The 70,167-nt window shown below is 52.7% G+C and overlaps 2 protein-coding genes and 1 long non-coding RNA gene across 4 annotated transcripts; all 3 read left to right on the top strand.

Annotated features, from left to right (window-relative positions):
* The first annotated feature begins 19,870 nt into the window (after positions 1-19,870).
* On the top strand, positions 19,871-20,803 carry LOC136110903 (olfactory receptor 14A16-like). The gene has a single exon (XM_065854620.2). The coding sequence runs from the start codon at positions 19,871-19,873 to the stop codon at positions 20,801-20,803; it is 933 nt and encodes a 310-aa protein (XP_065710692.2).
* Positions 20,804-39,109: 18,306 nt separating this feature from the next.
* On the top strand, positions 39,110-40,253 carry LOC139826780 (olfactory receptor 14J1-like). Its single transcript, XM_071803170.1, has one exon. The coding sequence runs from the start codon at positions 39,110-39,112 to the stop codon at positions 40,040-40,042; it is 933 nt and encodes a 310-aa protein (XP_071659271.1). The 3' UTR covers positions 40,043-40,253.
* Positions 40,254-54,395: 14,142 nt separating this feature from the next.
* LOC139826779 (uncharacterized) lies at positions 54,396-60,357 on the top strand. Of its 2 annotated transcripts, none has more exons than XR_011736916.1 (3): positions 54,396-54,509; positions 58,942-59,182; positions 59,927-60,357. It is a non-coding gene; the product is annotated as an uncharacterized lncRNA (long non-coding RNA). The 2 variants fall into 2 exon arrangements; XR_011736917.1 differs by having other exon boundaries at positions 54,399-54,509; positions 58,723-59,182.
* Positions 60,358-70,167: the final 9,810 nt, after the last annotated feature.

Raw genomic sequence — 70,167 nt, 5'->3', positions numbered from 1 at the left:
CACCTACCTCAGGGAACTTGGGCTTCTGGTGGTCAGTGTCTGGTTAGGATTTGTGTGTTTTGTGTTCATCGTGGCGTCTTATGTGCAGATCTTCAGGGCCGTGCTGAGGATCCCCTCTGAGCAGGGACGGCACAAAGTCTTTTCCACCTGCCTCCCTCACCTTGCCGTGGTCTCCCTGTTTCTCAGCACTGCCATGTTTGCCTACCTGAAGCCCCCCTCCATCTCCTCCCCCATCCTGGACCTGTTGGTCTCTGTTCTGTACTCGGTGGCACCTCCAACATTGAATCTCCTCATCTACAGCATGAGGAACCAGGAGCTCAAGGATGCCCTGTGGAAACTGATGGAGGGATGCATTTCAAAAATAATAAAGTGTTCAGCATCTTCTCTTTAATGGATAACAGTTTTAATGGAACTTATTAGAGGCCCAGACCTGTGTGTGTGTGGGGTGGTGGTGTTTATTTTTTAATAAATCATGATATTTTAGTCATCTCCTTTCTAACTCACTGTCTTCTTTTCCTTTTAAACCCACTGGCTGTATAAATATGGAGCCATGCTCTCTGTGTATTTAAACAAAATAAAAGGCTCTGCAGTGATGTTTTTCACTGATATTCTTCCTCCAAGGCTTTTCTGGAGGTTCAGGGAGAGTTATTGTGTGTGGGAGAAGGGCGAAAAATGTCCAGCATGGCAGCCCTGCCAGGGAGCACCAGCGCTTGTTCTTCCAGAGCTGTTCTGGTTCCACTCCAACACTCTCCTTCTCATCCCTTGTGTTGGTGCAAGGCCTGAGTGCTCTGGCAGCTTGGTCCCCGTCCTGCTGTGTGTCAGTGCTGTGAGCGCAGGCAGGGACAGGCAATGGGCACTGCTGTGACAGAGCTGGCCTTTGTAAAAGTACTTCTATAAAGAACCGAAAATGCTCTTGCAAGCCAAGGCTCTGTGCATCATTTTCCTAAAGGCTTCAAGTCTGGTGTGGATGATCAGGGAGATTCCAGGAACAGCCAAACAGAGAACATTTCCACAGGAAATAGCGGTAAAGCCCCATTTCTTCTATATCCTCCTCTGCTTGCCCTTCCCTCCCTTTCCAGAACAGGTGGTAGCAGCAGCCTCCGGTTCATATTGATGTGTAGCATCTCCTGATAAAGACTGAAAATGTCACAAAAGAAGGTGCCTAAATCACTTTATGAGTGAGGGGATAGGCCAGGACACCTCTGGGGGAATCACACTCCTCTGCACCAACAAGGTGGGTGTTCCTGGGAATCTCAGGTGCTGTGTACAGTGATACTTGTGTTCAGGGAGCTGGTCAAGTGACCCATCTCCTGTTCTGTAATGGTGTCTGAGTTTGCTCAGGTCACCGCTGACTTGAGCCCATCCACTGCTGGGTGTTCTCCAGACTCCTGCTATCAGGAACAAAGTCCCAGGAGACCTTGGTGGTGAAGATGGAGGCAAAGAAGCCATGAAGTACCCCAGTCCTGTCTGATTCTACTCTTAGGAAGTTCAGCAGCACTCCCACAATCGCCCTGTCTGTTCTTTTACTGTAAGGAAGCTGTATCAGCTCATCTTGCTGTGCTTCCCTTTGAGCAGCTTTGGCATCATCCCCACAGCTATGGACAAGGTTTCTAAATTCCTCCTTTGCATCTTCCCCTACTCCCACCTCCTGTGTGCTGCCTTTTTGCCCTGGAGCTCCATCAGTTCAGACAAGCAGCCTCATGACATAAATGCTTCTTTTCATGGGTACTTGCAGAGATCATTCTTGTGCTTGGAGCAGGCTGTCCTGTAAGGCGTCTCAGATTTCCTGAGCTCCTTCACCCTGCAGACCGACTTCCATGTCACCACGTCGCCCACCATCCCCCAGTACGTCAAAGTCTTCTCCTCTGGAGCCCACCAGCCTGTGCTCTGCTGCTGGCCTTCCTCCCTCCCCTCTGGTGCCTGGGACCCCACTGTGTCATGGTCACAACAGCCAAGGTGGACACTGATGTTCACATCCCTCACCAGGGTTTCCTTGTTTCCCAGTTCCAGATCCAGGTGAAGATCACCCTCACTGGCCCACAAGGCAGCTCTGTCGAGCAGTTGGCCCAAGATCCTTTGGACTGTTGGCACCTGCCACTTCACCAGGGCAGTGAATGTCAGGGCAAGTACAGGAGTTTGACCGATGTCAGACAGAGCCGATTTCAGCTGGCTCCAAGATGGACCCACTCCTTGCCAAATCTGAACCTCTCAGTGATGCTGGCAGCACCTCTGGGATATTGTATTTGAGAAAGGGTAAAAAACGCTGCACAACAGCAGGTGGGAGAGAGGAGGGAGGAAATGTGAGAGAAAAGCACTGCAGACACCAAGGTCATATCCCATAGGACCCAAGCAGGTCCCTCAGCAGGCCAAAGCTTGCTCTCCTGAAATCCTGCTCTTGGCCTTGTGATCATCTCCCAGGAGCCTCAGCTCCACTTTCCCATCCCTGACTGTTCCATCCTGACCAACTCTTTGTGGTTTGTAAGTGTGAAGTCCCACAGGGCACCTCACCTCACTGACTCCTCAGTCACCCGTGTCAGGAAGATGTTGTCAATGAGCTCCAACCCCTCCTGGATGGCTGGTACCTTGCAGATACTGGGATATCTTAGGTCTGCCACGAGGACACTGCCCTGATAACATGTTCTGGTTTTGTTAAAGAACAAATTTCTCTTTTAGTGAATTTTTGCCTGTCAACTAAAGCCTTCATATTAGCTGCATTTTCCTGGACCACCTGACACATGTTTCGGTTAAACCTAGCAATGGAATGCTAACTTATTGATAAGCACGGATGGACATCTCGCGAGAGGGGAAATGAGAAACTGGTGACCGAGAGGCCGACCAACGGTGTGTAACATTCCATTCACGTGAATACTTCATATAAAAGTGGGAGGTCACGAGGATCTTGTCCCTTTTTTCCTTCCCTTCTCCTCATGGCCGACATTAGGACAGGACCTTACGCGTTGTCCCTGCGAACTGAGGCCAGTGACAGACTGAATCCAGCTCCGGTTGGCTGCAGAGTCCAATCCAGGACTTTGGGTGCTGGCTCTGCAGTTGCTGATCCTTACAAGATTGGTTTTGTATATTTTCTATTATTTTCTCTATTCTTATCAGTAGCATTAGTAAAACATCTTGAACTTTTCCAACTCTCTTCTCTCTGTCTTCTTTCCCTCCCAATCGCCTGTCCTGAGTGGGAAGGGGGGAGAGGGAGGAGCAAAAAGGGGGAAGCGAGGGGGACAGGACGTTAACAACACACCTGCCAGGGTTTGATTGTCACCCCGCAATCTTAACCCTCGACAATGGGTCATTTGCCCCGCTCCCTGAACACAAGTATTGCTGTGCTGTGGCACCTGATATTCCCAGGTACAACCACCTCTTGGTCCAGAGCAGTGTGACTCCTCTTAAGGTGTCCTGGCCTGTCTCCTGTCTCAAGTGGTGCATCAGGTACCCACTTTACAGACATATTGTTTTGCCTTCATCAGTAAATACTCCAGATCAATCAAAATTGGAGATTGCTGATACCAGCTTTTCTGGAAATGTGGCAGAGCGAGAGAGGGGAAGGAGATAGCAGAAATACTGTTTTATTGCTCTTTATTGTTGAAATGGTCTCTGTTTGACTATTCCTGAAATCTCCCCAATCATTCACACCAGACTCGAAGCCTTTGGGAAAATGATGCACACAGCGTTGGCTTGTAAAGAGCACTTAAGCTGTTAGTGAGCATTCTGCTGCCATGGTCCTGAATTGCAGGGACTGGAAGAATGAACAAACCTCTCATGAAGTGAAAGGCAGAAGCAAACCCCAAGTTTCTGAGGGTGTGTGGGACCCCATGAAGGGCCATCAGTGACACAGCTGTGAAGGAAACAACCAGTGCAGGTCCCTGTCCCTGGAGGCTGGTCAAGGAAAGACTTGGAGACACTGGTTACAGGTGGTGAGGACCATGTGGAGGTGGCTCTGATGCCATGTCAGCCCTTGATGCTTGTTCATCACCAGAATGGCTGAACCCTGACCCCTGGAACCTGGTAGATCTTTCTGAAATGTTTTCCAAGGCTTTTCCTGTGGTCAGTGTGAGTGTTTCGTGTTTTGGGGTGGGTTTTGTGTCAAGTGCTGTTGCTTTAACAGCAAGGCTCTGGTTTTCTGTGGTGTTGGAAATGGCCGTGAGTTCCTCACAACTCGTCTAGCTTCTTTCATTCACCTGGCAATGGTCACCAATCACCTCAATGTCCCAGTCCCAAACTTGCTTGAATCCTCTCTTTGGATTCATACCCATCACTCCAGAAGGTTCATTCATCCACCAGGCTCATGGATGATTCCTGAGGACCATCCAAGTGTGGGCAGTGTAAGAGAGGAGCAGAGCAGGGTCAGCTCATGGGCCATGACTGAGCACAAACACCCCAGCAGCAGCCATTCCCCATCTCCCAGCACAGCCATGCCCACAGGATGGAAATGTCACTGCCATACATGATTAACCCAAGAGAGGCCTTTCTTCCTTCCATATTCCCAGGAAAATCTTCCTCCTGTTCCTCCTCCACCTGCAGACATCAACTGCTTTCCATTTCTGGGCTCAGACATGGCTGGAAGGGTTCACTGAAGCCATCGGCCATCTCACTGCTTCTCCCTGACATGCCCTGACCCTCTCCCACACCTACACATGGCCAATCACGGCTGCTCAGGGCCTCCCACTCTTCAGAAGAGGCCTTGAGCTTCTTGGTTCTTCATGGTGCTTATTATGAACTTCCTCGCTCTCTCCAGAGTTCATGGTGAGCTTTCTTGTCCATAACAGCCCCTTTATGACCATGTCTTACTGAATGGTTGTCTTTTTATGATCATTTGTGCAGAAAGAGCAGTCACAGGACAGCACCCAATGTGTCAAAACTGATGCCGAGTGAAATGCCGTAAAGACCTGATGAGTTCCCCCTGTGTCTGTGTCTCTCCTGGAAGGAGTCTGTCCCGAGAAGGGGATCCAGCTCCTGCCACTCTCTGCAGAGGCACATGAGCAGTGTCCATGCACCTGGGGACACAAAGGGTGACGTTTGCCAGACCACCCTTCATCTGAACCCCTTAGATGTCTGCTTGTGGATGAGGTTTGAAGCCTTCTAGTGCCAGTACCTATCTAATTGTCATTGTCAGAGGGGCTACCACAGATGCGGGGTACTATTTTACAGATATTTAAATATAACTACACATTCCAAGACAAATTCCACAAACACTTTAAGGATTATTCATGCTTTTTAACATGATTATCCACAGGAGGCCACCAGCTTTGCATCTCAGGAACTGGGATGCCAGAGTTCAAGGGCAGGATGGTTTGGGCTCTGTCCTGGGATCTGGAAACTGAAACGTGCTCCCATCTCCCAGCCCCCTGCCCTCCTCAGTGAGGGTGTGAGACATTCTGCCAGCGAGGGCTGAACTCACAGTCATGACCAGTATCTTATGGCCAACTGCAGCCAATGGTGTTCTGCCAGCTCAGGGCTGGAGTTTCCATTGCTGGAGGTGTTTAAAAGTCGTGATAATGTGGCGCTTTGGGACATGGTTTAGTGGTGGCCTTGGCAGTTTTTGATTTATAGTTGGACTCCATGTTCTTAAGGGTCTTTTCCAGCATAAATGATTCTATGATTGTGTGGTTTGGGTTGAAACCATTTCAGTTCCATCACCTTCAGCTTCCCTCAGAGGCCGCTGTTGTGTGGCACAACTGTCCTGGCTCTCCAGGCAGGTTGGGCACTGGTTTGGTGCCTGCATTGGCAGTTTTCCCATTCCTGGGGTAAAAGGCTGTTGAGGAGAGGCAGTTGTAGAGATTTGGGTCACAGGGGTTTGAAGCAATCCTTTCAAAATCTGAGCAGGCTGGGCTTTGGAGCCCAGGAAAAATGGAGATGCTCTGAAGGATGTTTTTGAACAGTGGTACTGTCACTAGTAACAGAAACAGGGAACTCCTTATTCTCACTGATGATGATGATAAACTGAAGCTCTTTAAGTTCATTCCTAGCAGTCATTCTTGCTTTTCTAAAAATCTACTGCACCTCAGTAGTTGTGTCTTGAAAGAAGTTCTTAGAACAATGCTTTTTCTCTCCCATATTTTTCTTTTTAATCATGTAAAGACTACACCTCTTGGGCACAAATAACACAAAATCACGCATCTTTCATAACTTTTCTCTTTTATTTTTTTCCTTTTTTTTCTTTTTTTTTTCTTTTTTTTTTTTCCCCCTTTTTTCCTTTTAAAAATGATTTTAAAAATACACCTCCTGGACAGAATTAGCCCAAAATCATGCTTCTTTCATAACTTTTGGGTTTTTTTTTGCTTTTCCGTGTTTGAGGTGGAGGTGGCATAGGAGAATATTGCCTTTTTGAGAGCAAGGTGGCCAAGGAACAGATCCCAGGTCAGTGCAGAGGCACAAAGGAAGCCAGAATCTTTATGTGGTGTGCACTGACACACACTGTCACCTGCATTTCCAGTCTCTGCAGTCCCAGCTGTGCAGCAGAGTCTGGAGTTCTGAGCTCCCTTCATCTGCCCTGTGTGACTCGTGTAAAATGGAACTACCCCAGTCAAATGGCTGGTTTTGATTCTCTTCACAACCTGAAGCACCACACGGGTTAGCAGACAAGCCAGGATACCCAAAAAATCCTCACATTCCCTTCACTTACAGTTTGGGTGTTTACTGCCATCTCAGCAGACATGGCATTCGGATTCCTGTGTGCAAGGAGCTGGTTAAGTGCCTTTTCAACATTTCTGTAATGGTGGCTTTGATGCCTGGCTGATGTGCAGACTCTGTACATGGAGGCTGACACCTCTTGAACGACCTGCTCTGAAAGGATGAACAAGGTGGGCATGAGGACAGCAAAAAAGAAGAACCTGGGTGGGGGTAAATGAAAGGGGATGAACAAGTTTTGGTCAGGGCTGTTTGAGGGCACTTGTAAAGCAGCCCTGGACCTTCTCTGAATTATTCCTGTGGTCGAGAGAACCTGAAAGCTGTCTCTAAATTGAAAACATGAAGAGGATGAAAGGACAGCGTCATTCAGGCTGGAAGGGATCTCAGCAGGTTTCTGACCAACCTCCTGCTCAAAGCAGGGTCAGACCAGATTACTCAGGGCTTGATCCAAACACATCTTGGTCACTTTCTGGGGTAGAGTGGATGCACACTCCTAGGACACAGCTTCCAGTGCTTGACCCCCTCATGACTGGAAAGTTTCTCACTGTCTATAGCAACTTTTCAAGCCCAAACATCCAGATTGCTTTTTCTTGTCTTGTTACACACTAACACAGACCATAATATACTGCCTTGGGCACAAGAATATTGTGGGGGATGATGCCAAATGCCTTGCTGACTTCCAGGTAACAGACCACCACTGCTCTGCCCACATCCACAACCCTGTCCTTTCCTCACAGAAAGCAAAGAGGATGGACAGGCACAACCTGCCCTGGGTAAACCCCATCACCTTCTCTTCCAGACACCCAGAAATGGGGTCCCAGTGGACATGTTCTGGGGCACAGCCCTTAGTTCCCCTGCTACCCATTGGCCATTTTGAAAAGTGCACACACTGTGTGAGAGCTGCCAGTGGTCAGGGAGTCCCCCCAGTCTCCATGAGCTTTCCAAGATGGTGGAGAGTGGCCTCCCTGTGACACCGTCCTGCTGTCTCAGCTCCTGGGATGCTGCCCCTGCTGTCCCATAGACTGGAAAGGATTGTGGTAGTTCCAGTGACCCCTGACTTGATCCCCATCCACTGCTGGTTGTTCTCCACATTCCTGTCTCAAATCACAGAGGCCTGGGGCACAGCACATTCTCAGAATAAAGATCCTTCCTTCGAGAGTGCTGGTAGGAAATGTATTTTGCTGAGTAACTGGACACAATTATATATTTTACTATAGATCTACCAACACATAAATATATTTTTTTCCTTATGATCACGTAGAAAGACAGAATACAGAGATCTGTTGAGATCACTGTCAACATGGCCATCTAAACAGAGAACAGTTCAATTAACCTTTTTCTCCTTCTTTCCTCCATCAAGCAAGAGTGGCCAACAGCTTCCAGCAGGACTCACTGTGTGCCAAGAGTAAAAAGTGGCACTGACAGGACATGGCAGTGGATTGTTTGGAAATATGTTCTTGCAACATTCAGCATCAAACGCTGTTGATGTTGTAATTCCCCTTTCTTTGTTCTGAATCCTTTAAATATCAGTGTTTTCCCATGACATCAAAATGAGATTTTTCAGGATGTGCATGAAGAGCAAGAGGACAACTTCTGATCCTCCACTAGATTTCCCTTCTCAGCACTCTCTCTGTTACCTGTGCATCTGATCTCCCTCATCCTCCAGGTATTTCCTTCTGCCCTGACTAAACTGACCATGTCTGAAGTCCCATTTCCAGCAGCTGATCTGCACACAAGCTCTTGCGATTGCTCTCTGGGTTTCCCTTCCTCTTACTGTTTGATCACTCACACACTTGTCAACAACCCAGTTGCTGCTTTCAGCTTCAAGGAGTTAAAAGCTTCCTTGTCTTTCAGTAGTCTGTCTAATTCTGTCTTTAGCCAACTCTTTTATTGCGTTTATCATAGAGTTTCCTTTCTGTCTACAACATTTCTTGCATGGTTCTGCCTTGGAGAAGGTGAACCTCAGTGGTGGTAGTTTGTCCTTGGCGTACAGTTGAGGAGTGTGTTTTCTTTTAATCATGACTCTCATCAGTTGTATTTTGTTTGTTCAAAGGTAAAGCAAAGCCCCTGTTTGCTGTGTGCAGCCAGGTCTCCAAGGAGAGCAGGTGGGAGCTGGTGCAAAGGAGCCAGCACATCCAGCTGCAGACTGCAGTGGAGAAGTCTGGTGTAAGGAAAAGGGATGCAAGGCCCAGGGGGCCATGAGAGAAACGATGGGGTTGGGGAGGTGAGGAGCAAGGTTGTGCACACGGTGTGAGACCTCATGGGACAGCTTCTCCAGCCAGTCCAGACCTGCTTAGGAGAGACCCTGAATCCACATCAGATAATGCTGCAATCAGCTCTTCTCCAAACTGAACAGTAATGAAATACACCCGTTACAATAGAAAGACATTTTTGTCAGAAGCTTTTGAAATCTTTCTCTGTAATTACACCAAGAAAACTCTCTAATGAACTAGACAAGACTGGAAGACAATTACAAGAAGAGACATGGCTTGTTAGAGCTTTCTTCAGTGTAATGAGCCCCATGGTGCATTTGGTGCTGAGTCCTTGAACATTACTCAGGTGCTGAGAGGAGATTGCACAAACCTTTCCAGAAGTCAAAGCCAGAAGAAAAAGTACTAAGTACCTTGAAGTATTAATGAGTTCCACTGAGGGCAAGTACCAGCAGAGCCTCCCCAGGGACTCGTTAGAGCAGAGGATTGGAGGCCATGGTGGCAGATAAACAAAGGGAAATGTGCAGGCAGCTGAGGTGCTGAGAAACCCTGGTTTTGTTGGGTGAAGCAGAGAGGCCAAGGCCTGACCCCCAGCCCCTGGGAAGGCAGATCCTGTCCCTCACACATTGCTCAGGGCTCTTCCTGGGGCTCGGGGATGTGGGCTGTGTGATGCTGAGTGAAGGACAATGGTGTGACAGTTCCCAGCCTTATTGGGGGTGTGCAAGGAGGCCATGAGGTGCCCCAGTATCTGAGGACAACATGTCTCCTCATGGGCATTGGTGGCAGAGGCGATGGCCGTAGCCAAGCGGACAAAGACTTGGGTTCTCTTGGTGACATCCAGCCTTGCCAGTGCCGTTTGCCGTCTCCACCACAGGTTGTCCTACACTGTCCCACAGCTGCTTCTGTTTCCCTGCAGGCTGTAGACACCCATCTCGCTTCCTCCCCTTGCTCTCACCCTGGTATTTCCATACGTTGACTGATGTGTCTCCACTCTCACGCTCTGTTCCTTGAAACACAAGGACATGGACTGATGTCATGCTCCTTCTGGATGATTTCTTGTGCCACAGCACTGCCCTTTGAGTCACATTTCTCCCTCCTCATGTCCAGTCTCCACGTTCCAAGCTGTGCTGTGTGGCAGTGTTTCTCTGCTGTAGAAAGGACGACCCTGAAAAGTACTGACCTGTCAGCCTCTTACCTGGGCCTGGGAAGATCATGGCACAGATCCGCCTAGAAGCTGTGCTAAGGCACAAGGAGGACAGGGAGGTGATTTGAGACAGGCAGCACGTCTCCACCAAGGACAAGTCCTGCCTGACTAACCCAGTGGCCTTCTCTGATGGAGTAACTACATCAGTGGACAAAGGGCGGGCTATGGATGTCATCTATCCAGACTTCTGTAAAGCCTTTGACATGGTCCCTCACAACATCCTTCTCTCTACATTGGAGAGATATGGATTTGATGACTGGACTGTTCTATGGATGAGGAACTGTCTCAGTGGTCACACCTAGAGAGTGGTGGTCAATGGTACAATGTCTGGATGGACACTGGTGACAAGTGGTGTCCTTCAGGGGTCCATACTGGGATCAGTACCATTTATTATCTTCATCAGTGGCATAGTGGGATCAAGTGCATCCTGAGCAAGTTTGCAGATGACACCAAACAGAGTGGCATTGCTGACACACCTGAGGTACAGTAGGGCATTCAGAGCGACCTGCATAAGCTGGAGAAGTGGGTTCATGTGAGTCTCCTGAGCTTCAGCAAGACCAAACGCAAGGTCCTGCATCTCCTGGGGCAACCCTGGGTATCAGCACAGGCTGGGGATGAAGGGATGGAGAGCAGCCTTGACAAGAAAGATTTGGGGAAATTGGTGGGTGGAAGACTGGACTGGAGCCATCAATGTGTGCTTGCAGCCCAGAAGGTCAAATGTATCTTGGGCGGCATCCAAAGGAGCATGACCAGCAGGTCAAGGGAGGGGATTCTGCTCCACTCTGGTGAGACCCCACCTGGAGTCCTGCATCCAGCTCTGGAGCCCTCAGTACAGGAAAGACATGGAACTGTTGGAGAGGGTCCAGAGCAGGGTCACCAAGATGATCAGAGGGATGGAACAGCTCTGCTGGCAGGACAGGCTGGGAGAGTTGGGGTTGTTAAGCCTGGAAAAGAGAAGGCTCCTGGGAGACCTTATTCCCATGTTTCTGTACTTAAAACATGTCGATAAGAATGATGGGGACAGACTTTTTAGCGGGGCTTGTTGTGGTAGGACAAGGGGTGATGGTTTTGAACTAGAAGAGGGGAGACTGAGGCCAGACATGTGGAAGACATTTTTCACAATGCGGGTGATGAAACACAACCACTGGTTGCCCAGAGAGGTGGTGGATACCCCATCCCTGAAGAATTCCCAGGCCAGGCTGGATGGGACTCTGAGCAGCCTGATCTGCTTGAAGATGTCCCTGCCCATGGCAGGGGAGTCGGACTAGATGACCTTTGAAGCTCCCTTCCAACACTCTCTATGCTTGTATGATTCCTGTCTCCAAGGAAAGCTCCACCATCTGGGAAATAACCCTTCAAGCACAGAATCACAGGATCCTAGAACCAGAAAATCATTTGATTTAGAGGAGACCATGGAGTCCAACCATAACCTAACTCTAGAACTAAACCATTTCCCAGAGAACCTTCTCTATACATCTTTTAGACACCCCCAGGAATGATGACTCAACCACTTCCCTGGGAACCCTGGTCACTGCTTCACAACCTTTTCCATGAAGAAGCGTTTCCTTATGTCCAATCTAAACCTCCCCTGGCACAACTTAAGGCCATTCCGTCTTGTCCTATCCCTCGGTACTTGGGAGAAGAGATCAACATCCTCCATGTTTCAAACTCTTTTCAGGTAGTTGTGGACACTGATAAGGTCTCCCCTCAGCCTCCTGTTCTCCAGGTTAAACATCTGTTCCCTCAACTGCTCCTCATCACACTTGCTCGTCAGCCCCTCACCAACTCCGTTCCCTTCTCTGAACTTGCTCCAGAACCTCAAGGTCTTTTTTGTCATAAGGGGCTCAAAGCTGACCCCAGGACTCGAGGTGCAGACTCAGCAGTCCTCAGTACATGAGAACAATCACTGCCCTAGTCCTGCTGGCCACACCATTGCTGATCCAACCAGGATACCACTGGCCCTATTTGGCCACCTGGGCACATGCTGGCTTAGGTTCAACCACTGTCAACAACAGCCCCAGGTCCTTTCCGTCCTCAACAAATTTCTAGCCGTTCTTCCCTCAGCCTGTAGCGCTGCCTGGGGTTGTTGTGACCCAAGTGGAGGACCCAGCATTTGGCCGTGTTGAACCTCATACAATTGGCCTCAGCCCATCGATCCACCTGATCCAGATCTCTCTGTAGAGACTTCCTACCCTCTAGCAGGTCAACACTCCCAACAGACTTGGTGTCATCTGCAAACTTATTGAGGGTGCACGTGATCCCCTTGTCTAAATCCTTGATAAAGAAATTAAACAGAACTGGCACCAATACTGAGCCCTGGGGACACCACTCATGACCGGCCACCAACTGGATTTGGCTCCGTTCACCACAACTCCTTGGGCCCGACCCTCCAGCCAGTTCTTTATCCATCGCAGATACACCATCCAGTCCATGAGCTGCAGCTTCTCCAGGAGATGCTGTGGGAAACAGTGTCAAAGTCTTACTAAAGCTTCCCTCATCCCCTATACAGGGTGCCTTGTCATGGAGGAGATCAGGTTTGTCAAGCAGGACCTGCCTTTCTTAAACCCATGCTGCCTAGGACTGATCACCTGGTTGTCCTGTGTCTGCCACATGATGGCACTCAGGATGATATGATCCATACTATTCCCTGGGACTGAGGTCAGGTTGACAGGACTGTAGTTCCCTAGATCCTTCTTATGTCCCGTCTTGTAGATGGGTGTCACATTCACCAACTTTCAGTCAACTGGGACCACCCCACTTAGCCAGGATTGTTGGTAGATAATGGAAAGAGGCTCAGGGATCACCTTCGCCAGCTCCCTCAGCACCCTTGGGTGTATCTGGCCACATAGACCTGTGGGTGTCCAAGTGGTGTAGCAGGTCACCAACCATTTCCCCTTGGATTGTTTGGACTTCATTCTGCTCCTCATCCCTGTCTTCTGTCTCAGGGTGCTGGATACCTGGAGCACAACTGTTCTGACTATTAAAGACTGAGTCAAAGAAGGCTTCTAGTACCTCAACCTTTCCCTGTTCTTTTGTCAATATATTTCCTTGTGCACCCAATGAAGGATGAAGTTTCTCCTTAGCCCTCCTTTTTTTTGCTGAAGTATTTATAGTTTGTTTTTTTCCGTTTGATGGCACTGCTCAGATTCAGCTCCAGTTGGGCTTTAGCCTTTCTGATTTCTTCATGAACAGCTTCATGACATCCTTGTAGTGATACAGGGAATTAACAATTAACTAATTAACACTTAAAAACTAACACTTGACACTTAAGGAACTAACCCTACCCCACATCACTAAAGACACTTAGAGAGCTGACCCTTTAACCCACATCACTCTTGCCCAACCTTGCTTAACTCCGTGTAACTTATTGTACAAAAAACAGGAGTTCACTGACGCCTCACAAAGATAATAATCCTTGGTGCATCCTTGGGTGAACCAGATTACAGAGTCTTGGGCACAGGACAGGAGATAAGCCAGTTTTAACCGACTCAGCAGTCTGAGACCCAACCAACTCATCACACTGGACCAAAGGTGACCATGTACAGAGAAAGAGGACCCGAGTTCACGATCACTGCGCAGTTGCAACCAGGAGGAGCCGGAGATGGAGACTCTGGAAATGGTCTCCTGAACTCATTGTAATAAGAACCGCCCTCTTGGGTACAGGTTATGAATATGTATGAATGTGTTCCTAAAACTGTCATGAATATGTAACACTTTACTGCATTTAACCAAGTTCACAGCTACTGTAATTTTACTCACGCATTAGGTGAAATGATTCCCCGTGTGTCCGGCGTCGTAAATAAATGCATACCCTCTTTATAACCTCAAGGGTTGTAAGGTCATTCTGCGCCACACAAGCAAGTTTGGGGCTGGGACACTGAGGTGATTGGTGACCGTTGCCAGGTGAATGAAAGAAGCTGGATGATCTGTGAGGAACTCACAGGCATTTCCAACTTCACAGAAAAGCAGACCCTTACTGTTAAAGCAACAGCACTTGACATAAAACCCACCCCCAAAACACAAAACACTCACAGTGACCACAGGAAAAGCCTTGGAAAACATTTGAGAAAGATCTACCAGGTTCCAGGGGTCAGGGCTCAGCCATTCTGGTGATCAACAAGCATCAAGGGCTGACATGGCATCAGAGCCACCTCCACATGGCCCTCACCACCTGTAACCAGTGTGTCCAAGTCTTTCCTTGACCAGCCTCCAGGGACAGGGACCTGCACTGGTTGTTTCCTTCACAGCTGTGTCAGTGATGGCCCTTCATGGGGTCTCAAACACCCTCAGAAACTTGGGGTTTGCTTCTGCCTTTTAATTTACTAGAGGTTTGTTCGTTGTTTCAGTACCTGCAGTTCAGGATCATGGCAGCAGAGGGCTCATGAAAATCGAAAATGCTCTTACAAGCCAAGGCTCTGTGCAGCATTTTCCTAAAGGCTTCAAGTCTGGTGTGTATGATTAGGGAGGTTTCAGGAATAGTCAAATGAAAAGCATTTCCATAATAAACAGCAACGAAGCCAAATTTCTTCTATTTCCTTCCCTGCTCGCCCTTCCCTCCCTTTCCAGAACAGGTGGTATCAGCAGCCTCCAGTTCATATTGACGTGGTGCATCTCCTGAAAAGGACAGAATATATCAGAAAAGTGGGTGCCTAAATCACCACGTGAGTGAGGAGACAGGCCAGGACACCTTAAGAGGAATCACACTCCTCTGGGCCAAGAGGTGGGTGTTCCTGGGAATCTCAGGTGCTGTGTACAGTGATACTTGTGTTCAGGGAGCTGGTCAAGTGACCCATCTCCTGTTCTGTAATGGTGTCTGAGTTTGCTCAGGTCACCCCTGACTTGAGCCCATCCACTGCTGGGTGTTCTCCAGACTCCTGCCTTCAGGAACCAAGTCCCAGGAGACCTTGCTGGTGAAGATGGAGGCAAAGAAGCCATGAAGAACCTCAGTCCTGTCTGATTCTACTCTTATGAATTCAGCAGCAGGCCCATGTTACCCTTGTCTATTCTTCTGCTGTAAGGAAGATGAATCAGTTCATCTTGCTGCCCTTACACTCCCCTGCAGGTATCAAGGCCAGGGCAGCTTTGGCATCATCCCCACATCCGTGGACAAGGTTTCTAAATTCCTCCTTAGCATCTTCCCCTGCTTCCACCTCCTGTGTGCTGCCTTTTTGCCCTGGAGCTATGTCAGTTCAGACGAGCAGCCTCATAAGACAAACACTTCTTTACATGGTACTTAGAGACAACATTTTGTGCTTGGAGCAGGCTGTCCTGTAAGGCTGATCAGATTTCCTGAGCTCCTTCATCCTACCCAGACCTACTTCCATGTCACCACGTCGCCCGCCATCCCCCACTATGTCAAAGTCTTCTCTGCTGGAGCCCACCAGCCTGTGCTCTGCTGCTGGCCTTCCTCCCTCCCCTCTGGTGCCTGGGAACCCACTGCTTCCAGGTCACAACAGCCAAGGTGGACACTGATGTTCACATCCCTCACCAGCTCTTTTTGTTTCCCAGATCCAGGTGAGAATCACCCTTGTTGCCCACCAAGCGGACATGTTAAGCAGTTGGCCCAAGATCCTCTGGACTGTTGGCACCTGCAACTTTGCCAGGCCACTGAATGTCAGTCAATTACAGTTCCCCATAGGAAACTGCTCATTGACTGGTGACTTCTTCAGGTTGCTGACAGAAGATCTTTTCCACTACTTCTCCATAATCCAGCATTTTATAACACCCAAAGCACTGTCACCCTGTGCTGGTTTATATGACAAGTCTTGGAACTGGAGGTGAGTGTGGCTGTGCTACAGTTGTCACCTCTCTGAGAAGACAACAGGAGTTTGATCAACATCAGACAGCGTCCATTTCAGCTGCTCCAAGATGGACCCAAACATCGCCAAATCTGACCCACTCAATGATGCTGGCAGCACCTCTGGGATATTGTATTTGAGAAAGGGTAAAAAACGCTGCACAACAGCAGGTGGGAGAGAGGAGGGAGGAGATGTGAGAGAAAAGCACTGCAGACACCAAGGTCATATCCCATAGGACCCAAGCAGGTCCCTCAGCAGGCCAAAGCTTGCTCTCCTGAAATCCTGCTCTTGGCCTTGTGATCATCTCCCAGGAGCCTCAGCTGCACTTTCCCATCCCTGACTGTTCCATCCTGACCAACTCTTTGTGGTTTGTAAGTGTGAAGTCCCACAGGGCACCTCACCCCACTGACTCCTCAGTCACCCGTGTCAGGAAGATGTTGTCAATGAGCTCCAACCCCTCCTGGATGGCTGGTACCGTGCAGATATTGGGATATCTCAGGTCTGTCACGAGGACACGGCCCTGGAAACATGAGGCTTCTTTCATTTGTCTGAAGGAGGCCTCATCTAATTGCTCTTCCTCATCAGTGAGTCAGTAGCTGATGTCCAGTCACCACAACACTACCCATGTTGTTCTGCCCTCTCATGCTGACTCCTCAACCTTCAGCTGACATTGTCTGTCCCCAGGCTGAATTTCATGCATTCCTGCTGTTCTCTCACAAGAAGGGAATCTATCCCTGTAAGTCCTGACCTCTGACATTATGAGTAGCAGACCCCCAAGACCCCACGGTTTCTCCAGGAGATGGTATTTGTAGTGTCCTGTAACTCCTTATCCTGTTACCTTGGGAGAGAAACCCTTATCAGGATAAACCATCTGCATGCAAACATTAACAGCTGAGCAAATGGAGCTTCAGTCCGGGGAGAGTCCAGACCTTGTGAATATCTGGTATTCACCCAGCAGAAAGCTCTGAAGCTGTAGAAAGAGAAGTGACCAGTGCCGTATCAGGGTGGGACAATAACCCCATCCATCAGGACAGAGCAGGACCTGACACGCTGAGCAGTGACCCTGAGGAGAAGGGCCTGGGCACTCCAAGGTCCCCACACCAGCCCGTGGTGCACGCTCTCCATGAACAAGGCAGCTGCACACGGGGCTGCATGAGGAGGAGCGTGGGAACCCAGACACCTGGAGTTCTCATCCCATTCGGTTCAGCACTGGTGTGACCCCACACACACGGGGGTGTGCCAGTGTGCGGCTTCCCAGTTTGGAGAAGCAGGGAGGAACTGGAGAGTGCAGGGCTGTGCCAAGGCAGGTTCAGCACCTTGTGCACATGGTGTGGGATGCTGAGGGACCTGGGCTGCTTCAGCCCAACAGCACTGGGGAGGTTACAGCAGTGCAGGAGTAGCCAGAGAGTGCTTGAAGGGTGGTTTCAAAGATGGTGGCGGTTTTCTTCCTAGTGGGAAAGAGCATGGGAAAGAAATAATGGCACAAAGTGCAGCTGGGGAGGTCCAGGCTGGACAAGAGCAGGAAGGAATGTGACTGGAAGGGCAGTGCTGTGGTGGAGCAGGTCAGCAGAGGGAGTCTGCATCAGCCCAAGGCTTTGTGCAGGCTGTCGTGGAGATGATCACGGGATGTAAAGAGGTTGAGAGCCCCCACCAGACATAGTCCTGCCCTTGGATTGCACAGCCCCACATCACACTGTCCCAGGAAGGGCCCTGGGCAAGGTGAGAGGGACAGGATCAGACTTCCCCGGGGCTGGGAGTCAGGGCTTGGACCTTTAGTTAATGGAACACATTCAGGTTTCCTCTAGCATCAGAGCCACCTTTCACTTGCTTACCCTTTGTTCTGTCCCATCTGCCCTGGGGATGGTTTCTCAGTTGTGTCCCTAGGTGGAATTCATTAACATTACAAGAAACTTTGAAGTTTAGATCTGAGTTTGACTTCTTCCACTTGCCCTCAGGGTCTGAGGTTCATGAACTCAGCACCAAAGCCACCAGAGGGGTCATTAAAGCGCCCTGGGCTGCTCCTGAGCTGCTGAGCTGGGCTGGGCTCCTGGGACAGAGGGAGCTCCTGGCAAGCGGCAGCGCTGCAGAGAGACAGCTCTGCCCAGGAGCAGCTCCTCTGCACACGCAGCAGGGCTGAGGGCTCTGCCTGGGGATCTCAGGGAGACGAGCAAGGCAGAGAGAGATTAAAGGTGGTCAGGATTGGGAGGATGACTGAGAGCTCACTGGAGGAGAAACCTTTGCAGCCCTTGCCATGGTAAGTCTCTGGGTGCAGGGCAATGCAGCTGTAGCTCCTGGAGGCATCTCCTAAAACTGGCACAGGCACAGCTGGTGGGATCTGTAAGGAGGGGGCTCTTGTCAGGCAATGTTGAACAGCTGTGAAGCCAGGTGAGCACCCAGGGGTGCCCAGGGCTGTCCTGCAGAGCAGGGTCCCTGCACCCCAGGGCTGTGCTGGGGCAGGGACTCTGCCACCTGCCAGGGTCAGCGCTCAGCCTGCCTGGGAGATCCCCTTGCACTGCAGGAGAAGCTCTGCATGAAAGGAACAACCCCAGCATTGCAGGGTCCTTCTGCTGTACAGAGGGTGCTGCCTGGGTCAGAGCTGCTCAGAGGTCCAGATCACTGCAGAACATTCCCAGGGGACTTTTAAACAAGAAGAGCAAGGCACTGGCTACCTGAAAGGGAATGATCCTGGTATTTTAGCCACTTACTACGGGTTGACAGGGTGGGCACTGAGACATAGAAACTAATCTTTTGGTTCAGGATGAGGCACTGAAATTCCAGATCCATTTATCTTGAAGTTGAATAAACCTGGGAGTATCAGAACTAAACACATCATGGCTTGCAGACAGTATCAGGATGACTTTTCCAGGCTCATTATTGTTAAATCTGCTGTTCCCATCAGAGCCGCCCACACAGAGCTGCCCCTGGGCAGTGCCGGCTGCTGGGAGGGGTCTGCAGGGCAGAGCTGAGCACACAGCGGGTGGGATGGGGTCTGTGACACTGACAGGAGGAGACCTGGGGACACAGACACAGCTGCCGGCAGGGAGAGCTCCAGGCAGCAGAGCAGGGGGTGCTCAGCAGCTCTTTTGGTCCTTCTCTGCAGATGATGCTGGGTATTGTCTGCTGGACAATGGTCTGACTGTCCCTTGAGCACATCCCATCTTCAGGAGCCCTGACTCTGCTCTGCCTGTCCTGCTGGGCTCACAAGCTGCCCCCAGAAAGGCCCAGCTCTGCTGTAGGATCCCTGAGTGCTGAGCCTTTCCTTGGAGTCCGCACTCTCCTCTCAGAGTCCTTTGCTTCTCTTGGTGAGGGGTCGTGTCCTGCTCTCTCCATCACATCTCCACCTCTGGGCTGGAGCAGGGAAGAGTTTGCAGATCGGCTCTTTCAAACAGGGCTCCTCTACTCCACTCTGAGTCCAGTTTTGGGTTTTATTTTACAGAGATCTGTTTATGAAGTCGTTTTCAAGGCAGCACAAGTGTAAGCTCAGGGCAAATGGGTAAAAGCTGCTCTCCTAGCTATGCACTGAGCCACAGAGAGATGAGCCCTTTTGCCTGTCCAATCTCAAGACTCTTCACATTTTCAGTCATATATACGAGGAATTCAACCCCTACAGAAATCCACTCATGAGATGTGATGATATAAAGTTAAAAACACAGAGAAAATCATGATAACTACATACTATGGGCTCTGCTTTGCAACCCATGCTCTTAAGCATCACGAGTGCAGATATTGAACTTTTCAATTAATGGTGCATAAAATCTGACATTGCTTGTGAACATCAAAACTCTCATAAACCAGCTCCCATGTCCCCACTGCAGCAGAGCAAAGCTGGCTGCTTGGCCTCTCATGGGTGGAGGTCCCGCTACTCACAGCACACTCAGCCAGCACAGACCACAGAAAGGAAGTACAGTACAGTTGGAGTTATTAATACGAAAAATAGAGTGGCTTCCTCAGAGCAGTCTGCCCTGATTTTAGGTTGTCTTTTTTCTTTTAGAAGAGAGAGCCCCCATGGCAAGAAGCAACATATGTCCAACAGCAGCTCCATCACCCAGTTCCTCCTCCTGGCCTTCACCAACACTCGGGAGCTGCAGCTCTTGCACTTCTGGCTCTTCCTGGGCATCTACCTGGCTGCCCTCCTGGGCAACGGCCTCATCATCACCACCATAGCCTGGGACCAGCACCTCCACACCCCCATGTACTTCTTCCTGCTCAACCTCGCCCTCCTCGACCTGGGCTCCATCTCCACCATTGTCCCCAAATCCATGGCCAATTCCCTCTGGGACACCAGGGCCATTTCTTATTTGGGATGTGCTGCACAACTGTTTTGCTTTGTCTTTTTCATTTCAGCAGAGTTGTATCTTCTCACCATCATGTCCTACGACCGCTACGTTGCCATCTGCAAACCCCTGCACTACGGGACCCTCCTGGGCAGCAGAGCTTGTGTCCACATGGCAGCAGCTGCCTGGGCCACTGGGTTTCTCTATTCTCTGCTGCACACGGCCAATACATTTTCACTGCCCCTGTGCAAGGGCAATGCCCTGGGCCAGTTCTTCTGTGAAATCCCCCAGATCCTCAAGCTCTCCTGCTTATACTCCTACCTTAGGGAACTTGGACTTATTGTGATAGGTCTCTTCGTAGCATTCGTGTGTTTTGTGTTTATTGTGCTGTCCTATGTGCAGATCTTCAGGGCCGTGCTGAGGATCCCCTCTGAGCAGGGACGGCACAAAGCCTTTTCCACCTGCCTCCCTCACCTGGCCGTGCTCTCTCTGTTCCTCAGCACCATAATGTTTGCCTACCTGAAACCCCCCTCCATCTCATCCCCATGGCTGGATCTGGTGGTGTCTGTTTTGTACTCGGTGGTGCCTCCAGCAGTGAACCCCCTCATCTACAGCATGAGGAACCAGGAAATCAAGGATGCCCTGTGGAAAAAGATGACCGGATTTCTTCTGAAGCTATAAACTGCCTCTGTCTTCTTCTACATAATAGTTATAGTCTATCTCTTTGAAGGTTCATCGTGTGTGCAGTATTTTCTTTCTCTACTTGTATTATTTTTTTATGACTATATCATGATTCCCTTTGTAATTCCCTGCCTGCTTTTCTTTTCTCGCTGTGTGGCTGTGTCTGGGAGGAACTGTTCTCTCTGTGTTTAAGAAAAATAAAAGACCCTTCATAATTTTTTTTTCCTGCCGACATCCTAACTGCAAGGCCTTTTTGGAGCTGCAGTGATAGTTCTTACGTGCATGGGTGGAAGGGAAAAGAGCTGTCGCATGGCAGCCCTGCCAGGGAGCACCAGTGCTTGTTCTTCCAGAGCTGTTCTGGTTCCACTCCCCCACTCTCCTTCTCATCCCTTGTGTTGGTGCAAGGCCTGAGTGCTCTGGCAGCTTGGTCCCCATCCTGCTGTGTGTCAGCGCTGTGAGCGCAGGCAGGGACAGGCAATGGGCACTGCTGTGACAGAGCTGGCCTCACAGCAGCCTTTCCAGATAGAAAGGTGATCTCCTGTGGGCAGGGCCTGAAAGTTTAGGTCTTCTTCCAAACCTTCTCTCAAGGATATGCCCAAGAAACTGGCCCACAGATGAAACACTGTTGTACAATTGAGCAGTGTGTGTGTGCAGGGCTGGCACACAGCAGTGTCCTCTCACAGCCAGGCCTCCTGCCAGAGACCTGCAGGACCAGCAGAGCAGGGGCTGGGCTGTGCCCTTGTGCAATAAATACCCCTTCATAAGGAGCCTCAAGTCAATCACCATGGACTGGCCCCCCACAACCACCATTTCTAGTATTGGCCTCTCACCCACAGAGGTTGTTCTTCCCTCCACGGATGGACACTCAATGAATAGTTCAGCAGTCCATGTTTACTTTGTACAGATGAGATGTGAGCATGCACATCATGTGCATGAGGTGACATGAATGTGAGTGAGCACAAACACCATCAACTATTCCTTTCCATTCTGTGAAGGTCTGTGGCACATATAAGGTCTTGAGGTCATTTCATGTTGGCAGAAACATCCTATGGGAGACTGCCTGAGTACAGCACTGGGTTGTGCTTCCTTTAAATGAGGTCCCCGTGTCCAGTCCTCATGACGTGGGACATCTCAGATAAGTACAGAGAAGTGTGACATGCTAAAGGGATGAGATGCTTCCCATCCTTTGGAGTGGTAACAGGAGGCCAGAGGGACACTGTGACTCCTGCCTCTGTGTGTAAAAGGGACAGACTCTGTCTCTGAGCATCCCTGGGTGCATAAGGAGTCCATGAGGCCAGCTCAGATGTGGACACCTGACAGTACCCTGATATTTATGTCAAAAGTGCCATAGAAACCAGAATGGTTCTGGGGTCCTTAGAAAACGCAGACCTCAAACCCATCTTCAAGAAGAGCAGGAATAGAAACTGGGAGAATAACAGACTGGCCACCCTACCTCCCTCCCTGGGAAGGGGATGGGACACGTCCTCCTGCAGCCGTTTCCAGGAATGTGAAGGACAAGGAAGGGACTGCTGAACCCAAGTGGACAGGGGAAAGAAAGGCATGTTGTGTACAGGGTGTTTGCAAGGCTCAGCCATGGTCTCCTTCTGGCCAGAGCAGTGCTGATGGGGCTCAGGAAGTGGATGCTGGGTAGGAAGTTGGCTTAACCATCAAACCCAAATATCAGCAGTGGTAGAAAGTCCTCCGTGCAGCCAGTTACTGGTGTCATCTCTCAGTGACCAGCATTTGAACAACACTGTTGAACGTCTTTATTCTCCCCTCCTAAGATAAAACTGAGTGCACTTTCAGTGCGTTTGAGGATGATGCAAACCTGGGTATAGGCCTTGAACAACCTGACCTGGTTCACCTGCCCTGAGCAGGAGAGTGAGACAAGATGAGTGAGACAAGGGCTCTCTGCAAACCTGAGTTATTCCAGTAAGCAGCATGGGACTGTGAAGGGGACACTGAGGTCAATTCTGTCTCTGGAGGTGACAGCCCAGCAGCAGGGACATGGCTGGGAAAGAGCCTCTCCCTAAGTGCTCACAGGCCCTATCCAGGAAGAGGCCTTAGACATGGGTTGTCATGTCCATCCCACCTGAGAACATGAGGGGACAGCAGCAGGGACATGGCTGTGTCTGTCAGAGAAGCTGAAAGGCCAGTAGCAGTCATGGGATTTAGAAGATCATGGTGAGGTTACTTGTCTTCGGTCAGGTAAAAGACCAAAAGAAATGCTGGAGTGAGAGCAGGTGGGGAAGCGAGATGGGTGTCTGCAGCCTGCAGGGAAAGAGGGGCAGGGGTAGGACCGTGTAGAACAGCCTGTGGTGGAGATGGAAAAGGGCGCTGGCAAGGCTGGAAGGGACCCACAGAACCCAGGTCTCTGTCCCCTTGGCCATGGCAGTTGTCTCTGCCACTGAGGCCCAGGAGAAGCCATGTTGTCCTCATGGCTCTGGGGCCTCACTGCCTCCTTGCAGCCCCGTGGGGAAGCTGGAAGTTGTTGTCCCAGTGTTGTCCTTCCCTCGGCCTTGCACACCCACATCCCACGGTCCCAGGAAGAGCCCTGAGCCGTCTGTGAGGGACAGGATCCCCCTTCCCGTTGCCTTCTCCTTTCTGTTTTGGAGAGTCATGGCTTCTCCTTTCTGTTTTGGAAAGTAAACCAAGCAAACTCCCCCTGGCAGTTACATCACTTTTCTTTACATAAGATTCTCCACTGAAGTTTGCACCTGGTTGTTACAGCTTTTCTGCAGTTCGCAAATGCTACAGCCATCTACAGGAAGGGCTGGAAGGAGGACCTGGTGACCTAGAGATCTGTCAGTCTTATTTCAGTGCTGGGGACAGTCACAGAGCAGATGATCGTGAGTAACATCACGCAACACTTACAAGAGAACCATATGATCAGACCCAGTCAACATGGGTTTATGAAAGGCAGGTCCTGTTTGACCAACCTGATCTTCTTTCATGACAAGGTGACCCAGCTAGTAGATGAGGGAAAGGCTGTGGAGGTTGTGTCCTTAGACTGCAATAAAGCCTTTGACACCGTATCCCACAGCATCTCCTGGAGAAGCTGCAGCTCATGGCCTGGATGGTGTATCTGCGATGGGTAAAGAACTGGCTGGAGGGCCAGGCCCAAAGAGTTGTGGTGAACGGAGCCAAATCCAGTTGGTGGCCGGTCACGAGTGGTGTCCTCAGGGCTCAGTATTGAGGCCAGTTCTGTTTAATCTCTTTATCAATGATCTTGATGAGGGGATTGAGTGCGCCCTCAGTAAGTTCGCAGATGACACCAAGTCTGTTGGGAGTGTTGATTTGCTGGAGGGTAGGAAGGCCATACAGAGGGATCTGGACAGGTTGGATCATTGGGCTGAGGCCAATTCCATGACGTTCAACAAGGCCAAGTGCCGGGTCCTGTGCTTGGATCACAACAACCCCATGAAGGCTACGGGCTCAGGGAAGAGTGGTTGGGAAGCGTCCCGGCAGAAGGGATCTGGGGGTGTTCATTGACAGCAGCTGAACATGAGCCAGCATGTGCCCAGGTGGCCACAAAGACCACCAGCATCCTGACGTTCACCAAGAATATCGCAACCAGCAGGATCAGGCCAGTGATCATCCTGTTGTAATCTGCGCTGGCGAGGCCCCACCTCAAATCCTGTGTTCAGTTTTGGGCCCCTCACTATAGGAAAGACCTTGAGGCTCTGGAGCGAGTTCAGAGAAGGGCAATAGAGCTGGTGAGGGGCTGGAGCACAAGTGTGATGGGGAGCAGCTGAGGGACCTGGGGGGGTTCAACCTGGAGGACAGGAGGCTGAGGGGAGACCTTATCACTGTCCACAACTCCCTGAGAGGAGGTTGGGACATGTGGGCTGCTGTCTCTTCTCCCAAGGAGCAACTGATAGGACGAGAGGAGATGGTCCCAAATTGCACCAGAGGGGGTTTAGATTGGATATTTGGAAAAAATTCTTCCTGGAAAGGGTTGTCAGCCATTGGAACAGGCTGCCCAGGGCAGTGGTGGAGTCACCATCCCTGGAGGGGTTTTAAAAGGAGCTTAGACGAGGTTCTTAGGGACATGATTTAGTGCTAGAGTCAGGCTGTGGTTGGACTCAATGATCCTGTGGGTCTCTTCCAACTGAAATTGTTCTATGATTCTATGCGATCAACTGGAAAATTCTTCTATCACTTCCTCAAAATGCTCTTTACATACCTGTCTCTTTACCTACACTCCAGAAACTTATCTAATTAAGCACACAAGTCTTGAATACCAGATGTAAATGATGAAAGCACCATGGCTCTATCAGTCTGGTCTGATACCTGCCAGTCCCAGGCAAACACCTCAGGTACACGGCGACCTCTCGAGGTTTGCACTGGGTGCTTATAGAGAGACCATGGAGCTCAGCCCGAAAACCTGAAAGCCTGAAAACTCCGCTCAAAACTGAAAACCAAACCCAACCAAACTAAAACGAAGCAACAACAAGAACAAAAAGACCCACACTTTTTTAATCAGGTAAAATAATTCAATATTTCCAATAAAATGTCTGTGGAATTTCTATCCTACCAAAATATGTACTTTCTGAACATGTATGTACTGTGGGAGATGAAACATTGGCCTTTCCCTGTGCTTTCATTGCCAGAACTCTGTCTATCATGATGTGTATTTAATCCCCTGAGCATCCAGGAATTTCTGCCTGTCCTTATCCAGCTCACCATGTCTGAACTCATCTCTTCAGAAGCCTGTCTGGACATTTGCACTTTCCATGGCTCCCTAGAGGATCTTCACCTCTCACTCTTTGCTCATTCAGAGCCTCTCAACTCTCACTCTGCTCTGAGCTTCAGGCAGGTAAAGTCTTTCAGCAGTTGCTCTCGTACTCCCTATAGGCAACTCTTCAATTAGGGCAATGGACCTCGCTGGAAACTGCTTAATTTAACCACAGAACTGAGAAAGACTATTAATTTCTATTGTGTTTCTTTTTTTTTTTCTTTTTATCGTTTTTTTTTTCCCTCTAATTAAAAATTCCCCGTTGCCTGTTTACATCCTGTTCTCTAAGGAAACATGAAGCAATTCCTGCAGAGAAGCTGTAACAATCAGTGCAAACTTCAGTGCAGAATCTGATGTAAAGAAATGGGCTGTAAATCCCAGGGGCCAATGAGCAAAACAGGGAGTTTGAGGAGCTGATTATAGATTTCCTGATAACAATTTGAGTAGAGAAACATTCTTCTCAGGAAATGCTCTGTTTATTTGACAGCTTTTATGTCTCCTATGCTGCCTATTATTTTATTTTATTTTATTTTATTTTATTTTATTTTATTTTATTTTATTTTATTTTATTTTATTTTATTTTATTTTAATTTTCTTGTTTTTCCACCTATTCCTTCTCCCAAAACCTTTCCAAGGGAAAGATTCCTTGAATCACAGAGTAGTTCAGGTGTGAACATCATCTTGTCTCACTGTCCTGCTCAGGGGAGGGTGAACCAGGTGAGGTTGTTCAAGTCCTCTGCCCAGCTTTGCACCATCCTCAAAGGAGCTGAAACTACACTGTGTTCCATCATCAGTTCCGAAGGAGCTGAAGGTTCACTCTGTCACATCATACAGGGGGAAAGTAAAGACATTCAACAGTGTTGGCCCAAATGCTGGTCCCTGAGGGATTCCACTGCTAACTGGCTCTATGGGGCACTTTGTGCCACTGGTGACATTTGGGTTTCATCATCCAGCCAACTTCCTACCCAGCATCTACCTCTTTAGTGCAGATAGCATCAGTCAGATTATAAGGACATCATGGGAAACCATGTCTGACACCTTGTGAATTTCCATGTGCACAACATGCCTTTCTTTCCATGCCCATTTGGGTTCACTAATCCCTTCCTTGTTTTCCAAGTGTCTGGACATGGCTGCAGGAAGACTTGTCCCATCCTCTTTCCATGGAAGGACACAGGCTGACCAGCCTGTAGTTCTCACAATTCTCATTCCTGCCCTTCTTGAAGACAGGTTTGACAACTGGCTTTGCCAAGGACCTCAGAACCTCTCTGCTTGCTCTGGCGCATTTGGGACCACAATCCAGACTCACGGGTAAGGATGATGTAGCAGACAGGAGTACATGAGGTTGATCTGCCTGGGCCAGTGGGGTTTGTTCTGGAGTCACAAACAGAAATGTCAGATGTCCACATCTGAGGCAGTCCCATGGACTCCTTATGCACCTAGGGATGTTCAGAGTTTGTCCCTTTTACTCACAGAGGCAGGAGTCACAGTGTCCCTCTGGCCTCCTGTTGCCACTCCCAAAGGACAGGAGGCACCTCAGCCCTGTGGTGTGTGACCCTGCTCTGCACTCATCTGAGATGTCCCATAGCATGAGGAATGGACCTGGGGATCACAGTTCAAGGATGCATATGCAATGTTGCATTCAGGTGGTTTCCCATAGGATGTTACTCCCACTGTGAAGTGACCTCAAGACTCTGTCTGTCTCAAAAGCATTCATGGAACCCCCAAGAATGGCTGATGTTGCTTCTGCTCACCTAGGTTCATCTCACCTCTCATACATGATGTGCATGCTCACATCTCATCTGCACAATGCAAACATGGATTTCTAACCTACTCATTCAGGAACAAATTCTCCAATCTGGTGTGATAGCCCAGGGCTGGAAATAGAAGTTGTGAGGGGCCAGTCCATGACGATGCCCTGGGACAGCTTTTGTGGGGTGTCCAGTGCACAGGGGCACAGCCCAGCCCCTGCTCTGCTGGTCCTGCAGGTCTCTGGCAGGAGGCCTGGCTGTGAGAGGACACTGCTGTACCAGCCCTGCACACACACACTGTTCAGCTGTACAATGATGTTTTAACCTGCAGGCTGCTTTCTTGTGTGTGTTCTTTGAGAGAAGGTTTGGAAGAAGACCTGAACCTTCAGGTCCTACCCTGAGGAGATCACCTTTGATTCTGGAAAGGCTGTTGTGAGGCCAGCTCTGTCACAGCAGTGCCCATTGCCTGTCCCTGCCTGCGCTCACAGCACTGACACACAGCAGGACGGGGACCAAGCTGCCAGAGCACTCAGGCCTTGCACCAACACAAGGGATGAGAAGGAGAGTGGGGGAGTGGAACCAGAACAGCTCTGGAAGAACAAGCGCTGGTGCTCCCTGGCAGAGCTGCTGTGCTGGGAATTCTTCCCTCCGACTCTGCTCACAAGCACTTTGCTTTCAGCTTCACAAAGTTCTCAGAGGAAGGATATCGGACAAGCAATTCGCTGCAGGGTTCTTTATTTTGTTCAAATACACAGAAACCATGCCATCTTATTTACACTGTCTATGAATCAAGGTGTAAAGATAGACAGAGAATTAGAAGTGGGCTTAAAAATGACATTTATTTGTGGGTGATATTATCACAGCCAAAAAGAAGCAAAACCAAACAAGTCTCCCTCCAAATCCAAAACGTCAACAACTCTCGAAGCATACGAAAGAGCAGCCAGACCTTTCATAAGTTATATCACAAGTGATGTGCAGAAGAGGGGCAAATTATTGCTTTTGACAAGCATCTAGCCATTAGTTTGCTCAGAGCATCCTTGAGCTCCTGGTTCCTCATGCTATAGATGAGGGGGTTCACTGCTGGAGGCACCACCGAGTACAGAAAGGACACAGCCAGGACCAGGGATGGGGATGAGATGGAGGGGGGTTTCAGGTGGGCAAACATGGCAGTGCTGAAAAACAGGGAGACCACAACCAGGTGAGGGAGGCAGGTGGAAAAGGCTTTGTGCCGTCCCTGCTCAGAGGGGATCCTCAGCACGGCCCTCAAGATCTGCACATATGAACACAATGAACACAATGAACACAAAACACATAAAAACTAAGCAGGCACTGACCACCATAAGCCCAAGTTCCCTGAGGTAGGAGTGTGAGCAGGAGAGCTTGAGGATCTGGGGGATTTCACAGAAGAACTCGCCCAGGGCATTGCCCTTGCACAGTGGCAGTGAAAATGTATTGGCCGTGTGCAGCAGAGCACTGAGAAACCCAGTGGCCCAGGCAGCTGCTGCCATGTGGACACAAGCTCTGCTGCCCAGGAGGGTCCTGTAGTGCAGGGGTTTGCAGATGGCAATGTAGCGGTCGTAGGACATGATGGTGAGGAGCGAATACTCTGCTGTGATCAAGAGGGCAAATGAAAAGAGCTGCACAGCACATCCTGGGTAGGAGATGGTCCTGGTGTCCCAGAGGGAGTTGGCCAAGGACTTGGGGAGAATAGTAGAGATGCAGCCCAGGTCCAGGAGGGCAAGGTTGAGCAGGAAGAAGTACATGGAGGTGTGGAGGTGCTGGTCACAGGCTATGGTGGTGATGATGAGGCCGTTGCCCAGGAGGGCAGCCAGGTAAATGCCCAGGAAGAGCCAGAAGTGCAAGAGCTGCAGCTTCCATGTGTCTGTGAACGCCAGGAGGAGGAACTGGGTGATGGAGCTGCTGTTGGACATTTGCTCCTTCCTGACATGGAGGTACTGCTCTAAAAAACGAAATGACAAATTAAAATGCAGGAAGACTCTTCTGAAAAGTCCACTACATCTTTTCATAGTAATCACTCCATTTGAAATGCATTTCTATCTTCTGGTTTGTGCTGGTTGAGTGTGCTGTGAGCAGCAGGACCTCTGCCCATGTGCTGCCAAGCAGCCAGCTTTGTTCTGCTCCGGCGGGGACACGGGAGCTGGTTTGTGACAGATCCAGCATTCACAGGCAGTGTCAGGTGTAAACCACCATTGGTGGAAAAGTTCAGTATCTGCACTCATGTCTCTAAGAACGTGGGCTGCAGAAGGGAGCCTTAGCATGTCTTTATAATAATATTGTCTGTGGTTTTTATTTTCCACCATCACATATGGGAAGAGAGAAAGTCTTCATTTTCATGACTAAAATGAGGAGAGTCGTGTGCTAGGACAGGTGATAGGGCTCAGCTTCCTATGGCTTAGAACAGAGTCAGGAGAGTAGCAGTGTCTTTCAGTTTTTTTACCCATCTCTTGAGAGATTTTGCTGGTGCTGCTTTGAAGATGAATTCACACACAAATAACTCTCTGAAAAACCAAAACAACTGGAGTCATATAGAAGTGGGCAAGCACTGTTTGAAAGGGCAGATCTGCAAACTCTTCCCTGCCCCAGCCCAGAGGTGGAGATGTGATGGAGAGAGCAGGACACGACCCCTCACTGAGAGAAGCAAAGGACTCTGAGAGGAGAGTGCGGACCCCAAGGAAAGGCTCAGCAGAGCAGAGTCAGGGCTCCTGAAGATCGGATGTGCTCAAGTGACCATCGGATCATTGCCCAGCAGACAACACCCAGCTTCATCTGCAGAGAAGGATCAAAAGAGCTGCTGAGCACCCCCTGCTCTGCTGCCTGGAGCTCTCCCTGCCGGCAGCTGTGTCTGTGTCCCCAGGTCTCCTCCTGTCAGTGTCACAGACCCCATCCCACCTGCTGTGTGCTCAGCTCCACCCCGCAGACCCCTCCCAGCAGCCGGGCAGCTCTGTGTGGGCAGCTCTGATGGAAACAACAGACCAGCCTTGATGACCCTCGAAAAGTCGTCCTGATGCTGTCTATAAGCCAGGGTGTGTTTAGTTCTGATACTCCCAGGTTTATTCACCTCTAAGAGAAATGGATCTGAAATTTCAGGGCCTCATTCTGAACCAAGAAATTAGTTTCTATGCCCTAGTGCCCACCCCATCAACCCAGAGTAAATGACTAAATTACCAGGATCCTTCCCATTCAGGTAATCACTGCCCTGCTGCACTTTTTTAAAAGTCCCCTGGGAATGTTCTGCAGTGATGTGGAGCTCTGAGCAGCTCTGACCCAGGCAGTACCCTCTGTACGGCAGAAGGACCCTGCAATGCTGGGGTTGTTCCTTTCATTCAGAGCTTCTCCCTGCAGTGCAAGGGGATCTCCCTGGGCAGGCTGAGCGCTGACCCTGGCAGGTGGCAGAGTCCCTGCCCCGGCACAGCCCTGGGGTGCAGGGACCCTGCTCTGCAGGACAGCCCTGGGCACCCCTGGGTGCTCACCCAGCTTCACAGCTGTTCAACATTGCCTGACAAGAGCCCCCTCCTTACAGATCCCACCAGCTGTGCCTGGGCCAGTTTTAGGAGATGCCTCCAGGAGCTACAGCTGCATTGCCCTGCACCCAGAGACTTACCATGGCAAGGGCTGCAAAGGTTTCTCCTCCAGTGAGCTCTCAGTCATCCTCCCAGTCCTGACCACCTTTAATCTCTCTCTGCCTTGCTCGTCTCCCTGAGATCCCCAGGCAGAGCCCTCAGCCCTGCTGCGTGTGCAGAGGAGCTGCTCCTGGGCAGAGCTGTCTCTCTGCAGTGCTGCCGCTTGCCAGGAGCTCCCTCTGTCCCAGGAGCCCAGCCCAGCCCAGCAGCATAGGAGCAGCCCATCATGTCCCTTTCTCTGTCCCCTCTGGGCTCGCTCCACGTGTCCCTGGGGCTCCAGGGGCACAACTTCGAAGCTGAAGTAATCAGTGATGTTGATTCTCTCTCCTCTGAACAGACACTTCTTGCCAGCACTGTATATTTAGTTTTAAAAGATAAATCACTCTGAGAATCATATTTTCTTGTCCCATCATTAGAGAGGACACCAGGAATCTTACAGCAAAGTATCTAATTCCTCAAAGCTAGAGGAGGAATATCTTCAGTTGAATGAGTTAAGGCATTGTATTCTGGTTTTATATCCTAGGTCTAGAGAGACATTCATCAGTCTTTGGCCATGACTTCTGTGAGGAAAGGACAGGGTTGTGGACGTGGGCAGAGCAGTGATGGTCTGTTACCTGGAAGTCAGCAAGGCATTCATCATCACCCCCCACAATATGCTTGTGCTCAAGTTAGGATATTATGGTCTGTGTCGGTGTGCAAGTAGATGGGTAAAAGGCAATCTGGATGGTTTGGCTTAGAAGGACAGTAGATAAAGGGAAAAACTTTCCATTCCTGAGGACAGTCAAGCACTGGAAGCTGTTTCCCAGGAGTGCGCATCCACTCTACATCAGAAAGTTACCACGATGTGTTTGTATAGACCCCTCACTAATCTGGTCTGACCCTGCTTGGAGGAGGAGGTTGGTCAAGACACATCTTGAGGTGCCTTAGAGACTGAATGACGCTGTCCTTCCTTCCCCTTCATGTTTCTGATTTGGAGAAAGCCCTCAGGTTCCTTCTGATCACAGAAATAATTCGCATGAGGCGCAAGGCTGCTTTACAAGTAACCGTAAACAGCCCTGATCACAACCGTTGTATCCTTTTACACTTCCTCCAACCCAGCTTCCTCTTGTTTGCTGTCCTAATAACCTTCCAGAAAGAAAACACCGCCTTGTTCATCCTTTCAGAGCAGGTTGTTCAAGAGGTGTCAGCATCCATCTACAGAGTCTGCGCATCAGCCAGGCAGCAAAGCCATCGTTACAGAAATGCAGACGAGGCTCTTGACCAGCTCCTTGAACCCAGATATCAGTGTGACACGTCTGCTGAGATTCCCGGGAACACCTGAACTTTAAGTTCAGAGCATGTGAGTTCTGGTTGGGTATCCTGGATTGTCTCCTGAGCCACGTGGTGCTTCAGGCTGTGAAGAGAATCAAAACCAAATTTTTCACTGGGTTAATTAATTTTACAGACTGTCACACAGGGAGTTGAAGGGAGCTCAGAACTCCAGTCTCTGCTGTACTATAAGGCTTCATACCCCATCCACAGGTACATTTCTAAATGGTCCAGATAGAGGGTGATCTTGCAAAAGTCACTCTTTGTGTCCCCAGGTGCATGGACGCTGCTCATGTGCCTCTGCAGAGAGTGGCAGAGGTTGGATCCCTTTCTCAGGAGAAACTCCTTGCTGGAAAGACACAGCTATGGGGCTGGCTCAACAAGGTTTTATTGCATTTCACTCAGCAGCAGATTTGACATATTTGGTGCTTTTCTGTGATTACTTCTTCTGCACAGATGATCACAGAAGGACAACCATTTCATAAGAGCTGGTTACAAAGGCCCTGTCATGAACAAGAAATCTCACTGTGAGATCTGGAGGGAGTGAGGAAGATTATAACAAGCACCAGGAAGAGCCAAGAAGCTCAAGGCCTCTTCTGTAGAGTGCGAGGCCCTGAGCAGCAGTGACCGGCCATGTGTGGTGTGGGAGAGGGTCAGGAGATGTGGGGTAGAAAAGGGTGATGGCTGATGACTTCAGCAAATCCTTACAACCGTGTCTGAGCCACAAGTGGAATGCGGCTGATATCTGGGGGTTGAAGGGGAATGGTAGAAAGATTGTTGTTGATTTTGGAAAGAAGGCAGGCTTTTTTGGATTAATGATATATGGCAGTGCCATTTGCATGCTGTGGGCTTGACTGTGCCCGGGAGATGGGGAATGGCTGCTGCTGTGGTGGCTGTGCTCAGTCATGGCCCATGAGCTGATCCTGCTCTGCTCCTCTCTTACACTGCCCACACTTGGATGGACCTAAGGAATCATCCATGAACCTGGTGGATGCATGGACCTCCTGGAGTGATGGGTATGGATCCAAATAGAGGATTCAAGCAAGTTTGGGACTGGGACAGCTCAGGTGATTGGTGACCATTGTCAGGTCTGTGAAAGAAGTTGAATGGGTTTGGGGGACCTCACAGGCATTGCCAAGTCCTCAGAAAACCAGAACCTTGTGGTTAAAGCAACAGCACTTGGCACCAAACCCACCCTCAAAACACAAAACACTCACAGTGACCACAGGCAGAGCCTGAGAAACATTTGACTGAAAGGGTCTCCTTTGTCAGGTCCTGGGGTCAGGGCTTGGCCATTCTGGTGATGAACAAACGTCAAGGGCTGACGTGGCACCAGAGCCACCTCAACATTGCCTTTACCACCTCTGACCATTGTCTCCATTGTTTTTCCTTGAGCAGCCTCCAGGGACAGGGACTGCTTGTGTCAGTAATGGCCCTTCATGGGGATCCAAACACCCTCAGAAACTTGGGGTTTGTTTCTGCCCTTCAGTTCATGACAGGTTTGTTCATTCTTTCAGTAGTTGCAATTCAGGATCATGGCAGCAGAGGGCTCAGTAACATCCAAAATACCCTTACAAGACAATGCTCTCTGCAGCACTTTCCTAAAGGCTTCAAGTCCTTTGTGGATGATTTCAGAGATTTCAGAATTGTCGCCAAACAGTGAGCATTTCCATAATAAAGAGTAATAAAGCCAAATCTCTAATATTTCCGTCCCCCTCCCAAAACCCTCATTTCCAGAACAGCTGGTATCAACAATCTCCAATGAATATTGATCTAGAGAATCTCCTGATAACAACTGAATGTGTCAGAGAAGTGGGTGCCTAAAGCATCACTTGATGGACGAGACAGGCCAGGACACCTCAAGAGGAATCACACAACTCTGGGCCAAGAGGTGGGTGTTCCTGGGAATCTCAGGTGCCACAGCACAGTGATACTTGTGTTCAGGGAGCTGGTCAAGTGACCCATCTCCTGTTCTGTAATGGTGTCTGAGTTTGCTCAGGTCATCCCTGACTTGAGACTCATCCACTGCTGGGTGTTCTCCAGACTCCTGTCTTCAGGAACAAAGTCCCAGGAGACCTTGCTGGTGAAGATGGAGGCAAAGAAGCCATGAAGAACCTCCGTCCTGTCTGATTCTACTCTTACGAAGTTCAGCAGCAGTTCCACATTCACCCTGTCTGTTCTTTTACTGGAAATGAAGCCGTGTCAGCTCATCTTGTGCCCTCAGACTCTCCTGCAGGTATCAAGTCCAGGGCAGCTTTGGCATCATCCCCACATCCATGGACAAGGTTTCTAAATTCCTCCTTTACAGCTTCCCCTGCTTCCACCTCCTGTGTGCTGCCTTTGTGCCCTGGAGCTCCATCAGTTCAGAGGAGCAGCCTCACGAAATAAATGCTTCTTTTCATGGGTACGTGGAGAGATCATTCTTGTGCTTGGAGCAGGCTGTCCTGTAAGGCTTCTCAGATTTTCTGAGCTCCTTCACCCTTATGAACTGCTGCCCACCTGTATCAGACACCCAGTTATGTCAAAGTCTTCTCCTCTGGAGCCCACCAGCCTGTGCTCTGCTGCTGGCCTTCCTCCCTCCCCTCTGCTGCCTGGGACCCCACTGTTTCCTGGTCACAACAGCCAAGGTGGACACTGATGTTCACATCCCGCACCAGCTCTTCCTTGTGTCCCTGTTCCAGATCCAGGTGAGCATCACCCTTGTTGGCCCATCAGATAGCTGTGTTAAGCAGTTGGCCGTAGATCCTTTGGACTTGCAGCTTTGCCTGGCCAGGTCATGTCAGGGGAATTACAGTTCCCTATAGGAACCTGCTCATTGACTGAAGACTTCAAAAGGTTGCTGACAGAAGATCTTTTCCATGATTCAGTAGTTTACAAAACCCAATGTGCTGTCACCCTGTGCTGGTTTACATGACTAAGTCTTGGAACTGGGGGTGAGTGTGGCTGTGCTACAGTTGTCACTTCTCTGAGAAGACAACAGGAGTTTGACCAACGTCAGACAGAGCCGATTTCAGCTGCTCCAAGATGGACGCACTCTCTGCCAAATCTGAGCCACTCAGTGATGCCGGCAGCACCTCTGGGATATTGTAGTTGAGAAAGGGTAAAAAACGCTGCACAACAGCAGGTGGGAGAGAGGAGGGAGGAAATGTGAGAGAAAAGCACTGCAGACACCAAGGTCATATCCCATAGGACCCAAGCAGGTCCCTCAGCAGGCCAAAGCTTGCTCTCCTGAAATCCTGCTCTTGGCCTTGTGATCATCTCCCAGGAGCCTCAGCTCCACTTTCCCATCCCTGACTGTTCCATCCTGACCAACTCTTTGTGGTTTTAAGTGTGAAGTCCCACAGGGCACCTCACCTCACTGACTCCTCAGTCCCCCGTGTCAGGAAGATGTTGTCAATGAGCTCCAACCCCTCCTGGATGGCTGGTACCTTGCAGATATTGGGATATCTCAGGTCTGTCACGAGGACACCGCCCCGACAACATGATGCTTCTTTCATTTGTCTTGAAGGAGGCCTCATATAATTTATCTTCCTCATCAGTGAGTCAGTAGCTGATGTCCAGTCACCACAACACTGCCCATGTTGTTATGCCTTTTCCTGATGACTCCTCAACCTTCAGCTGACATTTTCTGTTCCCAGGCTGAATTTCATGCATTCCTGCTGTTCTCTCACAAGAGGGAAATCTACCCCTGTGAGTCCAGACCTCTGACAGTATGAGTAGCATACCCCCAAGACCCCACGGTTTCTCCAGGAGATGGTATTTGTAGTGTCCTGTAGCTCCTTATCCTGTTATCTTGGGAGAGAAACCCTTATCAGGATAAACCATCTGCATGAAAACATTAACAGCTGAGCAAATGGACCTTCAGTCCAGGGAGAGTCCAGACCTTGTGAATATCTGGTATTCGACCAGCAGAAAGCTCTGAAGTTGTACAAAGAGACGTGACCAGTGCTGTATCAGGGTGGGACAATAACCCCATCCATCAGGACAGAGCAGGACCTGACACGCTGAGCAGTGACCCTGAGGAGAAGGGCCTGGGCACTCCAAGGTCCCCACACCAGCCCGTGGTGCACGCTCTCCATGAACAAGGCAGCTGCACACGGGGCTGCATGAGGAGGAGCGTGGGGACCCAGACACCTGGAGTTCTCATCCCATTCGGTTCAGCACTGGTGTGACCCCACACACACGGGGGTGTGCCAGTGTGCGGCTTCCCAGTTTGGAGAAGCAGAGGGGAACTGGAGAGTGCAGGGCTCTGCCAAGGCAGGTTCAGCACCTTGTGCACATGGTGTGGGATGCTGAGGAACCTGTGCTGCTTTGGCCCAGCAGCGCTGGGGAGGCTGCAGCAGTGCAGGAGTAGCCAGAGAGTGCTTGAAGGGTGGTTTCAGAGGTGGTGGAGGTTTTCTGCATAGTGGGAAACAGCATGGGAAAGAAATAATGGCACAAAGTGCAGCTGGAGAGGTCCAGGCTGGAGATGAGCAGAAAGGAAGGTGACTGGAAGGGCAGTGCTGTGGTGGAGCAGGTCAGCAGAGGGAGTCTGCATCAGCCCAAGGCTTTGTGCTTCAATGAACAGCTGGGGAGGATGCAGAGATCTCAGCAAATGGAGGAAGATGCTCAGACAAGAGCAAGGTGGGGCAGCAGGGGGGATGTCTGCAGCCTGCAGGGAAAGAGGTGCAGGGGATGCCACAGCACAGGACAGGCTGTGGTGGAGATGATCAAGGGATGTAAAGGGGCTGAAAGCCCCACCAGACATGAGCTCCTTCTCCCCTTGGCTATGGCTGTTGTCTGCACCTCTGATGCCTGTGAGGAGAGACCTTGTCCTTCCAGCACAGGGGCCTCATGGCCTCCTTGTCCCCAGCCAGGAACCTGGGAGGTGTGGGACCATAGTCCTGCCCTTGGCCTTGCACAGCCCCACATCACACTGTCCAGGAAGGGAACTGGGCAACATTGATGGACAGGATCTGCCTTCCCAGGACTGGGGGTCAGGGCTTGTCCCTTTGACTAATGAAACACATTCAGGTTTACTCAGCATTTAAGAGAACTTCACCTTGCTTTTCCTGACCTCTTGTCACTGCATCCCGTTTTCTTCTCTAACCAGACCCTGGGGTCAGTTCCTCAGTAGTGTCCCTCAGTGGGACTCATTAACATTGCAAGAAACTTTGGAGTTTGAATCTGACTTCTTGAGAGGTTTCATCAGCTTCCCCTCAGGGTCTGAGGTTCATGGAATCAGCACCAAACCCACCAGAAGGGTCGTTAAAGTGTCTTGGGCTTCTCCTGTGCTACTGAGCTGGGCTGGGCTCCTGGGACAGAGGGAGCTCCTGGCAAGCGGCAGCGCTGCAGAGAGACAGCTCTGCCCAGGAGCAGCTCCTCTGCACACGCAGCAGGGCTGAGGGCTCTGCCTGGGGATCTCAGGGAGACGAGCAAGGCAGAGAGAGATTAAAGGTGGTCAGGACTGGGAGGATGACTGAGAGCTCACTGGAGGAGAAACCTTTGCAGCCCTTGCCATGGTAAGTCTCTGGGTGCAGGGCAATGCAGCTGTAGCTCCTGGAGGCATCTCCTAAAACTGGCACAGGCACAGCTCGTGGCATCTGTAAGGACGGGGATCTTTTTCAGCAACTTAAAAAATCTGAGAAGCAAGTTGTGCACCCAGGGGTGCCCAGGGCTGTCCTGCAGAGCAGGGTCCCTGCACCCCAGGGCTGTGCCGGGGCAGGGACTCTGCCACCTGCCAGGGTCAGCGCTCAGCCTGCCCGGGAGATCCCATGGCAGCAGCTGTGGGTGGAAGGAGCGACCTCCGACAGGGCAGGCAGGGAGCTTGTGGGGTTGAAGGGTGCTGTGCGGGTCAAGGCTGCTCAGAGCTCCAGATCAACCGCACAGACATTGCAGAGGGTCCTTCTGAACAAGGACATCAAGACAGCAACAGCTGCAAGGGAAGGAGTCTGTGCTTTCAGTTTTCCACTCTTGGTTGGTCGGGTGTGCTGTGGGAGGTGGGGATTTATTTCTCTGCTTTGGAGAGGACACTGAGACCCCAGTTCTCGTTAGGACTTGTCTGAGCTGCTCCTGAGCCCCTGCACACACAGAGCTGCCCCTGGGCAGTGCCAGGAGGTGTGAGCAGGACAGAGCTGAGCACACAGCACGTGAGACGGGCTCTGTGGCACTGACAGGGAGCAGACCCAGGGACAGAGACACAGCTGCAGGCAGCACAGACACGGGCAGGAAGAGTTAACTGCTACCAGAAATGCTGGGGATGGGATTTAGGAACTTCTGTCACATCCTCTCGAGTGCAGACACATTTCCCAGTGCAACCCCTGGTCTCCTCTCCTCCCCAGCAGAGCCTCTGCCCCAAAGCCATGGGGTCCAGGTCACGAGTCTCCACCTCAGCAGCTGGACCTCCAGGTGAAGGGTTCCTGGAACGTGGTACACAAAAAAGGTGCTAAAAGTACTTGCTCTATAGTGTCATTATGTGAGTGGCAGCAGCACAGCCAGGTAAGGAGAAGGTTCCACAGCATGCTCATCTGCCTTTCTGTCCTTGCTTTATTTTCTGGTAGCACTGCAGTGTCCTTCCCTGTTTCTACAGGTGTCCCTGATGCTCTTGCTCTCTGGGGTTGGGGTGGGAGTGTGGGTCAGTTTTTGTTCTGACACCAACTCAGGCGGTTTTGCCCCAGAGCTGTGTTCATGGAAACTGCATGCCCAACTGCATTTTAAACTGTGATGAACTGTTTTTCTCACTTGGTAGAAAGAGAGAATGAGCAGAAATATCCCTCCATTGTGGAGGGGGTTTTCCATGAGAAACAGCCCATTTATTTTCTTCAGAGAAGTCTCCCCTAACTTGTCACAGTCTTTTCCTCCTTGCACAGGTCCTCACGCCCACAGGCAGCAAATGTCCAACAGCAGCTCCATCACCCAGTTCCTCCTCCTGGCGTTCGCAGACACACGGGAGCTGCAGCTCTTGCACTTCTGGCTCTTCCTGGGCATCTACCTGGCTGCCCTCCTGGGCAACGGCCTCATCATCACCACCATAGCCTGGGACCAGCACCTCCACACCCCCATGTACTTCTTCCTGCTCAACCTCGCCCTCCTTGACCTCGGCTCCATCTCCACCACTGTCCCCAAGTCCATGGCCAACTCTCTGTGGGATACCAGGGTCATTTCCTATGCAGGGTGTGCTGCACAACTCTTTCTGTTTGTCTTTTTAGCTTCAGCGGAGATTTATCTTCTCACCATCATGTCCTACGACCGCTACGTTGCCATCTGCAAACCCCTGCACTACGGGACCCTCCTGGGCAGCAGAGCTTGTGTCCACACGGCAGCAGCTGCCTGGGCCACTGGGTTTCTCAGTGCTCTGCTGCACACGGCCAATACATTTTCACTGCCACTGTGCAAGGGCAATGCCCTGGGCCAGTTCTTCTGTGAAATCCCCCAGATCCTCAAGCTCTCCTGCTCACACTCCTATCTTAGGGAAGTTTGGCTTCTAGTAGTCAGTGTCTGTTTAACTTTCAGCTGTTTTGTGTTCATCGTGGTGTCCTATGTGCAGATCTTCAGGGCCGTGCTGAGGATCCCCTCTGAACAGGGACGGCACAAAGCCTTTTCCACCTGCCTCCCTCACCTGGCCGTGGTCTCCCTGTTTGTCAGCACTGCCATGTTTGCCTACCTGAAGCCCCCATCGATCTCCTCGCCATCCCTGGATCTGGTGGTGTCTGTTCTGTACTCGGTGGTGCCTCCAGCAGTGAACCCCCTCATCTACAGCATGAGGAACCGGGAGCTCAAGGATGCCCTGTGGAAACTGATGACTGGATTTCTTCTGAACCTATAAACTGTCTCTGTGTTCTTCCACATAAGAAGACATTCTCATTGCAGGTTCATCTTGTGTAGTATTTTTTGTCTCTAGTTGTGATTTTTTTTTTAATGATAATATTTTTATTCCCTTTGTAATTCACTGCCTGCTTTTCACTTCTCAGTGAGTGGCTGTGTCAATGTGGAATCGTGTTATCTGTGTTTAAGCAAAATAAAGGGTCCTTCACCAATATTGGTACTTGTTCTTCCAGAGCTGTTATGGTTCCAGTCCCACACTCTCCTTCTCATTCCTTGTGTTGGTGCAAAGCCTGAGTGCTCTGGCAGCTTGGTCCCCGTCCTGCTGTGTGTCAGTGCCGTGAGCGCAGGCAGGGACAGGCAATGGGCACTGCTGTGACAGAGCTGACCTCACAACAGCCTTTCCAGATAGAAAGGTGATCTCCTCAGGGCAGGGCCTGAATGTTTAGGTCTTCTTCCAAACCTTCTCTCAAGGATATGTCCTAGAAAGTGACCCACAGATGAAGCACCGTAGTACAGCTGAACAGTGTGTATGTGCAAGGCTGGCACACAGCAGCGTCCTCTCACAGCCAGGCCTCCTGCCAGAGACCTGCAGGACCAGCAGAGCAGGGGCTGGGCTGTGCCCCTGTGCACTGGACACCCCTTCATAAGGAGCTTCAAGTCAATCATCATGGACTGGCCCCTCACAACCACCATTTCCAGCCCTGTGCTCTCACCCACAGAGGTTGTTCTTCCCTCCATGGATGGACACTCAATGAATAGTTCATCAGTCCATGTTTACTTTGTACAGATGAGATGTGAGCATGCACATCATGTACATGAGGTGACATGAATGTGAGTGAGCACAAACACCATCAACTATTCCTTTCCATTCTTTGAAGGTCTGTAGCACAGATGAGGTCTTGAGGTGACTTCATGTTGGCAGAAACATCCTATGGGAAACTGCCTGAATGCAGCACTGGGTTGTTGTTCCTTTAACTCAGGTCCCTGTATCCATTCCTCATGACGTGGGACATCTCAGATAAGTACAGAGAAGTGTGACATGCTAAAGGGATGAGATGCTTCCCATCCTTTAAGAGTGGCAACAGGAGGCCAGAGGGACACTGTGACTCCTGCCTCTGTCTGTAAAAGGGACAGACTCTGTCTCTGAGCATCCCTGGGTGCATAAGGAGTCCATGAGGCCAGCTCAGATGTGGACACCTGACAGTACCCTGATATTTATGTCAAAAGTGCCATAGAAACCAGAATGGTTCTTCTTGGGTCCTTAGAAAACGCAGACCTCAAACCCGTCTTCAAGAAGAGCAGGAATAGAAACTGGGAGAATAACAGGCGGGCCACCCTACCTCCCTCCCTGGGAAGGGGATGGGACATGTCCTCCTGCAGCTGTTTCCAGGAATGTGAAGGACAAGGAAGGGACTGCTGAACCCAAAAGGATAGGGAAAGAAAGGCATGTTGTGCACAGGGCGTTTGCAAGGCTAAGCCATGGTCTCCTTCTGACCAGAGTGGTGCTGATGGGGCTCAAGAAGTGGATGCTGGGTGGGAAGTTGGCTGAATCATCAAGCCCAAATATCACCAGTGTTACAAAGTCCTCCGTGCAACCAGTTACTGGTGTCATCTCTCAGTGACCAGCACTTGGGCAACACTGTTGAACATCTTTATTCTCCTCTTCCAAGATGTAACAGAGTGAACTTTCAGTGCCTTTGAGGATGATGCAAACCTGGGTGGAGGCCTTGAGCAACCTGACGTGGTTCACCTGCCCTGTTCAGGAGAGTGAGACAAGATGAGTGAGACAAGGGCTCTCTGCAAACCTGAGTTATTCTGTGATTTGAAAGATTTTTTGCCTTGGAGAGGTTTCAGGAGAGAGAATAGGTGGAAATATAGAAAAAAAATAAGAAAGGGGAGAAGAAGAGATACAGAAGATGTTACCGGAAGTACAGGAGTTCCAGTGAAGAGTGCTTTTCACTCACAGTGTTAGTAGGAAATATATTCGACAAATTTGAACAAGGTGAGGAAGCGAGATGGGTGTCTGCAGCCTGTGAGAAAGAGGAGTAGGTGTAGGACTGTGTAGAATACGCTTCAGTCTTGGTCAGGTCCTGAGCCATAAGGCAGGGAATGGACGAGTGTGGTATTTTGTGGTCAGTTGTGTCTCAGACACTCATAATCCAGTCAGAATCCTGTGGCTGTGAAGGGGCAGTGAGGTCAGTTCTGTCTCTGGAGGTGACAGCCAGGCAGCAGGGACATGGCTGGGAAAGAACCTCTGCCTAAGTGCTCACAGGCCCTACCCAGGAAGAGGCCTTGCAGATGGGTTGTCACGTCCATCCCACCTGAGAACATGAGGGGACAGCAGCAGGGACATGTGCAACTTGGAAGCTGAGGACTGGATATCGGGAGGAAGAAATGTCAGTGGAAGGGCAGTGCTGTGGTGCAAGAGGTCACCCAGAGGGAGCTGGATCAGCCCATGGTTTGTGTTCCAAAGAGCAGCCAGTGAGGGTGCAGACACAGCAGTGAAGGTGCAGAAATGCTGGGGTGAGAGCAGGTGGGGAAGCGAGATGGGTGTCTGCAGCCTGCAGGGAAAGAGGGGCAGGGGTAGGACCGTGTAGAACAGCCTGTGGTGGAGATGGCAAAGGGCGCTGGCAAGGCTGGAAGGGACCCACAGAACCCAGGTCTCTGTCCCCTTGGCCGTGGCAGTTGTCTCTGCCACTGAGGCCCAGGAGAAGCCATGTTGTCCTCATGGCTCTGGGGCCTCGGTGGCTGCTTGCAGCCCCATGGGGAAGCTGGAAGTTGTTGTCCAAGTGTTGTCCTTCCCTGGGCCTTGCACACCCACATCCCATGGTCCCAGGAAGAGCCCTGAGCCGTGTGTGAGGGGCAGAATCCCCCTTCCCATTGCCTGAAGGTCATGGCTTCTCCTTTCTGCTTCAGAAAGAAAACCAGGGGTTTCTCAGCATCAGAGCTGAAGAAAAGACTCAAAGGAGACCTCATGGTGGCTACAGCTTCCTCACAAGGGGAGGAAGAAGGGGAGGCACCAAACTCCTATCTCTAGTGGCCAATGACAGAACCCAAGGGAATGGCAGAAGATGAGCCAGGGGAGGTTCCGGTTGGACATGAAGAAAAGGTTCTTCACCCAGAGGTGATGGACACTGAACAGGCTCCCAGGGAGGTGTCACGGCCCCAACCTGACAGTGTTCAAGAAGAGACTGGACAACTTCCTCAGACACACGGTGTAAACTGTGGGGTGTCCTGTGCAGTGACAGGAGTTGGACTCCATGATCCTTGTGGATCCTTCCAGCTCAGGACATACTATGACTCTATGAAATACTAGGACAAAAGTCCATGTTTTCATTGTACAGATGAGTTGTAACCATACACATCATGTGCATGTCCACTGTGTGCATGTGGTGAGATGAACCCAAGGGAGCACAAATGCTGTCAGCTATTCCTTGGGGTGCCATAAAGGTCGGTGGGACAGAGATGGTGTTCAGGGGTCTCTTCCAATCTGTGCTATTGTAGGATTCCATGAATCTTTTCCTTGGAGAGCTCTTTCAAGTCAGAACAGACAAAGGAAGAAGAGAAAAATAATAAGAGTCAGAAGCAAAGATGTAAAATGTCCCAGAGTAAATACAGCAGCTCCTCTGAGGAACGTTTCTCCACTCAAACCCTTGATAGGAAATCTATTGGCTAAATTTGATGAAAGCAGCTAAAGTCTACCTGCTCACACACTGGAGCACAAGGAGGGTGATGGCTGGGTACGATGCCATGTGGTCACTTGTGTCTCAGGAACTCATAGTCCAGTAGAAGCCAATGGCTGTGGAGGGGACGGTGAGGTCACTTCTGCCTCTGCAGGGGACAGGCCAACAGCAGGAACATGGCTGGGAAAGGACTGTGAGGTCACCCATACCAGACGAGCAATCAGGCCCAATCAGCTTGGCTTTGTGAAAGGCAGGTCCTGCTTGACCACCCTGATCTCCTTCTATGACAAGGTGACCTGCTGAGCAGATGAGGGAAAGTCTGTCGTGGGGAGTGAATGCGCCACCCAGGCTGTGGGTGTTGTGTCCTTAGACTGCAGTAAAGCCTTTGACACCGTATCCCACAGCATCTCCTGGAGAAGCTGCAGCTCATGGCCTGGATGGTGTATCTGCGATGAGTAAAGAACTGGATGGAGGGCCGGGCCCAAAGGGTTCTGGTGAACGGAGCCAAATCCAGTTGGCGGTTGGTCTGGAGTGGTGTTCCCAAGGGTTCAGTACTTGGACCAGTTCTCTTTTATCTCTTTATGAATAATCTGTATGAGGGAATCGAGTACACCCTCAGTAAGTTCGCAGATGACACCAAGTTGGGTGGGAGTGTTGATCTGCTGAAGGGTAGGAAGGCTCTACAGAGGGATCTGGAGCTGCTGGTTCATTAGGCTGAGGCCATTTGTCTGAGGTTTAACACGGCCATGTGCCAGTTCCTGGACTGGGGTCATAACAACTCCCTGTAACACTACAGGCTTGGAGGAGAGTGGCTCGAAAACTGCCTGGTGGAAAAAGACCTGGGGGTGTTGATCGAAAATGACTGAACATGAACCAGCGTGTACCCAGGTGGCCAAAAAGGCCATTGGCCTCCTGGCTTACATCAAGAATAGTGTAGTAAGCAGAACCATGGCAGTAATCATCCCCTTGTACTCGACGATGGTGCGGCCACAACTCGAATCCTCGGTTCAGTTTTGGGCTCGTTGCTACAGGAAAGACCTTGAGGTGCTGGAGTGAGTGCAGGGGAGAGGGACAAGGCTGTTGAGGGTCTGGAGCACAAGTCTGCTGAGGAGCAGCTTAAGTACCCGGGGTTGTTATAGCTTGAAGAAAAGGAGACTGAGGGGAGGCATTTCTGATCTCTATAACTATCTGAAAAGAGGTTGTAGTATGGAGGGTGTTGTTTTTCTCCTGTGTAGCAAGTGACAGGATGAGAGGAAATAGCCTCAGCTTCTGCCAGAGAAGGTTCAGAATTGATATTAGGAAGCATTTCTTCATGGAAAGGGTTGTGAAGCAGTGGAACAGGCTGCCCAAGGAAATGGTTGAGTCACCATTCTTTGTGCCTTAGCACAGCTTCTAGGAGGATCTGTGCCATGATCTTCCCAGGCACAGGTAAGAGGTAGACAGGTCAGTAGCTTTCATGGTCCTCCTTTCTACAGCAGAGAAACACTGCCACACAGCACAGCTTGGAACATGGAGAATGGACATAAGGAGGAAGAAATGTGACTCAAAGGGTAGTACTGTGGCACGAGAAATCATCCAGAAGGAGCATGAGATCAGCCCATGTCCTTGTGTTTCCAGGAACAGAGCATGAGAGTGCAGACACATCAGTCAACGTATGGAAATACCAGGGTGAGAGCAAGGGGAGGAAGCGAGATGGGTGTCTACAGCCTGCAGGGAAACAGAAGCAGCTGTGGGACAGTGTAGGACAACCTGTGGTGGAGATGGCAAAGGGCACTGGCAAGGCTGGATGTCACCAAGAGAACCCAAGTCTTTGTCCCCTTTGGCTATGGCCAACACCTCTGTCACCAAGGCCTGTGAGGAGACATGTTGTCCTGAGGCACTGGGGCACCTCATGGCCTCCTTGCACACCCCCAGTAAGGCTGGGAGCTGTCACACCATTGTCCTTCACTCAGCATCACACAGCCCACATCCCCCTGGCCCAGGAAGAGCCCTGAGCAATGTGTGAGGGACAGGATCTGCCTTCCCAGGGGCTGGGGGTCAGGCCTTGGCCTCTCTGCTTCACCCAACAAAACCAGGGTTTCTCAGCACCTCAGCTGCCTGCACATTTCCCTTTGTTTATCTGCCACCATGGCCTCCAATTCTCTGCTCTAACGAGTCCCTGGGGAGGCTCTGCTGGTACTTGCCCTCAGTGGAACTCATTAATACTTCAAGGTACTTAGTACTTTTTTCTTCTGGTTTTGACTTCTGGAAAGGTTTGTGCAATCTCCTCTCAGCACCTGAGTAATGTTCAAGGACTCAGCACCAAATGCACCATGGGGCTCATTACACTGAAGAAAGCTCTAACAAGCCATGTCTCTTCTTGTAATTGTCTTCCAATCTTGTCTAGTTAATTAGAGAGTTTTCTTGGTGTAATTCTGGAGAAAGATTTCAAAAGCTTCTGACAAAAATGTCTTTCTATTGTAAAGAGTGTATTTCATTACTGTTCAGTTTGGAGAAGAGCTGATTGCAGCATTATCTGATGTTGATCCAGGGTCTCTCCTAAGCAGGTCTGGACTGGCTGGAGAAGCTGTCCCATGAGGTCTCACACCATGTGCACAACCTTGCTCCTCACCTCCCCAGCCCCATCGTTTCTCTCATGGCCCCCTGGGCCTTGCATCCCTTTTCCTTACACCAGACTTCTCCACTGCAGTCTGCAGCTGGATGTGCCGGCTCCTTTGCACCAGCTCCCACCTGCTCTCCTTGGAGACCTGGCTGCACACAGCAAACAGGGGCTTTGCTTTACCTTTGAACAAACAAAATACAACTGATGAGAGTCATGATTAAAAGAAAACACACTCCTCAACTGTACGCCAAGGACAAACTGCCACCACTGAGGTTCACCGTCTCCAAGGCATAACCATGCAAGTAATGTTGTAGAGAGAAAGGAAATTTAAAAATAAACACAATAAAAGATTTGTCTAAGGACAGAATTAGACAGACTACTGAAAGACAAGGAAGCTTTTAACTCCTTGAAGGTGAAAGCAGCAACTGGGTTGTTGAGAAGTGTCTGAGTGATCAAACAGTAAGAAGGGAAACCCAGAGAGCAATCGCAAGTGCTTGTGTGCAGATCAGCTGCTGGAAATGGGACTTCAAACATGGTCAGTTTAGTCAGGGCAGGAGGAAATACCTGGAGGATGAGGGAGATCAGATGCACAGATAACAGAGAGTGCTGAGAAGGGAAATGTTGTTGAAGATCAGAACTTCTCCTCTTGTTCTTCATGCACATCCTGAAGTCTCTGTTTTCTCTCTTTTGAAAACACTGGTATTTAAAGTATTCAAAACAAAGAAAGGAGAATTAAAACACCAACAACGTTTCATACTTCATGTTCCAAGAAGACATTCCCTTCACTCTACATCTTCCATTTGTTTGTTTTTCTCTCTTTTTTTTTTTTTTTAATGTTCTCTAGATTTCTCTCCTACCAAAGCCTCCAGCATTAAGAAAGATAATCTTTGTGTCTTGCACAGAGTCGAAGGCATCAAACAATCCACAGCCATGGCCTGTCAGTGCCACTTTTTACTCTTGGCACAGAGTGAGTCCTGCTGGAAGCTGTTGGCCACTCTTGTCTGATGGAGGAAAGAAGGAGAAAAACTTTAAATGAACTGTTCTCTGTTTAGATGGCCATGTTGACAGTGATCTCCAGAGATCTGTGTTATCTGTCTTTCTATGTGATCATAAGGAAAAAGAAGTATATATATGTGTTGGTAAATATATAGGAAAATACATAATTGTGTCCAGTTACTCAGCAAAATACATTTCCTACCAACACTCTCAAAGGAAGAATCTTTCTTCTGAGAAATTACTGCCTCCCAATCCTCTGTGACTTGAGACAGGAATGTGGAGAACAACCAGCAGTGGATGGGGATCAAGTCAGGGTCACTGTAACTAACACAATCCTTTCCAGTCCATGGGACAGCAGGGGCAGCATCCCAGGAGCTGAGACAGCAGGACGGTGTCACATTGAGGCCACTCTGCACCATCTTGGAAAGAATCAAAACCAACTTCTTGACTGGGGTAGTTCCATTTTACGCGTGTCACACAGGGCAGATGAAGGGAGCTCAGAACTCCAGACTCTGCTGCACGGTTGGGTCTTCAGAGACAGGAAATGCAGGTGACAGTGTGTGTCAGTGCACACCACATAAAGATTCTGGCTTCCTTGGTGACTTTGCACTGACCTGGGATCTGTTCCTTGGCTTTCTTTGCCTAAAAAGGAAGGAACTCCCCTATGTCACCTGCCCCTCACAGCAGAAAAAGAAGGGAGAAAATGTATGGAATAGGGATGATATGGGAGCAATTCTGTCCAAGAGTTGTATTCTTTCAATGCTAAAAAAGGTAGAAGTGAGAGAAAGCACTGTTTTAAGAACTTCATAGAAGAAGATAACTACTGAGATGTAGCATCTGTTCTGAGAATTGCGAATGACTGTTGGGAAGGACATTAAAGAGCTTTAGTTCATTAGCATAACGATGAATAAGGAATTCTCTGTTACTGTTATCAGTGATAGTAACACCATTCAAAAAATATCTTTGAGACCAACTCTGTTGCCCCTTGGCTCCAAAGCTCAGCCTGCTCAGAGTTTGACAGGATTGCTTCAAACCACTGTGACCCAAATCTCTACAACTGTCTCTCCTCAACAGCCTTTTACCCCAGGAAGGGAAAAACTCCCAATGCAGGCACCAAACCAGTGCCCAACCTGCCTGGAGAGCCAGGACAGTTGTGCCACACAACAACCACCCTTGAAGAAAGCTGCAGGTAGTGGGAATTGTAATGGTTTCAAATCAAATAATGGAATCATAACATCATAGAATCATTTAGTTTGGAAAAGGGTGGTCTAGGAAAAGTCACCCTTTTTGTCCCCAGGTGCACGGACACTGCTCATGTGCCTCTGCAGAGAGTGGCAGGAGCTGGATCCCCTTCTTGGGACAGACTCCTTCCAGGAGAGACACAGATACAGGGATAACTCATCAGGTCTTGACGGTATTTCACTCGGCATCAGTTTTGACACATTGGGTGCTGTCCTGTAACTGCCCTTTCTGCACAAATGATCATACAAAGACAACCATTCAGTAAGACATGGTCATAAAGGGGCTGTTATGGAGAAGAAAGCTCACCATGAACTCTGGAGAGAGCGAGGAAGTTTATAACAAGCACCAGGAAGAACCAAGAAGCTCAAGGCCTCTTCTGAAGAGCGGGAGGCCCTGAGCAGCTGTGATTGGCCATGTGTAGGTGTGGGAGAGGGTCAGGGCATGTCAGGGAGAAGCAATGAGATGGCCGATGGCTTCAGTGAACACTTCCATCCATGTCTGAGCCCAGAAATGGAAAGCAGTTGATGTCTGCAGGTGGAGGAGGAACAGGAGGAAGATTTTCCTGGGAATATGGAAGGAAGAAAGGCCTCTCTTGGGCTACTCATGTATGGCAGTGACATTTCCATCCTGTGGGCATGGCTGTGCCTGGGAGATGGGGAATGGCTGCTGCTGGGGTGGCTGTGCTCAGTCATGGCCCATGAGCTGACCCTGCTCTGCTCCTCTCTTACACTGCCCAGACTTGGATGGTCCTCAGGAATCATCCATGAGCCTGGTGGATGAATGAACCTCCTGGAGTGATGGGTATAGATCCAAACAGAGGATTCAAGCAGTTGTGGGACTGGGACATTGAGGTGATTGGTGACCATTGCCAGGTGTATGAAAGAAGTTGAATGAGTTGTGAGGAACTCACAGGCATTTGCAGCTCCACAGAAAACCAGACCCTTGCAATTAAAGCAACAACACTTGACATAAAGCCCACCCCAAAACACAAAACACTCACAGTGACCACAGGCAGAGCCTGAGAAACATTTGACTGAAAGGGTCTCCTTTGTCTGGCCCTGGGGTCAGGGTTTGGCCATTCTGATGATGAACAAACATCAACAGCTCACGGGGCACCAGAACCACCTCCACATTGCCTTTACCACCTCTGACCATTGTCTCCAGGGACAGGGACTGCTTGTGTCAGCAATGGCCCTTTGTGGGATCCCAAACACCCTCAGAAACTTGGGGTTTGTTTCCGTCCTTCAGTTCATGACAGGTTTGTTCATTCTTTCAGTACCTGCAGTTCAGGATCGCGGCAGCAGAGGGCTCAGTAACATCCAAAATGCCTTTACAAGACAAGGCTCTGTGCAGCACTTTACTAAAGACTTGAAGTCTGGTGTGGATGATTTCAGAGATTTCAGAATTGTAGCCAAGCAATGAGCATTTCCATAATAAAGAGTAATAAAGTCAAATCTCTAATATTTCCGTCCCCCTCCCAAAACCCTCATTTCCAGAACAGCTGGTATCAACAATCTCCAATAAATATGGATCTAGAGAATCTCCTGATAACAACTGAATGTGTCAGAGAAGTGGGTGCCTAAAGCATCACTTGACGGAGGAGACAGGCCAGGACACCTCAAGAGGAATCACACAACTCTGGGCCAAGAGGTGGGTGTTCCTGGGAATCTCAGGTGCCACAGCACAGTGATACTTGTGTTCAGGGAGCTGGTCAAATGACCCATCTCCTGTTCTATAATGGTGTCTGAGTTTGCTCAGGTCACCCCTGACTTGAGCCCATCCACTGCTGGGTGTTCTCCAGACTCCTGCCTTCAGGAACAAAGTCCCAGGAGACCTTGCTGACGAAGATAGATGCAAAGAAGCCATGAAGAACCTCAGCCCTGTCTGATTCTACTCTTATGAAGTTCACCAGCAGTTCCACATTCACCCTGTCTGTTATTTTATTGGAAATGAAGCAGTGTCAGCTGATTTCAGCTGGCTCCAAAATGGACCCACTCCTTGCCAAATCTGAGCCACTCAGTGATGCTGGCAGCACCTCTGGGATATTGTATTTGAGAAAGGGTAAAAAACACAGCACAACAGCAGGTGGGAGAGAGGAGGGAGGAAATGTGAGAGAAAAGCACTGCAGACACCAAGGTCATATCCCATAGGACCCAAGCAGGTCCCTCAGCAGGCCAAAGCTTGCTCTCCTGAAATCCTGCTCTTGGCCTTGTGATCATCTCCCAGGAGCCTCAGCTCCACTTTCCCATCCCTGACTGTTCCATCCTGACCAACTCTTTGTGGTTTTAAGTGTGAAGTCCCACAGGGCACCTCACCTCACTGACTCCTCAGTCACCTGTGTCAGGAAGATGTTGTCAATGAGCTCCAACCCCTCCTGGATGGCTGGTACCTTGCAAATATTGGATATCTCACGTCTGATACAAGGACACCGCCCTTAAAACATGAGGCTTCTTTCATTTGTCGTGAAGGAGGCCTCATATATTTTCTCTTCCTCATCAGTGAGTCAGTAGCTGATGTCCAGTCATCACAACACTGCCCATGTTGTTCTGCCTTTTCCTGATGACTCCTCAACCTTCAGCTGACATTTTCTGTTCCCAGGCTGAATTTCATGCATTCCTGCTGTTCTCTCACAAGAGGGGAATCTACCCCTGTGAGTCCAGACCTCTGACATTGTTAGTAACGGACCCCCAAGACCCCACGGTTTCTCCAGGAGATGGTATTTGTAGTGTCCTGTAGCTCCTTATCCTGTTATCTTAGGAGAGAAACCCTTATCAGGATAAACCATCTGCATGAAAACATTAACAGCTGAGCAAATGGAGCTTCAGTCCAGGGAGAGTCCAGACCTTGTGAATATCTGGTATTCGGCCAGCAGAAAGCTCTGAAGTTGTACAAAGAGACGTGACCAGTGCTGTATCAGGGTGGGACAATAACCCCATCCATCAGGACAGAGCAGGACCTGACACGCTGAGCAGTGACCCTGAGGAGAAGGGCCTGGGCACTCCAAGGTCCCCACACCAGCCCGTGGTGCACGCTCACCATGAACAAGGCAGCTGCACACGGGGCTGCATGAGGAGGAGCGTGGGGACCCAGACACCTGGAGTTCTCATCCCATTCGGTTCAGCACTGGTGTGACCCCACACACACGGGGGTGTGCCAGTGTGCGGCTTCCCAGTTTGGAGAAGCAGGGGGGAACTGGAGAGTGCAGGGCTCTGCCAAGGCAGGTTCAGGACCTTGTGCACATGGTGTGGGATGCTGAGGGACCTGGGCTGCTTCAGCCCAACAGCACTGGGGAGGCTGCAGCAGTGCAGGAGAAGCCTGAGAGTGCTTGAAGGGTGGTTTCAGAGGTGGTGGAGGTTTTCTGCATACTGGGAAACAGCATGAGAAAGAAATAATGGCCCAAAGTGCATCTGGGGAGGTCCACGCTGGACATGAGCAGAAAGGAATGTGACTGGAAGGGCAGTGCTGTGGTGGAGCAGCTCAGCAGAGGGAGTCTGCATCAGCCCAAGGCTTTGTGCTTCAAGGAACAGCTGGGGAGGATGCAGAGATCTCAGCAAAGGGAGGAAGATGCTCAGACAAGAGCAAGGTGGGGCAGCAGGGGGGATGTCTGCAGCCTGCAGGGAAAGAGGTGCAGGGGATGCCACAGCACAGGACAGGCTGTGGTGGAGATGATCACGGGATGTAAAGAGGCTGAAAGCCCCAACAGACATGAGCTCCTTCTCCCCTTGGCTATGGCTGTCGTCTGCACCTCTGATGCCTGTGACGAGACACCTTGTCCTTCCAGCACAGGGGCCTCATGGCCTCCTTGTCCCCAGCCAGGAACCTGGGAGCTGTGGGACCATAGTCCTGCCCTTGGCCTTGCACAGCCCCACATCACACTGTCCAGGAAGGGCCCTGAGCAATGTGGGAGGAACAGGGTCTGCCTTCCCAGGGCTGGGGGTCAGGGCTTGGCCCTTTGGTTAATGAAACACATTCAGGTTTACTCAGCATCTAAGAGAACTTCACCTTGCTTTTCCTGACCTCTTGTCACTGCATCCCGTTTTCTTCTCTAACCGGACCCTGGGGTCAGTTCCTCAGTAGTGTCCCTCAGTGGGACTCATTAACATTGCAAGAAACTTTGGAGTTTGAATCTGACTTCTTGAGAGGTTTCATCAGCTTCCCCTCAGGGTTTGAGGTCCATGGACTCAGCACCAAACCCACCAGAGGGGTCATTAATGCACCTTGGGCTGCTCCTGTGCTACTGAGCTGGGCTGGGCTCTTGGGACAGAGGGAGCTCCTGGCAAGCGGCAGCGCTGCAGAGAGACAGCTCTGCCCAGGAGCAGCTCCTCTGCACACGCAGCAGGGCTGAGGGCTCTGCCTGGGGATCTCAGGGAGACGAGCAAGGCACTGCCCTGGCTCAGAGAGCTCCGCTGAGCCCCTGCAGAGGACGCGGAGGCCAATTCACACCTGAGGTTTACATACAGGAACACTAAACCAGCCCCCAGGAGCATCCCAAGCCTCTGGAGACACTGGTACAAGCGCAGTTTCCCCTGGCGAGTCCCTTCCCACCCGCAGCTCGTGGAAGCCTCACCCAGGGTGCTGGAGAGACCCTCGGTCGGGGCACCGAGGTCCTGGGCTGCGGTCAGCGGTGTCACAGGCTGGTTGGGCAGCTCCTGGCGGGGCTGTTCACGCCGTCTCCTCTGGTGAGCCGTGCTCAGCCGCTGCTACGCGGTCTCTGGGAGAAAGGGAGAGAGAGAAGCTGTCAGAAAAGCTTCAGGGCTTGGGCACTGTGGCCCCAGGCCCAGTGGGGAGGGTGAGGAGACACCTCCCTGATGCAGACGCTGCTGCTGCTGCTCCAGCTGCTCCTGCTGCTGCTGCGGGACCTGCTCCTCCTCTGGCCGCTTTGGGTTTAAAAGCCCAAGTCTCTTTCGCCTTGTGTTCCCTCCCCCTGAGAGGCCCCCAGTCTAGACTTTTCTTTGCTGTACCTTTTAAGTTGTATTTTGTCTTATAATTCAAGTATCTCTTTAAAATGCAAACGCCTGAGACTCTGATACAGGGAACCTGGGGACAAGAACGTTCCTGTGGCAGTTTTGTGCACACGAATCCGCGTGTGGCACTGCTTTGCTGATGGAGCTGGGAAGGAAATCCTCGTCCTTCTCTGGAGCCGAAAACCACACGCGGTGGTTGGAGAAACTGCCAGTTTGACCTGGAAGGACGAAGCCAGAATTTGAGGGCAGAAATCAGTTGCCCCAGGTCCTTAGGTCTGGAGGTTGCTCTGGGATGTTCTTCTGGTTTTTAAAGGCCATGTTCCAGAACACAACGATGCCAAGTGAAGGGTCCAGGCTGTGTTTTCCTCCCCGCGCATTTCCCTGTGTGATCTGCTCTGTGACCCCCCCGTGAGCAGGGGTTGGACTGGGGGTCTGCAGAGGCCCCTTCAGCCCCACCAGGCTGGGATTCTGTGGCTCTGTGACTCTGCCCTGCGGTTCCCCAGCACCCCCAGGATGTTCCACAGCCCACAGGCAACTGCAGCTTTTCCTTTTCGGGCCGATTTCTGAAAAACCCCTGGCTCTTGTGCTGGGCTTCACCTCCCGTCCGGGTACCCCGGGGTGACAGCGGGGCCTCTCCGGTGCCTTCCGCGGGCTCTGCCCGGTCGGAGCAGCAAGGCCGGCGATGGGGAGGGGTTCCCGGGGAGGGCAGAGCCCGTCCCGCGGGGCTGCGGGGACGTTTCTAGGCAGGCTCCGCGCTAAACAGCCCCGTTGCTAGGGCAGGGGGGCATTCCCAGCCCGGCGCTGCGGTAGACAGACCCGTTGCTACGGCTGCGGGGCCTTCCAGGCCGGACTCCGCGCGGCGCGGCCCCCGTCGCTATGGGAACGGGGCCCTTCCAGTGCGGGCGGCGCGCAGCATGGCGGTGCCCCTGCCGAGCGCGGCGCTGAGCGGCGTCCGGAGCGGGCGGGCGTTCGGCACGGCCGGTGAGTCCCGGGCCGAGGAGCCCCGGTTCCCCTGCGCGGGCAGCGGGAGCCGCTTGGGGCGTGGCGGGGAGAGCGCTCGGGCGGCTGAATTGCTGGCGTGGCCGGCTCGGGGAGGCGGGGGTGGCTCCGGCTCTTCCCGGGCTCTCTCGGCCTCGTCTCTTGCGCTCTGGAGAAAGCGGGAACTCTCTGGCAGCGAAGAGGTGGAGTGAACAGCAGAGGCAATGCCGCTGTTCGGCGGCATTCTTTATTTCATCAGCGCTGGGCAGCACTGGTAGACGCTTGCAGCTGGGCAGGAACAAGCCCAGGTTCCAGTCTAAGCTGGGGAAGGACCTGTTGGAGAGCAGCGAAGGGGAAAGGGACCTGGGGGTCCTGGGGACAGCAGGGTGACCATGAGCCAGCACTGGGCCCTTGTGGCCAGGAAGCCAATGGTACCTGGGGTGGGTTAGAAGGGGGTGCTCAGTGGGTCAGAGAGGTTCTCCTGCCCCTCTTCTCTGCTCTGGGGAGACCACACCTGGAATATTGTGTCCAGTTGTGGCCCCTCAGTTCCAGAAGGACAGGGAACTGCTGCAGAGAGTCCAGCGCAGCCACCAAGATGCTGAAGGGAGTGGAGCATCTCCCATGTGAGGAAAGGCTGAGGGAGCTGGGGCTCTGGAGCTGGAGAAGAGGAGACTGAGGGGGGACTCATTCCTGGGGATCAATATGGAAAGGGGGGTGTCCCAGAGGCACCCCAGGTTCGTTTAAGGGACAACAGGGTCCAAAACAACTTCTGTTAAACTGGTGAGAAACAGGGTTTTAGCATCCAAAAGTGACTTGAATACAGGTTCGGATACCAGTTGAGGAAAATTATGAAGGGGCAGCAACCAATACGACAGGCGGTGCACAGAGTGCATGCACGTGGCTTCACCAAAACAGTGCCGGAGCCATCCCTGAGTCCGGGAGGAGTCCGCACTTGCCTGAACACGGTGTGGGGTTATTTTGAAGAGATACACGTACTGTAGTGAGTACGGAAAGTGCACACTCGCGATTCTGCGAGGGTAAATTTATAATACACTCGCAATCCTGCGATGGGCAGTTTCACTCACACCCGCGGCGGCAAGGCAGCGGAGTCTCCATCCCGGGGGGGCTCTCGGCGGCAGCATCTCGCTCGTGCTGCGAGAGACCCGCGACAAATGGGCGGAGTCTTGACGAGAGTCCCATTTTTTATTGGCTGATCACATCTGACTGTGGGCATTCCAGAAGCTTCTCTGCACCCCCACTCTGGCTGTGGGTGCCCCTGAAGCCTCCAAACATCCCCCACACTGGCTGCGGGCGCCCAGCGGCTCCCTGGCACCTCGGCGCTCCCTTCTCCTAACGGCCCTGGCCAGGGGCTCTGGGGCCAAACAAAAGAAGCTGTAGCAGAGAGAGAGGGAGATGTGTCTACTCCTTCCATGATGAAGGAGGGAGGGGGAGAGAGGGGGGTTTGCACCCTGCCACACCCACTGTCCTGTCCTGTACCCCACTATACTGCCCCTTCACCCTGCACACCCCCTCCCTACCCCCCTGCACCCCAATGTCCTCCACGTGGTGCTGGTGGATGGATCCAGCTCAGCACAGGGTGAGGTGCCCGACTACTCTTCCTGGGCCCCCCCCAAATCCTGCTGTGAACCAGCAGGTCCCAGTACAGCCCAGCACCGCTGTGCCTGCCCAGGGGGTTGCAGCCAGTGGGGGGTACCCAGGAGTGGGTGCTGACAGTTTGGGGGAGCACCCACCTGGCCCCAGCCCAGGGCAGCGTGTTGGGGTGATCCTGGGTCCCCACACCATGACACCCAGCAGCAGCCACTACATGTGTGTCACAGGGCTGTGCTTGTCCCCCTGTCCCCTGCAGGGCTGGGGACACACACACATACCCAAGCACCTCAGAGCCCCCACCACCCCCTCCCACAGGCATCCCCACTCTGATGCCTTCATCACCCTGAGCATCCTCACCTGCACCCCCATGCTCCTGGACACCAATTTAAGCCCAGCAGCCCCAGTGCTGGGATGTGTTGTGCTCAGCTCTGTTCCCTGTGCCCACTTTGGGGGTTTCCTGCGTTATCTGCCCCCACTTAGGTGTTTTATTTCCCCCTGATGGATGCTGGATGTGCAGTGGGACCTGCTGCTGTTGCCATGGTCCCCCTTTGCTGCCCAGGGTGGGGGTGCTGGGACCACCTGCAGCCCCAGCTCATTTGGGGGGTGATGACTGGCAAACCAGCCTTCCCCCCACCCTGGGGGCACCCATTCTGCCCCCCTCTCTGTGCACTCTAGGTTCTCCCCATCCCTCTTCCCCTCTGCATCCTCTCTCCAGTTCCTCTGATCCCAAATATCACAGCTCCTGTGCTTCCCCCTCACACCCCCCATGCCCCAGATTCTTTCCTGGGTCTCCCCGATTCCTCTTTACCCCTCCAAATCCCCTCCAGCTCCGTTGCCCTCCGCAGGACTTTGCTCCTGTCCCCTGCTCAATCACCTCTATCCCCACCGAGCACCTTCAGCTTGGCTCTGGTCCCTGCATGCTCACTCCCACCCTGTGTGACACCCCCTGCACCATCCCATCCCTTTCCCCCTCCCCATATACACTTGGATCCTCTCTGAACCCGTCTCCAAGACCCTCCCTGGGTTTCTGTGCCCCCTGCTCTGCTCCAAGCTCCTCTGGGGCCACCCAGACCCCTCTGTCCCTTCCTCTGCTCCCCGTGCAGCAGAGCGGCCTGCGACCTCGGGCAGGATGTGCTCCCCGTGTTCCCCCTGGATGGGACCCTGCCCCACGGTCTCACAGCGAATAGAGCCTGGAAAGAGGCTTTGCTGTCATCCGCTCTGGGTCGCCCATGGCGTGGCTGGGCTGGGACAAGCACCAGCCGCCTCCTTCCCCAGGGGAGCTGGAGCTGGTCACATCGTTGTGCAGGTTTTGGCAGTCGTTCTCCTTGCTGGTGTTCTTCAGATGACCTGAATCCCAGAGCACAAAATCTTTCCCATTGAGATTTCTCCCAAACAGGCACGGGTGTCAGAGCCGGCGAGCTCCAGAGTGAGCGCTGTGCTGTCCCCGCGCTGTCCTTTGTCCCTGCGTGAGCAGTGAAAGCCTGGCAGCTGTGTGGGGGTGTTATTTTTCTCTGCTAAAGTGGCTGAAGCATTTCAAAGGGTTTCCCCAGGTGTTCTTGGCAGAGAGCTAAAGCCAGGCACATTTCCCTGGCCTCTGCATCACCCAAGACACTTCAGTTCTGCTTTTCCACCAAGCTGAGTGGTGTCGTCGATGCGCTGGAGGGAAGGGGTGGCATCCAGAGGGACCTGGACAGGCTGGGGGGTCCATGTGAACCTCATGAAATTCAACCAGGCCAAGTGCAAGGTCCTGCACCTGGGTCAGGGCAATACCCAGTACCAGCACAGACTGGGGGAGGATGGATGGATGGATGGATGGATGGATGGATGGATGGATGGATGGATGGATAGCAACCCTGTGGAGAAGGGCTGGTGGGTGACAAAAGGGACATAAGATGGCAATGTGCACTCGCACCCAGAAAGCCAAGTGTCTCCTGGGCCACATCACCAGCAGGTGGAGGGAGGGGATGCTCCCCCTCTGCTCTGCTCTCCTGGGGCTCCCCAGAGAACCGAGTCCAACTCTGGGTTGTCTGGCACAAGACAGACATGGACCCCAGGGGCTCTGTCCCTCTGTCACCAGTGCTGCCTCAGTCCCACCCTGCTCCCTCCAGCATTTTAGAACGATGCTAAAACCCAACCTGTGGCTGGTGATGCCAACCCAGGCGATGTGTGGGTCAAAAATCACCATCACATATATTAACCCTCCTAAAACCAACATGGAAATGGCAGATGTTTGTGCCTCCTTGTGTGGATGCAGCTCTGGCTGCCTCGTCCCGCATCCCACCCTTGCAGCTCCAGGACAGACCCCACACTGGTGGCCCTGCCTGCATCTCCCGTCCCAGAACAGCCAAAGGAGCCCCTTGTTTTGGCCTCCAACTGGCTGATTTAGCCTGGTTCCCTTTCTCCATGAAGGATAAAACGCGGTGCTGAGGCTCCGGTGTCAGTCCCAGCCTGTGCCTACCCTTCGTTGTGTGTCATTTCATGTGATTTTGATCACATCCTTGAAAACAAAAAGAACCTCCAACCCACTCAATCTCAGCCCTCCCAAGGCAGAGATATTTCCGCGTGGTGAACGCTCCCATGCAAATTCTCCCATGTCCTATTTTAGGTTTCTCGCCGGCACCGGCTGCAGACAACTGCGCTGGAGCTCCTGTCAAGCCTTAGACAAGGGTCTCAGGGATATGGGTCAGTGCCAGGGGTGGGTTATGGTTGGGTTCCATGATCTTGAGGGTCTTTTCCAACCAAAATGATTAATGAGTTTTTAGGGTTTATCCCAAATGATGGGAACCCCCGGTTCCAGCTCTGCTCTTTACCACATACCTTTTAGAGGCTGAAGAGGAAGGAGACGCAACACCTCAGCATACGGGGGGTCTTCCCCAAAGCTTCCCAGTGTCCCTTCTGTCTCCTCTGCACATCAGGGCAGGGCACAAGGGACAAAGTACCACCAGCACGCTCTGAAAGGTCATCATTTCTACCAACTGCAACCTGATCTGGGTGAAGATGTCCCTGCTCATGGCAGAGGTTGGACTGCATGAACTGTGAAGGTCCCTTCCAACCCAAACTGTTCTGTGAGTCTGATGGCTGCACTCCAGTGGCGGGGATTCAGTTCAGGAGGGACCCAGGTTTTCAGGAATGCGGACCCAGGAGTTTGGGAGAGAGGACCCAGGAGTCCGGGAAAGGGACCCAGGAGTTCAGGCGGGGATTCAGGTCAGGAGGGACCCAGGAGTTCGGGAAAGGGACCCAGGAGTTCGGGAGAGAGGACCCAGGAGTTCAGGTGGGGATTTAGTTCAGGAGGGACCCAGGAGTTGGGGAGGGACCCAGGAATTTGGGAAAGGGACCCAGGAGTCCTGGAGAGGGGACCCAGGAGTTCGGGAAAGGGGACCCAGGGGTACCCCTAAGGACCCAGTAGTTGGGGGGGGACCCAGGAGTGCCCCAAGGGACCCAGGAGTTCGGGAGAGAGGACCCAGGCGTCCGGGCGATCCCGCTGCGTGGCCACGCCCCCTCCCATCACCCCGCCCCCCTCTCATTGGCCCCGCCCCCTCCGCCTCTGCACCACGCGGCCTCCCCGGAGCCGAGCGGGCTCCGTCCCTCTTCTCTCCCCCCGCCCCCCCTGTGCTCCGGGTGCCGAGTTCGAATCCCCCCGCAGCCGCCTCCTCCCCCCGCTCCCTCGGTGTGCGGGGCCTTGCGGGAGCGCTGCGTGCGGGGCAACGCGGGGCGGGAGCCCCCGGCGCCCCCGGGATGCGTGAGGGCGGCCGGCAGGGCCTGCGGCTGGGAGGAATCAACCTGACAAGAGGTTTTGTTCCATGGAACAGGACAGGATGGGTCTTCCCTGAATATCGCTGGATCTCTTACAGTTGGATTAATATTAGGATGGCAACCAGCCCTGTAGCCATAGAACTCTTGTAATCAGTAACCAAACTCTGTTCTTAAAGCTGACATAGATTTATGGTATATTCTTACAAGGCAGGTAACTGTAACCGAGCCTTATTCTTAAGGTGGACATAGATTTACGATATATTCTTTTAAAGTTGGTACCGTAGAAAATAACTGATAATTGTAGCATCTTTTAGATAGGAAGTTTGTGTTATTACAGGTGTGGAATATTCTAATGGTTGTCAGGGGTGTAATGAATATGTATGTGACCGACTTGTATAATAAGGTATGGTCTGAATCAGCTGTTGGAAGCTTTGGGTGCGAACCCCTGGTTTCCCAGCGCTGGAATAAAGCACCGCATGGAACTGTGCCCGTGGTTCTGTGTCCTGATTGCTGACATTAGCACAAATCACAACTGCATTTTTCACATCCTCCTCCTCCTCCTCCTCCTCCTCCTCCCGATCCTGTCCGGGATGTGCAGCTGCAGCAGGCTCAGTGCCAGGGCCACAAGGTGCAGGGGCACCAAGAGCGGGGCCGCAGCCGAGCGGGTCCAGCAGAGCCTTGGGGAGGGCTGCCCTTGGAGCAGGGCCGGAGCTCCAGCCCTCTCCCTGCAGGCCTTTCCCTGCCCCCCCAGCGCTCACCCACTGCCCAGCGCAGCCTCACAGCCACCAAGGAAACACCCACAGCGTGAGACCCAGCGGTTTGCAGGGGGGGCTTTACTGATGGGGGCAAGAGCTGGTGCCAGCAGCCTGGCCGGCACTGGCGCTCGTCACGCCGGAGAAGGCTCTTGCTGGGCGTCTCTCTCGCGAGCCTCAGCGCCTGAGACGGTCTCCTGGCACTGGCCGACGTGGAGCAGATCCGCTCTCCAGAGCTGCGGAGTTGAGTACAAAGCTCTGCAGTCTTGTATGCACAGAGGTGCAGAGCAACAAGTCTGGTCAGGACACCTGTGGTGGGATCTGCTGCTGTCTGGAGAGAGCAGGTCCAGGTCCCTGGGGTGCAGTCCCACCCTGCTGCTCTCCGTGCCCCCAGGGCTGTCAGGAAAACACCCTCTTTGCCCAGCTCTGGCCTGAAGCTGGCCCACACCCCCTTTTTCAGAGGCGAGCACTCCAAAAGGCAAACACTCAACTGGGAATGCTCTTTCCCCAGTTGTTTTTCACGGCCTGCGGTACCTGGGCCTCCCATTGCTCTGGCTCTTTTTTCCAGGCCTTTGGCGGTGCCACTGCTGCGCTTCTGCTCTATCTTGCTGCACAAGGACTCCCAGAGCTTGCGTGTTTCCTCCTCCGTGCACGCGCGGGGCTGCGCCTGCAGGACCACGGCAATGCAGCAGCAGGCAGTGTTGGTGTCCCTGGCAGGGGCTGGGGGGATTTCAGCGCCCCCCCTCCCTCCTGCCCCTTCTTTTCAGCCTCTCCATCAGCCCTGCTTTGCTCACGGTCCCGACTGCAGAGCCTTTCTGCAACGACCCCTGAGCCAAGGGAGCGCGGGGCTGAAAGCAACCCGGCTGCTTGCTGTCCCAGACCAGCCTGGCCGCACCGTTGCGCCGTCGCCATTACAAACGCCACCACATCAACCTTGGGGACGTACCGGTCCTGCCCTCCTCTCCCCCGCCTTGGCAGGGGGTGCAGCCTGGGGTGCAGCTTCCCGCAGGTGTTGGCTGCTGCCTGCCTCTTTCCCCGACCGTTCCCAGCGCAGCACGGCCAGCTCGCTGCAGACACACAGCGGGAGGAGGTGGTGTGAGCACAGGAGCGCGCTCCAGCCGGGCTCCCAGCTGGGCGCCAGCCGCGGCCGCAGGAGCGGCTCTGCCGAGAGGCCGGTGCCAGGAGAAGCGGCTCTCTCCCGCGGGGCTGCGGGGAGCAGGAGGAAGGGACTGCGGGAGAGGAAGCGCTGCCCGTGTCCGGAGAGATTTACCACTGGAGCTTGTCCTGCAGATCCAGCTGCTCATCCCTCTCCCCTCTCCTCTTGCGGGCCACCTGCCCCAGGATGCAGGTCACCACCTCCCGCAGGGCCCGGTCTGTCCGTGGGGAAAGGCTCCTGCAACAGCAAGGACAAAGTCTCCCTGACTCTGCAGCTGGGACCGTCCTGCCTCTTCCCACACTCAGCCCCACAGCTATGCGGCCCCGTTCTGCCCCACAGCCCCCTGGAGGCAGGAGGGGTTTCAAGCCCCTGCTCTGGCCCCTGCCGTGGGGTCTAACCCAGCCCGTTCCCGTGGCTGCAGAAATCCCCGGGCGCCCTGTGCAGCCCCGTGGCTCGGGGGTTGGCTCCCTGTACCCACCACCTCTGGCTCTCCCCCCACGGCCCCAGGGCTCGGCTGGAGCGGGCACACTCGTACCGCTTCGGGGGGACGCTGTTGTCCTCAGGGACTGTGGGGGGCTCTTCTCCGGCCTCTTCCCAGTCCTCCATAATGGTCCTGATCTCCAGCAGGTCACAGCTGGACTCGTCTGACTCCACGCTGCTCGAGGAGCTGTCTGAGGAGCACTCGGGGGAGCTGGATTCCTGCGCAGGAGGAGACTCTCACACAACAGCCCCGCACCCGGAGGGTGCTGCTTCCCAGCACGCAGACCCCAGAACACTTCTGGATGGACCACAGGGGACAGGGAGAACCGGGAGAAGGAGCTTAGGAGGCCCTGGGGTGACCTCTGAGTGTCACCAGGGTTTCACTGCAACTCTGTGTCCCCCTTCTTGCTCAGGAAGGGCAGCATCACCCGCCCGGCTCTGCTGCAGCAACGCTGCTGTGATGGCTTGGGTGCCAGAGGTGCTTTGCGGTCTCAGCCGCCCCGCGGGAGAAAGTGCTCTTCTTCTGCAGGAATCCCAAGTACCTGGCTCCTCTGCATCTCCTCTGGGTTTTCTGCCTCTCCTTCCACACCGGGTGTCTCCTTTTCTGCCTCGGCCTTTGCCGTCATTGCTCCGGCTGACGGCCGTTTACTTTTTTCCCCTACCGCCGCCTCTTTTTCCTTCTTTTCCTCTGCTTCCAGGAATTTCTGGATATACTGTGGAAGCTTCTCCTCTTTCTTCTTCTGCCGTTTATTCTGGAGGCCGAATGAAATGCAATAGCAGGCAGCATTAGTCTGTCCTGCCACGGCTGAGCTGTTTCCCTCCCTTCCCTCCCTTCTCTTCTGCCTCGCTGTCCACGCTGGTTTGCTCCCAGGTTCCCGCAGGCTCCACCGAGGAGCCCGTCTGGGATGACCAGGGAGATCGGCCACCACCGGGCTACAAACCAGCCGGCAGCTGGCGAGCCCAGACAAGCCCTGCAGTCACCCGGCCGACAGAAACAGCCCCACGTGAGGGCTCTGGGGGTGTTTCCAGGCTGCTGGAAGTGACAAGTATATTCTCAACTGACAGTGACCCGCCTCTCTCCAAGCAAACACCAAAGCAACCGGTCAGTGGTCCCGTGAACACCCAGTGAAGAATCTTGTGAGCACTGGCATGTGTGGAGCAACGCTGCTCTACAGTCCAGTAGGATGTGCTCCTGCAGCATCTGGTGTCGGGTACCTTTTCTCTCCTCTCAATGGCTCTGGCTATGAAGTCCACTTCTCTGGGGGCAACCAGAGGCGGTAGCTTTCCTTTCTCCTCCTTTTCCTTCAAGCAGCTCCTCTGGATGACCGGTAGCTGCCTGCAAAGACACAACAGGGCGTGTTGGCAGGAGCGCAGGAGGAGCTGGTTCTGCATCCTGTGCTTCCAGGTGGCGCACCTGCTTCTGCAGCAGAACGGGCTCTGCTCACATCCTTGTGATCAAGTCCCCAGGCACAGAGAAGACCCCAAGCTCTCAGCCTCAGATGTGCCCAACACCCCCCCTGCAACCCGGGATGCCCAGGTCTCGGCCCTCTCTTGCTGGAGCACCCAGAGGAACAGGGTCCTGTGCCCGGAGATAGCGCTACGCCCTGTACGGGCAGGGTGGGCGCTGGGGACACAGTGTCAAAGGGAGGAGGACACGACCCCACGGAAAAGCCATCCTGCCACTGAGCTCTCTGTAAGACAGGCGTCAGCGCAGAAGAGGCTCCTGGTTGCTCAGGGCAATCCTCTGCAGTAACTAACTGCAGAACTCTGTTCTCAGCAAACAGAAAGGCCAGGCTCATTTCAACCTGAAGGGAAAGCCAAAATGACCTTCTGCTCCTGGAACGAGCCTTTGCACTTGGCTACTCAAGACATCTGCACATCGGAAGGGAAGAAAGAAATGGTGGTGCCAGCAGAGTCTGCCAAGAAGCTGCAGACACTGCCATGAGCAAGAAACCGTGAGTCAGTGGGACGTGGGCAAAGCGCACGTGGGGTGTTTCCGGGAGAAACGTCTCGCTCCCACAGAGACCGGAGCAGGGGGCCACGCTCACCCGTTTGTGCGAGTGTCTCACCTGGCGCGAGGCTCACTCCCCTCGGCTTTCTGACCCTGCTCCGGCGTCACAGTCAGGGCAGGTAACCGATGTGGAGGAAGCCTGGCTCGACGGAGGAGGCGCTTCCCGGCAGCATCCTCTAGAAACGGGAAAGGAGACGGTTCTTCAGAACAGCATCTCGGTGTTGTTCTGGGAACCGGGTGCCACTCGTGTGCCAGTTCCAAGGAGAGTGACGTGCAGGTCTGCTCAGGGCTGTGGTGACACTGGGGAAGGTGGTCCTTTTCATCCCTTTGGGGGAAAGCCATGTTTCCTGGGAGGTCTTAGGCCTTTTCTGACACTGTTTTTTCATCCAACGCCCCATGCCCACAGTGCACCGTTATTCCCTGGGGAAGACTGTTTGCATGGCTTTCTCTCATCCGTGTGCTGAAACGGGGGCTTCCATGGCAGATACTGGTGCCGTCCAGGAGTCATTCTGGGGAGGGGAATCATTTATCTCAAGGGAACCCGGCTCTGGGGTTTCTGCCTTGGTCCCGCGCACACAGATTTGCTGCTGGGGCAGGTTCACACCACAGGCCGTCACCTTTTCCCTTCACACATCCGTTCAGGTCTATCAGCGCTGGCACTTTGGGCACGGTCTCAAGTTGGTACCTGGCAGAGGAAGAAGGCAGCAGGCTGAAGAAAGGACATCACTTTGTTTCCCACCGCAGCCCAACCCGGAGGGACGCAGCAGAAGCTCCAGTGCCGGGAGAGGCCCCGTCAGCCTGTGCCCGCGTTTCTCCATCCTTCCCTGAGAATGGCCGTCCTCCCACAAAACCCCCTTGCTGCTGCTGGGGAAATGACTCTGCTCATCGCGCACATGGAGAGCAGAGTATTATCTAGTGCTCTGGTTTTCTAAGATGCCTTTGAATTCTGATCTTGCCCTCCGAGTTCCTCGTAGAGCCTTGCAGATTAACGTTTCCGGACCTAAGAGCAGTCTCTCCCAGAGAGGAAAGAAAAGGAGCAGGAGAAACGTAGCGGGAAATGTTGCCTAAATGCGTCTCTAGCTCCACAGCAGGACAGATGCAGAAGCCGTGCCACTGTCCCCCGTTCCTCAAGTGAAGTCAAACGTACCATGGCAGGACGACAACACGTCCAGAAGAGGTCTGGGAAGCAGCGGTGTCATGGCGTGAGATGACCGAGTCCCTCATCTCCGGCATCTGCAACGAGGACAGAGGCGGATGACGGGAGGAGCGGACACTGGGAAGGGCCGGCTGCTCGCTCCGCCTCAGCCCAGCGCCAGCAAAGAGCCAGAGCCGCCCAAGGGCTCTGGGCTCAGCAAGCCTTGCCCTGCCTGTGCCTCTGCTCCCGGCCCCCAGAGTGGGGCACGCAGCGCTCCCCGCCATCAACGCCGGCCTTTTCTCGCAAAGGGCAGCTCCTCTGGGGGCGGCTCTTGCAAAGCCCGGCCATTGCACGCCAGGGAGGTGCTCTGCAGAGAGCCTGCTGTGCTCTAGAGCTCCAGGAGCCCAGGGGCTGAACGAGGCATGGCCGGCCAGGGGAAAGCAGCCCCCAGAAAGCATTTCAGAAGCAGCAGGAGTGGCGCTGGGAAAGTGAAAATCCTACCTCGAGAAGAGCTTGCAGCATCTTGCCAGCGCCATTCAGCCTTTCCAGAAAGTCTAAGTAAAATCTCATTTTCACGTCTTTTCCCTGGACAATCAGCATGCCCACGTCCCTCCAGATGATGGCAACGTTCTGCCCGTTCTCTACGCAGGCATGGAAAAGGTGCGTGGTCCTTTCCATGTAGAGCTGCACGGTGCCCTCAGAGACAGCGTTCTCTGAGGCTATCTGAGCATACGGCAGCTGCTCGAAATCTTGGTGGCCTGAAAGACGAGAGAAGAGGAACACATGAGCTTGCAGACCTGCTGGGCAGGCTACAATCAAAGGTCTGCAGCCTCCGGGCCCTCGGGCAACACTTTGGTGCTGGGCTGTCTGGCTGGGCCAGCGCCTCTGAGGAGACGCTCGGCTTGTCCCTTCCTCTTACAGTGGGCAGTGAGGTGCGGAGCAGACAGCGGTGGCTTCTCTGATACAGAAAGGGAAACAAAGAGTCTTAGGCACTTGGTGGGAAGAAGAGTGACTGCGGGACAAAGTGGGGAGATAGGCGCCAGGTCCCAGGGCAGCTGGAGGGTGCCAGCCCACACTCGGTGCTGTCTTTGTCTTTAGAGAGAAACGCACCCCAAACACAGCCCCAAGCTCCTGGTGCTCCCCGGGGTCCCACAACAGCTGCCCCAAAGGCAGCAGTGACCAGAAGGCGCAGGTGTCCCGCCAGTGGCTTTTGGAAGGAACCGTCTTTCCCCCCTGGGTTTCCCCTGCTTTTCCCCCGTGCAAGGAGGCTGAGGGAGCTGGAAGAGCCCCGGCATTTGCCTGGACGAGGTCTAGAGCAGCGGAAAGGGGGAGCAAGAGTTGAAGCATCATGGAACCAGAAGACACCACCCCAAGGAAGCTGTGAGGGACCCTGTTGTTGAAGCAGGACAAAGAGAGTGCGCTCTTAGCTGCATTGTCCTCTGGCGATTCTTTAAAACAAACAGCTGGGCAGGGTCCTTCCACAGCCGGCCGGCTTTGTCGAGTGGAGCTCTTGGCAGGGCCGCGGTGGGTGGTTGGTGCTCCCCTCAGTCACCTCTGGAGAGCACAGCACCCCTCCCACCCTGCTCAAGGCCAGCGCCGCTTTCACGCTGCTCACCAGGAAAGTCTGTGCAAGCACAGCGGAGCTCACGGTCCTGCGCAACAGCCTTTTCAGGTTGGAACACGGGTCTCTCCACGATCACCAGATCCTGCTCGCTGAGGGCTACTCGCTGCGTGACAACCGCAAAAGTCCCGATTCCGGGAACGCGGACAGCCTGGAACAGAGGAGATGGCGGATGGGAAGAAGCCTTGGAGGGGCAGACGGGTGACTTGTCAGAGGAGGCTGATGGTGCTTAGTGCCCTGCCCTGGCCTGAGGTACAAAGGAGCAAGATGGGCTCCTTGGGAGAACACAAACAGGGGCTGCGCTTTTCCCTCGCACCGCCCTTCAGCTACGAAGAACCAAATAGGTGAGGGAAAGCTGACAAACACCCTCTGGCTCAATCAGATAGAAGGCAGGGGGTTCCCACGCTTGGAATAAATCCAGATGTGTCCCGGGCTTCCAGGTTTTCACATGCAACTCTGACGGGGGGACCTTCTTGTACATCTGAATGGACAGAGAAGGTGTCCATGTCACTGTGTGCATTGCAGTGTTGTGCTGGGGCGTTGCTCCTGCTTTCAACGCAGGGGAAGAACAGCTGCACCCGATGGCAAAGGGCTGTCAGGACTTGATCAGCGTTCATCAGGGTGTGAGGGGAGAAGGAGGTGAGGCCCACCTGGTGGAGAGCCAGCTGCAGGCTGAGGTGATACGATGTGCTGGCCCAAATCTTAGCGAACTCTGGAAGAACAAGGGAAAGACCCGTCATGCTCTGAGGCAGCAAGCTCAAGACCATTCGGCCCACTCCTGTCCAAGGAGCGATGCATCTTTCACTCAGGCATTTCAGGTGGTCTCTCTCCAGCCCGGCAAGAACCAAGGGACACCTCATGCTGCCTCCAAGGGGCTCCTTTCCTTGCGGGTGCAGCTCTCCAGGGTGTGACCCACTCCCACGGGAAGCCGGCAGTGCTCTGCCCTGCCCGCGGGGGCACGGGGCTGCGCTCCACGCGGCTCTCGGAGGCTCAGGGCAGGCCCTGGTGTCTCCCCAGCAGGGGCCGGTTTTGCCGGGTCACATCTCTGAACACACAGAGCCCACGTGGCCCACGAGCACCTTCAGCTCTTCCATTCAGACGTGAGCTCAGCGTGGGCAATGCCCAGCGCCAGGCAAGGGCAGCCCCTTGGGGTCAGGGGCTTCTGCCTGGGCTGCCCCAGGAAGGCAGGGGCCACGTCAGGGAGGGAACCAGGAGCCCTGGCTGCCACATCAGCCCCTCAGCCCTTTGGGATGGTCACGCAGGTCCCTCCTTGCAGTCACCACTCCTGAGCAACCACCCCCCACAGTCCTCGGGTTTCCATGCCTGATTTCAGAGATGTCCTTGACCCAGACACACATGTGAAATTGGGCCTGAAGGCCTTACCATAACGCTCCAGCTTCTCAATAGTTGGGCTCAGGTGAGGCTGCAAGAAGAGCTGTCTTGCCATCTTAGTTCCACTCCTGCTTCAAGTCAACAACTGCAGAGAGTGGCTGGACAATGGCTTTACTGCTTCTCCTTGTCCTCGTCCTTCTCCTCCTCCTTCTTCTCCTGATCCTTCTTCTCCTTCTCCTCCTCCTCCTCCTCCTCCTTTTTCTCTCCTCCTCCTCCTCCTTCTCCTTCTCCACCCTTCACCTCCTTGGTGCTGTCCTGCTCCCTCTCTCCGCCTTCTCCTCCTCACTGCAGAGCAGCTACTCCAGAGCAGAGCGGTGCGAGAGCAGCTCTCAGCACTTGGAGTCCACTCGGCCTCACCGGGTGAGTGGGGCAGACGCTGGTCACGACAGGGACAGGGGGGCTGTCACCACTGTGACGTCTGGCTGTCCCACTGTGACCCCGGACCGTGTCACAGAGGGGCTGCACACACCCTCCCCCCAGGCCCTGCCAGGGGCTCTGCAGTGGGCAGGGGCTTCCGGGAGCTGCCCCCACCCCACTGTCTCCTGAGCGGGAGGGGTTTCCCCAGGCCACCCCTGCCATGTCCCCACATGGGGACACCGGGCTGCAAGCGCCGATGGGCTTCCTTCCACCCTTCCCCGCTTCTTCCTGCCCCTCTCACCCAACGTGTCTGCAGCGGGGAGCGCGGCTGCCCTGCCTGGCGCAGCTTGGGCAGGCGATGGCTGCTCACACCGGCTTTGGAGCCGGCTGCACCCCTCTCCCACCGGCCCCGGCAGCACCGGACCTGCTCCCACACGGGTCCCGCTGCAGCTCCCGCTGCTCACGGTTCCCAGTGCCATGGAGAGGACTGCTCTGATTTGCTGAAGGTGCTGAGGGGGGTGCCGTTGCCAAACTCGGGGAGGGGGTTCAGGCTGCCGAACCAAACAGGGTGGTGATGGGTGGCCGCTGCTCCCTTGGTGTTCCCAGGAGAGAGGCCTGGTCCATGCAGCAGCACTCGCGGTGCCCTAGGGCTCATTAACGCTCCGTGCCACAGGTCGCCCGGCTCCAGGCCGCCCGCCTGGTCCCACGGGCCGTCGAAGGGCTCAGGGTCGATAACTCTTGCGGGAATGGCAGGGTGTGCGGTTCCAGCTAAAGGGCCTTGGACAGATTACACGGAAGTGTTTTCTATGGGTGTAAGACGTGATGGCCCAGACCAGTGAGAACGATATCTCCGGTCAGAAAACCACCCCCGTGTGTGTGATGTGTGAATGTTGGGCCTGGGCGTGTGAATGAGTGGGTCGGAACGCCGCCCACAAGATACGCATGGGAACGTGACTGAAACCAGTCACAATAGGAGTGTGGTGTGTTTAGAATAGCAATTATTGAACAAAGTCATTTGTCTAACCTCTTAGCCCAAGCTCATCCCTGTAAATCTATAAATGGAGAACCGTTAATAAAAGAGAGCTCAGCTCTGCCCGGCTCTGCTCTTGCTGCCAACAAGAACTCTGTGCCTGTGCGCCCCGTCTGCGTCTGTGTGAATCGTTCCTCATCGCACAACGCTGACAATCCTTTCCTCAGAACCCTCCGGGTCCCCAGCACCCTCCTGTCTCGTCCTCCCTAACAATGATTCAGTCCCCATTCCTCCCCGTCTGCACAAAAACGTGGTTTGCAGGTCACCAAGCTGGGGACCCATCCCTGGGGCCGCACAGGCAGTGCCCCGGCCTTTCTGCCTTGTGGAGCTGTGGATTTTCTTGAAGAATTCCTTGCCAGATTC

The sequence above is a fragment of the Patagioenas fasciata genome, unplaced genomic scaffold (assembly GCF_037038585.1).
Source record: "Patagioenas fasciata isolate bPatFas1 unplaced genomic scaffold, bPatFas1.hap1 Unplaced_17, whole genome shotgun sequence".
Classification (NCBI taxonomy): Eukaryota; Metazoa; Chordata; class Aves; order Columbiformes; family Columbidae; genus Patagioenas; species Patagioenas fasciata.
This window is presented reverse-complemented; position numbering and strand designations above follow the sequence as displayed.

Excerpts from the sequence above, each read along its gene's own strand:
- LOC136110903 (XM_065854620.2), top strand. The coding sequence starts at position 19,871 with ATGTCCAACAGCAGCTCCATCACCCAGTTCCTCCTCCTGGCCTTCACC.
- LOC139826780 (XM_071803170.1), top strand. The coding sequence starts at position 39,110 with ATGTCCAACAGCAGCTCCATCACCCAGTTCCTCCTCCTGGCGTTCGCA.